The 72,089-nt window shown below is 42.9% G+C and overlaps 1 protein-coding gene across 2 annotated transcripts; it reads left to right on the forward strand.

Annotated features, from left to right (window-relative positions):
• The first annotated feature begins 19,294 nt into the window (after nucleotides 1-19,294).
• Nucleotides 19,295-50,013, forward strand: KCNG3 (potassium voltage-gated channel modifier subfamily G member 3). 2 transcript variants are annotated; one of them, XM_044291444.1, is made up of 2 exons: nucleotides 19,295-20,337; nucleotides 48,902-50,013. In XM_044291444.1, exons 1-2 carry the CDS (start codon nucleotides 19,706-19,708, stop codon nucleotides 49,545-49,547), a joined length of 1,278 nt encoding a protein of 425 aa, XP_044147379.1. In that variant the 5' UTR covers nucleotides 19,295-19,705; the 3' UTR covers nucleotides 49,548-50,013. The 2 variants fall into 2 exon arrangements, with proteins under 2 accessions (XP_044147379.1, XP_044147380.1); XM_044291445.1 differs by having other exon boundaries at nucleotides 19,295-20,307.
• The last annotated feature ends 22,076 nt before the right edge of the window (nucleotides 50,014-72,089 follow it).

Genomic DNA, 72,089 nt, shown 5'->3' on the forward strand with positions numbered 1-72,089 from the left:
TTCATTTGGTGGTATTTCATTGCTGCTGACATTTTTACTTTTTTATATTAATCGAAATTGACTGAAATTTTTCCAAAAAAACAAACTTTTTCACTTTCTGTTGTAAAATTTTTCAATTAAAACTACATTTCTATATAAATTTTTCTCTAAATTTATTGTTCTACATGTCTTTGCAAAAAAAATGCAATAAGTGTATATTTATTGGTTTGGGTAAAAGTTATAGCGTTTACAAACTATGGTGCACTTGAATTTACGCACTTTGACTTTCTGAGCACCTGTCATGTTTCCTGAGGTTCTACAATGCCCAGACAGTAGAAATACCCCACAAATGACCCCATTTCGGAAAGTAGACACCCTAAGATATTCGCTGATGGGCATAGTGAGTTCATGGAATTTTTTATTTTTTGTCTCAAGTTAGCGGAAAAATATTTTTTATTTTTTTTTCTTACAAAGTCTCATATTCCACTAACTTGTGACAAAAAATAAAATTTTACATGAACTCACTATACTCTCACAGAATACCTTGGGGTGTCTTCTTTCCAAAATGGGGTCACTTGTGGGGTATTTATACTGCCCGGGCATTTTAGGGGCCCTAAAGCGTGAGAAGTAGTTTGGAATCCAAATGCCCTGTGAAATCCTAAAAGTACTCATTGGAATTTGGGCCCCTTTGCGCATCTTGGCTGCAAAAAAGTGTCACACATGTGGTATCGCCGTACTCAGAAGAAGTAGGGCAATGTGTTTTGGGGTGTCTTTTTACATATAGCCATGCTGGGTGAGATAAATATCTCTCTAAAATGACAACTTTGTATAAAAACAATGGTAAAAGTTGTCTTTTAGAGATATTTCTCTCACCCAACATCGGTATATGTAAAAATACACCCCAAACAAGTGTGACACTTTTTTGCAGCCTAGGTGCGCAAAGGAGCCCAAATTCCAATGAGTATCTTTTAGGAGGGAATTTTTAGGCATTTGGAATCTGACGCTTTAGGGCCCCTAAAATGACAGGGCAGTATAAATACACCACATGTGACCCCATTTTGGAAAGAAGACACCCCAAGGTATTCCGTGAGGCGCATGGTAAGTTCATAGAAGTTTTTTTTTTTTTCTCACAAAGTCTCCCTTTCCGCTAACTTGTGACAAAAAGTTCAATCTTTCATGGACTCAATATGCCCCTCAGCAAAAACCTTGGGGTGTCTACTTTCCGAAATGGGGTCATTTGTGGGGTGTGTTTACTGTTCTGGCATTTTGGGCGGGGCTAAATTGCGAGCAACCCGGTAAAGCCTCAAGGTACTCATTGGACTTTTGGCCCCTTTACGCACCTAGGCTGCAAAAAAGTGTCACACATGTGGTATCGCCGTACTCAGGAGAAGTAGGGCAATGTGTTTTGGGGTGTATTTTTACATATACCCATGCTGTGTGAGAGAAATATCTCTCTAAAATTACAACTTTGTATAAAACAAAAATGGAAAAAAGTTGTCTTTTAGAGATATTTCTCTCACCCAGCATCGGTATATGTAAAAATACACCCCAAAACACATTGCCCTACTTCTTCTGAGTACGGCGATACCACACGTGTGACACTTTTTTTCAGCCAAGATGCGCAAAGGGGCCCAAATTCCAATGAGTACCTTTTAGGAGGGCATTTTTAGGCATTTGGATTCCAGACTTCTTCTCACGCTTTAGGGCCCATAAAATGCCAGGGCAGTATAAATACCCCACAAGTGACCCCATTTTGGAAAAAAGACACCACAGGGTATTCCGTGAGGGGCATGGGGAGTTCCTAGAATATCACAAGTTGGTTAGCGGAAAATGATTTTGTAAGAGAAAAAAAAATAAAAAACTTTTTCCGTTAACTTGTGCCAAACAAAATATAGTCTAGGAACTCGCCATGCCCCTCACGGAATACCTTGGGGTGTCTTCTTTCCAAAATGGGGTCACTTATGGGGTATTTATACTGCCCTGGCATTTTAGGGGCCCTAAAGCGTGAGAAGAAGTCTGGAATATAAATGTCTAAACATTTTTACGCATTTGGATTCCGTGAGGGGTATGGTGAGTTCATGTGAGATTTTATTTTTTGTCACAAGTTAGTGAAATATGAGACTTTGTAAGAAAAAAAAAGAAAAAAATTACCACTAACTTGTGCCAAAAAAAAATAAATCTTCTATGAACTCGCCATGCCCCTCAAAAGTGATCTTTATTGCGCCGCAGCGATTTTACAGTGTTTTTGCAGTGATCAGAAAAAAAAAATTCTGTCACTGCGGTGGGGCGGACTGAACGCAAGTGTGCGCACAAGATCAGGCCTGATCGGGCGAACACTGTTTTTTGTAGAGCCTATAGAACATGTCCTATTCTTGTCTGCAATTGCGGACAAGAAAAAGCATTTTCTATATAGTTCTGGCAATGTGCGGATCCGCAAAATGCGGAAAGCACGTTGCCGATGTCCGTGTTTTGCAGATCCGCGGCGTCCATGTTTTGCGGATCCGCAAAACACATACGGACGTCTGAATGGAGCCTTACAGGGGGGTGATCAATGACAGGTGGTGATCAGGGGTTAATAAGTGACAGGGGGGGTGTAGTGTAGTGTGGTGCTTGGTGCTACTTATTACAGAGCTGCCTGTGTCCTCTGGTGGTCAATCCAAGCAAAAGGGACCACCAGAGGACCAAATAGCAGGTATATCAGACGCTGTTAACAAAACAGCGTCTGATATACCTTTCAGGGGTTAAAAATCGCATCTACAGCCTGCCAGTGAATGATCGCCGCTGGCAGGCTGTAGATCCACTGGTTTACCTTCGGTTCCTGTGAACACGTGCTCCTGTGTGCGCGCGTTCACAGGAAATCTCGCCTCTTGCGAGATGACTTGCCGGCGCGTCTAGGAGGAACAACAGGGCCTCCGCCAGGATGCAATCCTGCGTGCGGCGGTCCTGGGATGGTTAAATGTGCACAATGTTACTTCCTCCTTCTCAGTGAATCTGTCAGACAGCTGCACTGATGGCTCAACGTATACAGTGGGGAAAATAAGTATTTAATACACTGGCGATTTTGCAAGTTTTCCCACCAAGTATGCCACACAAACAAGGGTCAAAAATAAATAACATAAAAAGGCACTAATATATAAAGCAATGGGTGTAAGTGAATAATCAAACTATATGGTTCACCCTCCTGACATGAGAACATTCCTTTTTCATATTACATTACAGACCCAGTTGATGGCACCTCCAGAAAACCCTGACATGTGTTTCACGTTCGCCTCCTTGATTATTCACTTACACCCATTCCTGTATATATTAGTGCCTTGTTAGGTTATTTATATTTGACCCTTGTTTGTGTGGCATACTCCTTGTGTTTTTCATTGCCAACTTACTCTTGTATTTGTTGTGTTGTATTTTATCAACTTTAATAAAGATATATTTTGGTATACCTATGTGCAGAATTTTGCATAAGTAGTGCTTGGGTTCTCCCGTATAGGTGTCATTGTATGTTAGCACCTGTGATTTATTTTTTCATAATTGTGGACCCTCATTTAGGGCCTGACTTTTTTCTCATTGGTATTTAAGTTTTCCCATCTACAAAGAATTTTTATCGTGGGTGCACGTCAACTGTGAGAGACAGAATCTAAAAAAAACAATCCAGAAAATCCCATTGTATGATTTGTTAATAATTAATTTGCATTTTATTGCATGAAATAAGTTTCTGAGCTGTTAGAAAAGTACAGATAAGGGCTACATATCAAGCCATCACAGCAGCTCTCTGACAGATTCACTGAGATGGGGGAAGTAACATTCTGCAGATGTAGTGAAAGTGAAAGCTGTAGAGGAAAAACAGTTGAAAAGTTTTTAACAAATACCAATTGCAAAAAAATATTTTTAGCCCAAAGTTTGCAGAATACAATAATATAAAATTGACCTCAAAGTTAACCATAGCCATGTAAATCCACACCACATGCTAATCTCCATGTGCAAAAAGCATTGTCCGCCATAAATTTTACCTAAAATTTGCAGCAATAGTCTTATAACATAAGATAACACATATAACTGTGGTTTGCTATTCAATGTTTGCAATGTTCTGTCATGGTTGCCCTGTACACTAGCAGATGGAATATGGCTGGCAATGGTTAGTATTTGGAATGGGACTTTCCATCCCATTATCCCATTCCTCCCCTCTTGGCATGAATGGGCTGGCCTTCTTCTTACCAGGAGAGGAAGTTGTAGCTAGGACTGTGAAGAGTGAGCAAGCATGTCCTATTTCTCCAGCTCCTAGGATTTAGGGACCATAGGACTAGCTCATCTATGAGACCACTAATCCAGAGAGAATAAAGTATCCAAAAACTACAGATATCTTCAAAACGACAGTGTTTTTAGTCAGCAGAGGGGCAATCAACCATAGAGATCCAAACCCTGCTGCTGTTGAGGGACTACAGCTCAGACACCCATCATCTAGATTGCATCCAGGCTAGACCAAATCAAAGATTGCATTACAGAGTAGAAACCCATAGCCGCAAGTGCCTGCTTACAGCTGCTAGCCAAAAGTTCAAGAAAGAGTCATCAGCAAGAGAGCACATCAGGGGTGCCATTAACTACTACTTTGCCAGCCCCCATACCTTCTCATCTGAGGAGAGAAACTGCACTTTGTCCAAACTACTGCTGGATGTACTACAAGAAAACCACTTTTCTACTGCACCAATTCCCAGGGAGCAACAGCCTGAGGGAGTACACCGTGACACAACATTTCATCAGGGCCACTATCACTCCCATCCTCTGCATCGGCTCCAGTCCTCAGAGACTCGCTGCATTTGCATGAGGCTTTGTATTTTGGATACAATTATTTTGTTATATTCCTACATTTCAGAGATTGGAGATTGTTAGTGTCTCATGCTATATGGAAGTGCATGTGTAAATTCTATCAATTGCATCTAGACTAAACACAAAATGGCATGCTGATAACACTGAACTAAATATGGACTCAATTAGGAAATAATACCCTTGTGCATGACCCATAGACTGCATAGAAGAGGACATGAAAGAAAATTCTCTGTAAATGTTACAGATGATGAGAAACATCCTGACAGATCAGGTGAAGGAAGTTATCATCAGTCAGGTCAAGTACTTGTCTGAAGACGTCTGTCTGACAGACCAAGCTATCACAGCCTATATAATCATCGACAAGATGAAGATCAGTGTGTGACAAAATACATAATATCACCAAAAACCAAGGACACACATGTAATACAATGACATATTTTATTGAATTACATCAATTATAAACAACATATAAATAAATAAATAAGTATGTAGCAACAATGCTGCGAAAAGCAGCTCCCCAGCAGGTACACAAGGATAATAGATCCCCCCTGGGAGTAACTTATATGTCCATCAATATAATACATAGAAGAGCATAAAAAAACTAACAAACAGGAATACACTGCAAATTACAAGTAAGGTACAAAAGCTACAATTACATTAACCCAATAGGCAAGATAAGTGACAACAAGGAAATAACACTTGCAAATAATCTAACCTAAGTGAAGCATAATGGCAACGAATACCTGGTGTAGTAATGTAGAATAGGGAGATCAAACCCGGACCTGCAGGGAGCGCACCCCGATGCGCGTTTTGCTCCGCTTTCTCAAGGGTAGATTCAATCCTTAAAGGGACACTTCCATCAAATTTTCTTTAATCACATGATAACAATCTATATGTGAATACTATACGTATTGTTTAATGGGTGAATAGTCTTCTGGATAGCATTTTTTAAAATCTCTCCTCGTATTCAAGTTCCCATCTAATTTCTTGGCTTGACTATTAGTATGTAGTGTTGAGCGAGCACCAAAGTGCTTGTGTGCTAGGGCCAAACACATTGGTATGCTTGTGTGTTCTACTGAGCACCCGAGCACAATGGAAGTCAATGGGAGACAACCAGGCACCCCCTGCTTAGAAGAGAAGACAGTGTCTGGTTCATAAAAAAAGGTTAGAAATTGGTGTCCGCCTGGCGATGCGGAGCCAAACGGATCCGTCCTGACTTACAATGTAAGTCAATGGGGACGGATCCGTTTTCACTGACACAATATGTTGCCGTTGAAAATGGATCCGTCCCCCATTGACTTTCAATGTAAGTCAGGACGGATCCGTTTTGACTTAGACTTTTTTTAAAAAGAATAATGCAAACGGATCCATTCTGAACGGATACAAGCGTTTGCATTATAGGTGCGGATCCGTCTGTGCAGATACCAGACGGATCCGCACCTAACGCAGGTATGAAAGTAGCCTTAGTCAGCATACATATTCATTACCCAAATTTCCCAGTGTCAGATTTTATCACTGAGTTATTACCCAGCTTTCCCAGTTTCAGATTTTATCACTGAGTTATTACCCAGCTTTCCCAGTGTCATATTTTATCACTGAGTTATTACCCAGCTTTCCCAGTGTCAGATTTTATCACTGAGTTATTACCCAGCTTTCCCAGTGTCAGATTTTATCACTGAGTTATTACCCAGCTTTCCCAGTTTCAGATTTTATCACTGAGTTATTACCCAGCTTTCCCAGTTTCAGATTTTATCACTGAGTTATTACCCAGCTTTCCCAGTGTCATATTTTATCACTGAGTTATTACCCAGCTTTCCTAGTGACAGATATCATCCTAGTGTAGATTGTGAATATTCTAATCGCAAATTTTTATTGTGAATTTTCCATGCAAAAGGCTACACTAATAAGCTTGTCATAAGACTCATAGTCTTATATTCTTGTCAGGCGGCTATAAAACCAATAGATGGTGATATTAAGCTATGAACAACGCTATCTATTGGTTTTATAGTCTTCTGACAAAACTATTAGTCTGTTGTCATAAGACTGTGAAACCAATAGATCTAGGTGTGCAGGTCCACCCAAGCCATCCAACAGATGCAAAATAACTTTGAGGTTTACTGGTTTTCAGTCAGATGAGAGCTGGTTTGGAATATCTCATAGTGCACAAGGCTGCCATTGTAAGGTATGCTGGCTGTTATCTGTCTCATGGATAGATTGACGGCTTGCACATACCTGGCTTTTGGCATATAGCCTTTGTGTGGTTATCTATTGTATGTCGTAGATAATAGGAGCCCAAAACGCATCCAGGCAACTTCTTAATGCTGTTTCCAAACTATTTTGATGGGGTTTCCATCAATTTCTAACCTTTTTTTTGTGAACCAGACACCCTCTCTTCTTCAGAACAGGGGGTGCCTGGTTTGATGCTCTGGTCTTCCATTGACTTTCATTTAAATTGTACTCGAGCACCCAAAGTATTCGGCCGAGCACTCGGATCTGCCGAGCATAGCGATGCTCGAGCCGAACAGCAGTTTAGCCAAGTATGCTCACTCATCACTATTAGTATGGTAAACAGTCTCACTTAAAGGGGTTGTCCGGGTTCAGAGCTGAACCCGGATATACCATAATTTCACCCAGGCAGGCCCCCTGATTTTATCATTAGGGCATCTCATGCTCCGATGCACTCCCTTGCCCTGCGCTAAATCGCGCAGTGCAAGGGCTCTTTTGTTTACAATAGCACACAGCAGTGGCTCTGAGGAAGGGGAGAGACGTCCCTGAAACGCGTCTGGCGAGTTCACCCCTATAAGGAATGATCCGGAACTACCGAACAAACTTTTAAAACCTTTCGGATATTGGAGCGCTCCATAGAAATCCGTTTTGAAACCAGCCGGAGGGAAAAGTAAACCGAACTACTAAATAGGCAAGTCCCGCGAGATTATCCCCACGTGACACACTAATCTCGAGCGAGGACGCCGAACAGCGAGAGCAGAAGCCGGCGCACCGTGGTGAGTAGCGGTAGGAGGAACAGACTCTCCAGCCACCGGACCCGACCAACAGGGTAAGATAAACCGGTCCCCGCTTTACTCCCCACCTGCAGCCCGATTTACACTGCGTGGTAGATCCACACTATCCAGGATATCTTTCCCGACAGCCGTCAGCTATTCGGCCATAGTGCCGTCTCTGGAACCAGCTTGCACTTTAATTAGAGGACCATTTCAAGGAGGACATTATCTGATCTCTCAGACACATCTTGAGCCTCTTGGGGAATATTTGACAATACCCCCAAGATTATAGCCTACAGCGTGTACATTGATCATTTGCGGTTTTTTATTATTGCCTATTTTACATTGTGCACCATTTATTGTACATTTTATCTATTGATTGTTTATTGAATTGTGTTGTATTAAATAAATAGCCATTTTTCAACTGATTCCATATAGTTGAGTGCCAGCCTTATACATTTCTTTTTACCATTACCCTTTGACTGCTTGGGTGAGCAGTTTTTTAGGCTAGAGCACCAGGTCCATTGGGAATAAGTAGTGAGCTATCCACTATTGTCTTACATATAGTGGTTAGTACCTACCAAAGGCAGTCCAAGGAAGGACAAGCTGTGAACCGGCAGCAGATTTATGGGCAGGTTTAAGGCTCACACACACACTCCATAGAGGCTTACTGCATAGCAGGGGCGTCGCTAGGTTAAAACATTCCGGGCCTGGGCCCCGGATGTTTTGTCCCATGCCCCGAATGTCCTGCCTGCCTGCTAGATACAACTGTATTGCCGTACACAGAACGGCAATACAATTGAATCTAATACACTGGGAAGAGCTGAAGGACCTGTGGTGACATCGCAGGTCATGTGATCAGCAAAACAGGCTGTGATTGGATGACCTGGATGATGTCACCATCATGTGATCAGTGCAGGATTGGACCAGAGTGAAGAGGAGAAGGAGACTAATGGTGATGTCTGTACATGAGAAAAGGTAAGTGAAGGGAGAGGCAGAGCAATGCTGGGAGTTGTAGTTATTTAACTGTGATGTATGTTAGGGCTGAAGGGAGGGATGTTATTGACATGGAACTGTGTGCTTGAGGTGGCTGGGGGAGGGAGTGATGTTATTTACATGGGACTGTATGTTGAAAGTGAATGGTGGGGGGGAATGATGTTTATGTACATGGGACTTAATGTTTAGGCTACGTTCACACTTGCGTTTGGGGATCCGCTTGTGAGATCCATTTAAAGGTTCTCACAAGCAGCCCCAAATGCATCAGTTTAACCCCAATGCATTCTGAATGGATGCGGATCCATTCAGAATGCATTTGTTTGGCTCCGTACGCCCCCCCCCGTTCCATTTTAGAGGCGGACCCCAAAATGCTGCGAGCAGTGTTTTTGTGTCCGCATGGCCTTGCGGAGCCATACGGATCCGTCCTGACTTACAATGTAAGTCAATGGGAACGGATCCCTTTGCATTGACACAAAATGGTGCAATTGTAAACGGATCCGTCCCCCATTGACTTTCAATGTAAGTCAGGACGGATCCGTATTGGGACTTAGAAATTCAAATCTAATACAAACGAATCTGTTCTGAACGGATGCATTCGTTTGTATTATCGTTGCGGATCTGTCCTGTACAAGTACAGGACAGATCCGCACGAATGCAAGTGTGAAAGTAGCCTTAGGGGGTGATGTTTACATGGGATTGTGCGTTGGAGGCGGCTGGGGAGGAGGTGATGTTATTTACATGGGACTGTATGGTGGAGGGAGGATTATAACTGCAGGGGGCACTGCAGATCCAGGGGACATTATAGGCGGTCTTATTACTACTGAGGGCTCTATAAGAGGGTCTTATAGATCCGCCTTATTTCTACTAAGCGCATTATGGGGGCTTTATTACTACTGAGGGGTCTGTAGAGAGCTTTATTACCACTGGGGGAACAATAGGGGGCCTTATTTCTACTGGGGACTCTGTGAGGGTATTATTAATATGGGAGGGCTCTTCTAATAGTGTTATTAAGGAGCATTATCACGGTTGGGGCAGTGTTACTAATGAGGGCATTCTAGAAGGGAATTACTATTGGTGGGACTATGAGAAGCACTATTACTATGGGGAGCAGTAATGTTTCTTCAGGATAGTATTTGGGGGTATTAGGGGGGGGGGCAGGGGCATAACTAAAGGCTCATGGGCCCCGGTGCAAGTGTTCAGCTTGGGCCCCCCCTTCCCTCAGTGCTTTGTGTGTCTTCTTATGCGGCACAAGTGTCTTTGGGCCCCTTCAGGCTCCTGGGCCCGGTAGCGACTGCTACCTCTGCACCCCCTATAGCTACACCCCTGGGGGGGGGGGGGGCAAAAGCAAGCAGCAGGATTACACTGTGGGGACTCCAGTTGGGGGATAATGATAGAATGTGAGGAAGCTAAGATGTCTGTGTGTCACACTCTGCAGAGACGAGGCGGCTGAGAGAAGTTGTCCAGACCGAGTGGAGAAGATGATGAGAGAGAAGATCTACAGAGAAGATGATGACACCTAGAGGCCCTGGATGTGACAGGTAAGTGCTGCTGTATAGCAAGTACAGCAAAGTGCAGGGGGGGGGGGGGGGCAACATATTTATTGGGGCTTGTGCCCTGGATTTTTTGAGACCGTAGCAACGCCCCTGCTGCATAGTACCAAATATTAGGCATGTGGTTATAATGTTATGACTGATTTGTGCATGTGGGCTCTTTAAATGAGAATTTTGTTAAACACAATGTAGTGATAGAATGTGGACTGGAGTTAAAATTGCCCAAATACCAAACAGGGGATGACCCTAATTTATTTGTTCCCCTAGACCCAATTTCCAATACAATTTGGCCCTGTGATAGATGGATGGATAGATATGCAGCAAGCCCCGGAGGAGCCAGTGCAGAGGATGGAACTGGTAGCGGCCCTGATGAAGTGCTGTGTCACAGTGTACTTACTAAGGCCTTTGCTCCCTCGGGATCGGTGCTGTGGAAATGTAGTTTTGAAGAATACGGCCACACAAAGTCTTTTTTTTTACTAAGTGCAAAGTAGAATTTCAAATACATTCAATAGCGGCAGAATTTGAATCTTCTCTGGTACCAGTAATGGTTATGGAAGCAGGCTGGATGGCTGCAATTTAGCATTTAGGTGGTACTGGCCTAGTAATGTTCTGGGTGATGGGTTTCTTAGCCGTAGTCCCTCATCTCACAGCAGTGTCTTTAAATGTTCGATTTATCTGTTCATTCTACTGTATGTTTTCTAAAGGATTCACTTGAGGCTTAAGATAAGGTTGATTTCTCTAGAGAATCTGGAGCAGGATCCGGAGCCCAGACTCGTGCTTTCTGTCCAGTCTGTAGCTACATATGAGCTCCCCCCACTGGCAGGAAGCAGGACCAGCCCACTCTTACTAAGAGGGGAGGAAAAGGGTGATTAGCCCTATTCGTAGAAAACTTTGCCTGCCATCCATAACCCTACTGGTAGTTGCGACCAAATCAAGTACATACAATACAATACTGGTGACGTGTCAACTGGTGACGTGATGACATAGTGGACGTCGCGCTCCCGGCTTTCCCCGCTGCTCTGCTACCTCGCTGCCGCTTCGAGTATGCTGGCGTCTGTGTGCCGAATCCTCCATCTACCCTCTCTGTGACCGGGACCGTGTGATCGGCGCTGCTGCCTTTTGCCCAAAGCCTGCCACGCTGCTGATATCGGCTGTTAGGTTCAGGCTGCCTCCGGCTCTTTCTTGATTGTGCCGTGCTTGATGCTGCCGCTCCTGCCTCCTTTCCTGCTCTCCATTTCACTGTGAACAGTTTTGCCGTCTGGAGGTTTTCTCTCCTTTACCTCCGTGGAGTGTGCCTCCGGTTCCTGCCTGATCCGCTACCCCCCCTTGCTCTGATGTCAGTGAGTAACCTTGTGTTCCCTCATATCTGATGGTTTTTTGAAGAAGCTATAAGCTTCTCTCCTCTAGTGACTAACCTCCCTATAACTGCTGACTCCAACTAACCTTGAACGGACTTTGAATAAGTTGTGTATGATTGCATATGATTATAAGCTGCATTTGATCATAAGATCACAAGAAAGCCAACTTTAAAGTCTAAAATATAAGCTGGAGAAGGGGGAAAAAAAAAAAAAAAAAAAAAAAAAAGGAAATAAGAGGAGAAAGAGTATAAAGAAGAGTGGACATAAAAAAATTAAAAAAAAAAAGGGGAAAAAAACAAGAACTAAGAAGAAGGCACTGAAAAAAAAAAAGGGAAAAAAAAAAGGAAAAGGGGGATAAGGAAAAAAAAAAGGAAAAAAAAAAAAAAGGAAAAAAAAAAAAAAAAAAAGGAACAAAAAAAAAAAAAAAAAAAGAAAAAAGGAGAGCAAAAAAAAAAAAAAAAAAAAAAAGGTATATATTTAAAAGAGAGAAAGGAGGCGGAATAAGGGGAAAAAAAATCAAATAAATATCTAAAAAAAAAATATATATAAAAAAAAAAAAAAAAATTAAAAAATAAAGAGGAATAAGATATGGGCCCAAAAGCCCCAAGGCGTTCGACCGATCTATCAGGTCAGAAACATGGGTCTAGAACGGCTGAACCAACAAAACTTGACCAGTTTCTGAAATCCCCAAGGGTCAATACGAGGGGCGGACAAAAGGAATTCTCTGAAAAAAAAAATTATGAATTAGAGGTAACTGAGCGAGAAATACAAAAAGGCGCTAGATACCCTGAGGAGGAGGATGGAATAATGGGGGAAGTTATCCCTGATGACAATTCGTCCCCGCTGGAAGAAATACTCCTAGCGGTTAAACAGAACGGAGATTTAATACAGGTGGTTACAACCCAACTTGGATCTATTCAAGTTGATGTGGGACTAATAAAAGATGAATTGACCAAAATGCGAGACAGACTCAACACCCTTGAAGGTTCTGTCACCCTTATACAGAAGGAATCCAAAAAAATAAATACGGAACTTTCTATACTTAAAGTGGAAAATAATCTCCTGAAGAAAAAGGTAGTGGACCTTGAAGATAGGTCACGAAGATATAACGTGAGAATAATAGGGATTCCAGAGGGTGAGGAAGGAAAAAATCCAACCGAATTTGTACAGAAACTAATTCTTGAGAACTTTGGTAAAGAGTCATTTTCTCCTCTTTTCATGATTGAAAGAGCTCATCGGGTCCCAGGAGGAAAACCAATTCCAGGGAGACAACCTCGGACAATCCTTGCTAAGTCACTGACTTCAGGGGACAGAGATGTCCTCCTGAGAAGGGCGAGGGAATCCTCACCGGTTGTGTATAACGGGATTAGACTGGCCTTTTTTCCTGACTTTTCGAAAGAAATACAAGAAAAGAGACGCACATTCATGATTTTTGAAGATAAAACTTTTTTTTTTGATACCTCAGAAGAAGCCGCGGACTGGATTGAGCGAAACAATCGATGACTCAATTGGGTTATGAATTGACGGGAATAATTAGTAATATAAGGGGCTCATACCCCTAAATGTAGTCTTCTTTGCTTCAAAATGGCGGTGTGGGGGTGGTTGACTGGGGGGAGGGTCGAGGGTTGGTCATAGGAAAGAAATCTACTACAATATGTGGTGGGTTGCCTGTGGGAGGGGGGTGAGGGGGGGGGGTTGGGTTGTGGTGCGTCAAAGTAGGTGTGGTTCCCTTTTTTTTCAGTTTATTATTCTCTTTTTCCATCTTGTTTTCTCCTTTTTCCCTCTCTCCTAATCTTCCATTTAACCATTGTTGATGACGATGATTAGAATTTTTTCTTGGAATGTACGTGGTTTGGGGGAAAGAGGTAAGAGACAAGCGGTTTTTGACTTGACTCAGGCCCATCTACCAGCAATAGTATGTTTGCTCGAGACCCATCTTACTGAGGAGACCACTAGAGTGGTCGACAGGGGATGGGCTGTGCATACGTATCATTCTACCCTCTCCAATTACTCGAGAGGTGTTACGGTGTTGATACATAGACTTATTGACTTCGTTTGTGAGGTATCCTCTGTCGACCAACAGGGAAGATTTATTTTTCTATATTGCAGGTTAGGGGGAGAGTTATGTATTTTGGCCTTTGTCTATATCCCTCCGCCATTTTCTCTTCTGGTTCTTAACTCTCTTCTATTATTCATGGATAAATGGCCAGAATGTCCAACATTGATTATTGGTGATTTTAATTGTGTCATCGATCCTTTACGTGATAGGGTCTCTATGAGTGCTAGGGGTGACAGTACGGTCCAGGGGTCCCCCCTCGCACGGTTCTGCCTGGAGGCTGGATTTGAGGACGCTTGGGAATATCTGGGACAGGGGAAAAGGGTTTTTTCATGTTTTAGTAAAGCAGGTAAATCATTGTCTAGAATTGACCTAGTACTGATAAATAGCAAATATATGAAATTGATAAAACGAATGAAATATGAAACAAGGTCAATATCTGATCACTCCCCGTTAGTACTTGAATTATGCTTCTCTCAGGATAGATATATATCAAAACCTCCCTTTAGACTAAACCCTTACTGGCTATCAGTCATAAAGACACATGAAATAATTCGAAATGAAATAGGCCGATTCTGGGATATCAACGACGGCTCAGCAAAAATTCAAGTGGTATGGGATACCTTTAAGGCGTACATGAGGGGATTGATGGTTAGTAATATCACGAATCTTAGAAGAGAATATGGAAAAAAACTGAAAAATCTAGAGAAACATGTGATCTTAGCGACAGAATCCTTCCATATAAATAAGACGGAGAAAAATAGGGAAAATATGCAAAAAGCCACACAAATATATGCTAATTTTTTACTGGATAAAGCTCAACAGAATCTTTTCTTTAAAGGGCAAAAATATTTTACTGATTCTGGGCGACCCGGTAGGCTACTCTCCAGAGTAATCTCCAATCAACAACCTAAAAAACATATAGAGAAGGTTCGAGTGAGGGATGGTAGAACAGTTACTGGTCAGGGTCCGGTGGAGAAGGCCTTTTTTGAATATTTTCTTGATATGTATAAGGCTGATTCTAATATTACAGACGATAAGATAGATCTCTACCTAGATAGGATTAACTTTTCAACTATTACTGAGAACCAAAAGAAAGCATTAGAACTGGAGGTCTCAATTAAGGAACTTGAGGGAGCTATTAAATTATGTTCACCTAATTCTACTCCTGGTTCAGACGGGCTTCCATATGAATTTTATAGCAAATATGGGGACTGTATTTTTCCTAGATTACTGGAGGTCTTTACTGAATCAATGGAGGATGGGAGGTTGCCAGATTCAATGATGGAGGCTACAGTGATACTAATTCCAAAAAAAGGCAAGGACCCTCTAGATTTAGAATCTTACAGACCAATTTCACTGCTTAATGCAGATGTAAAGCTTTTGGCGAGGGTCCTTGCTACAAGGCTCTCTGGGGTCATCTCCTCCATAGTCCATCCGGATCAGAGCGGTTTCATTAAAAATAAGGGTACACATTATAATCTACACCGGCTCTTTTCTAATATCCAGGCCCCTGGGGGGACCGCCCGCTCCATCCTGTCATTAGATGCCTCTAAGGCCTTTGACAGGGTGGAGTGGCGTTTCCTCTGGAAGGTTCTTGCTAGGATGGGCTTTGGAGAGAGGTTTATACGTACTCTTAGGCTATTGTATGGATCTCCAAGGGCTAAATTGAGTCTTAATGGAATTTTGAGTAGCAGTATCGAGTTAAACAGAGGCACCCGTCAGGGTTGCCCACTATCTCCCTTATTATTTGATATATATATCGAACCCCTTGCGATGGCCATTAGGCAGGACGATCAGATCAAAGGATTTGGTACGCTAGGAACACAAGATCGTATCTCACTATATGCAGACGATGTTCTGTTTTTTATAGATCATACGGAAACCACTCTCCCTAGGATTATTCAAATGGTTAAATTATTTGGTGAGGTTTCTGGTCTTCTTATAAACTGGACCAAGACTAGTCTGCTTCCAATAGACCCCCTACCACAGAAAGAGATTCCTGTTACACAGTTGGATATTGTTGATACTTTTCAATATTTGGGTTTGACGATATCGCCTCGGGTCGAAAATTTTGTAGAACTTAATTTGATCCCTATAATAGTAAAGATCAGAGCTAAAATAGGAATTTGGCTGAAACTTCCCCTATCTAGAGCTGATCGAGTTTCACTAGTCAAAATGGTGATATTACCACAATTGCTCTATGTGCTCAGGAATACACCTATTTGGATACAAGACAAACATTTTAAACTTATAGAGAGACTAATTAATGATTTAATATGGGGAAGAAAGCGAGTTCGAATTAAGTTGGAGTATTTGTATAGATCAGTGGAGTGCGGGGGTTTAAATCTCCCCTACTTTAAGGGATACTTTATTGCAGCCCAGCTATTGAGGTGCTATGAATCAGAGCATAGCGCACTACTGGGGAAGTTGGTAAATAGTCATGCCCACAATAATATTTTTTCCTTGTTGGAATCTGGCCTATTGAAGAGCTATGAGCAAGGCTACAGAGAGACTATAAAACTACTCCTTAAGGTGTGGGCTACAACTAGGACATGGTTGAAAGTTAAGGGTTCACTTACATTTACGCCTCTTTGGCATAATTTGTATTTACAAAGGCTGGATGAAATTGCAGCTGACACATTTTGGCAGAAGAATAAAATTTTATATATCTCACAGGTAGTTAAAGATAGAGAAATTAAATCCTATATGGAAATGATACAAAATTTAAAAAATCTCTCATGGTTTAGGTATTTCCAATTGCGTTCTGTGTTATCCAGCTTGGATGATAAGCGGCTGTTGGATATAGATAATGTATCCTTTCTGAATGATTGGGTAGGAGGTACACATTCCAGAATAAAAATTTCAAATATATATAAGTTATTACTTAAAGCACGGTTTAGTGACATACACTCTCCAGGACAAAAAGCGTGGGAGGTGGACTGTCCGAATGTACAAATAGAAGGGTGGGATAATATTTTTGGGAATCTATCTTCACTATCCCAGAACTTTAACCATGTCCTGATACAATTTTATATCTGCCACAGATTATATATTACTCCATTGTGGATGAACAAATGTGGGTTAAGAGACACGTCCAACTGTCCCAAATGTGACACTGTAGGAGCAGACTTTCTCCATATGATATGGACCTGTCCAGAACTTATAAACTACTGGAACGGTATCAATAACTATATTATGTGTAAACTAAAAATTCGAATTCCTTTTGAACCACAAGTATTTATTCTCAATGATCTCTCCAAATTAAAAAATCATAAGTATCAAAAGATTCTTTTGAGTAGAGTATTGATGTTGGCTAGAGTTTTGATCAGCCGCACCTGGTTTGCCCGATCTACTCCAAACAAAAACACATGGATAAATTTAATTGATAAGGTAATGAACTACGAAAAAATTTTATACAGACGGAGGGAAAATGAATATCAATGGACCAGGATATGGGGTGGTTGGAGGTCTGGTTAGCTGAGATCAAGTTGTTTTATATATAAGGGTCCTACTTTGACGCACCACAAACTGGGAGGGAGGGAGGGGAGGGTTTTCTAAATATTTTGAAAAGATGAGTGGAATATACGCACATATAATCACTTGGGTTACTAAGAATTGAGAGACTGTAATAAATTTTTTATTGTAAATGTTTTGTAGTTTTCCCAATAAAAGAAAAAAAAGAAAAAAGAAGTACATACAATACAAAATACAATACTTAAAGGGGTTGTCCCATGAAGAATATTCTACAGTTTTTAAACCCGCACCTGGATCTGAATACTTTTGTAATTGCATGTAATAAGAAATTTAGCATAGGATCTGTATAGCGCCACCTGCTGTTAGTTTTTTTTTTTCTTATTTCTTTGACCTGCACACTGAGAGGGCTGCACATGCTCAGTTTCATCCTTCAACTGCCTCTTGAGCTGTGATAGGAAGAGCATGGACACGCCCCCTGAGCTGTGATAGGGAGAGCATGGACACGCCCCCTGAGCTGCAGCAGAAAAGACACTCCCCTAAATGTAGCAGAGAAATGAATAGGGAGATCTCTGGATCCATGTGAGGTACAGGACTGGTTCTAGCTTTGTTAGAAAGGCCATGAACTATATATTGTCTGGTTTTTATTTTTTACATTCATCATGGGATAACCCCTTTAACAAAATAAAAACAAAAACTATATACAGGTAACAGCAAATAAATAGATCTACCTAATATCTATCTACTGTATCTAAAAAAAAAAAAGTAAGCAGCACTGTAATGTCCAAGTATATGTGGTGCGCCAGCAGCTGCAAACGTCACCACAGTCCAGAAAATGTAAAAAATACTGCAGCACTTCCAAAAAGTTCAATAGTTATGTCCTTTAATCACCCATGTGACATTTCATGTCTCTATCTATCTATCTATCTATCTATCTATCTATCTAATCAATCTATTTATAGTATCCCAGACCTGGGGGTCCTACGAATGTATATAGTTATGTTTTATATTGTTATACATTTTATATTATGTTTGGCCGTTACTACAACTTTAAGGAATGCATGGCAAAAGGTAGGCAAAGAACAGGGCTAACCACCCTGTTTCTCCCCTCTTGGTAGGAGTGGGCTGGTCCGGCTTCTTGCCAAAAGGGGAGTTCCTGTAAACCACAGAGTTTGGAGGCAACAACCTGTAGAGCTCCTGCTCCTAGGAAGGATTCTCCTGAGTAAACAACTAACAATTATCCTAAAGTAAATCCTTGAGAAGACAGACAACAGTGACCAGCTGAAACCAGCATTAAAAGACACTACTGTGAGGTAAGGGACTACAACTAAGACACCCATCACTTAGAATACTAGTTGGCCAGTACAATCCAAGTGCTAAATTGCAACCGTCCAACATGCCTTTATAATCATTTCTGGTACCAGAAAATTGCACTTAGAATCTGCTGCTATTGAATGTACCTGAAGTTACACTTTGCATTTAGTAAAAGAGACTGATCTACGTTTACTTCTGGCCTTATCTTTCAAAACTACATTTCCACTGCACCGACCCCCAGGGTGCAAAGGCCTGAGGGAGTACACTGTAATACAACAGTTAACAAGGGCCACTACCACTCCCATCCTCTGTATTAGCTTTTCCTGGACTTGCTGCATATCTACCTCATATCTCTTTGGAGTGGTGTCATATACTGTTTTTCTGGATAGATATTTTATATTTATCTAGTCTGATATGGAAAAAAAAGAAAGAAAGATAATAGATTCTGTAGACATGAATATTAGTGTCAGGGACGAGTCTCTGTACCTGGGCTGCTGATAGCGGTGTTATAAGTGGCAGGGACATTCCCTTTGCACTCAGCTCCTGTGCAATGTATTGTGTAGTCCTCAGTGCAGATCAGCAGGCGGATCATTGTACAGTATACATACATTACATTCACTAAGCTTTCTGTAGACACAAGACTGCTCCACCTCCATTCCCCCCTCATCCTCCTCCTCCTCCTGGTCCTCCTCCCTCTGAGTGCTTCTCACATTGAGTAAAGTTCAATAGACACTGGAGATCAGGAGGCAGCAGAGCTGGTGGCTCTCAGCACTTCTCCCTCCCTTCCTCTTTTATTTCCTATTCTTCAGTCACTGAGGAGTTACTTCTTGATACAACTGTGCGTGGAAGATCTTCTGTTGTGTATATGTGAAGAACAAGAAGACTTCGAGAATGTGGCTAATTCACAGGACCCTTTAGGTCAAGAATTTCTTATGAACTTTTTCCTTGGTGCCTTGAGATATTCTACTCCTCTTGTGAAACATGTTGTGTAGTGTATCAATGATCTGTTTGGATCCTCCAGGGGAGACAGGCTGGAAGCAATCAGGAGGTGCAAGCAGAGCTAAAACTTTAAGGTGAGGACTAGCACAACTCCAGGCTTGTCCTTCACCTGCTCCTGGGTGGTACTGAAGGAGAGCGCCCAACAGTGTCGCCTCAGCAATGAACTTTTCAAGGGATCTCTTTATCCTTAATGTCGGGGGTGCCAGGTATTCTTTTTCTCAGGATGTGATTAAGGATTTTCCACTGAGGAGGGTGAGCAGGCTGCACGGCTGTTCCTCTGAGAAGGATGTCTTAGAGGTTTGTGATGATTATGACCAGGAGAGAAATGAGTATTTCTTTGACAGGCATTCCGAGGCATTTGGGTTTATCATGATGTATGTCAAGTACGGCAAACTAAGGTTTGTACCCCAAATGTGTGAGCTTTCCTTCTACAATGAGATGATCTACTGGGGGCTGGAATGTTCTCAACTGGAATATTGTTGTCAAAGAAGGCTGGATGACCGTATGTCCGACACCTACACCTACATGTCTGATGAGGCCAAGCCTGATGAGAAAACAGACAACGAGGACATCCAGGCTCCAGGGGAAAAGAAGTGGTTGGAGCGCATGAGGATGACTTTTGAGGAACCCACCTCATCCTTGGCAGCACAAATCTTGGCTGTGGTATCTATTCTTTTTGTCATTGTCTCCATGGTGGTCTTATGTGCTAGCACCTTACCTGACTGGAAGACAGCAGAGAATAGGAGCATGGAAGAGCACAGGTATACAGCAAGTCTATGGGAACCTTCGGGGTACGAGAAGTCATTATCACTACTATCAGTGTCCGTCTGTCTTTGGGGGGGATCTTATTGTACTGTCATGTTACCCTTGGTAACCACTAACTCCGTAGTTCCCAACCTGTTGATGTCCAGCTGTTCCGAAACTATGCCTCTTAATATGTTGGTCTGCAACACCCGAGTCCTTTAATTGCATGCTAGGAGTTGTAGTTTTGCAACAGTCGGAGAGCCACTGGTTGAAGACGATTAACCTAAAAGTGAGTGCGCACTGTGTAGATTTGCTACAGAGATAATCAATTCCATTTATCTGAATGCTGGCTACATTTGCAGCAACCACATGGATTTCTGCAAGCTTCATTCACATGAATGGGACAGTGGCAGGAATTTCGGCAAAAAATCTGCTGAGTATGAATTTACCTTAAGGGTATGGTCTGACATAGCAGCTGGGTTGTGGGTAAAAAATCATGGGGACCTGTAAGTCTGTATGGTTTTCAAATTGACCATTGTTAATTGATTATTGATAACGGGCGACCGGTTTTGCCGTTTTGGGGTGTCCGTATCTGGTGTGGCAGGGCCACGGTAACCACCAGATTAGCGCTAATTGCCGGTCTGCACCTGTACTTGCTGTGGTTTAAATTGCAAGTGCAGATACAGGTGCAGCTTGGGAATTGGCGGTAATGTGCACGTGGATACAGCTGATCAGATTTGCAGGTCCGCGTGGTTTTCCGGCCACACCATGGCCCTGTCTCGGACAGCTACGTTGCACCATACCACAGCACAAAAAAAAACATTACCCAGATAGGAATCACCCGCTACACAAGAAGTTACCGAGGGATTAGAACATATATAAACACTTGTAGACTAATCCTGATAGACCTCATTATCTGAGCGCTTCCTCCAAACCTGTGAGCGTGTTTACTGGGGAGGGAGACCCAGCCGATTAACCCTTAGTCTGCATACTGCTGCAAACACAATAGACACAGGGCAACAGTTACAGAAGTGCATGATGCCTTGATACATTAACCTATTATATACCAGTACCTCTCATTACTGACTATTACCCTAAATAAAGGACACACAAGTGTGAGTATGGCGGCGACTCATCGTATGCAGCGCCTTACAATGTGAAATTGTACAGTATGTATTGAGTCCGTCCCTATTTATTGCTGCATCACATGAGATTTTACATGCAGATTCTGTACATTTAGGGTCCCTAAACACATAAATTTGCATTGGCATTTTTTGGGCTGTAAAACACCAGAATATGCTTATTTTTCCCCCCACCTTTTGGGGCATTTTTTGCAAGCAGTGGGACACATTTACGAAGACTAGTTTTGTGCGCCGGTCTTAGTTTCCCCCTTGCGCTGCCAAAAGATTTGTCTAAATTATGATGGGGCGCATGCCGCATCATAAATTAGGCGCATCTATGGCAGTCCTTGGGCCTGGCGAAAAAAAAAAAATACTCCAGTCCCTGGATGGAGCCGTTTTTCATCAACATTTATGCCTGGAAATGAATGTTAGTAAATTTGCCGGGGCTGGAGTCCCTGCCCCAGCCTGGCCCCCAGCACGCACCTGGTCCACCTCTATCTCATCCAACTGCCGAACACGGCCTGAAACTGGCCGAGCAACTTAATATTGTTGCACGGCCGGCTAAAAAATGGGACTTGCGACTATTTTAGTCCAAAAAATAGTCGCAAGTCCCGTAGTAAATGGCCTCCAGCGTATTTGCCTGTTAGTATTTTCTTCATGGTGTTCTTTCCCTATATATGAGATGGAGTAAGAAACAACACAAAAAGAGAGAATAAAGAAAAATGTCAGGAGCAAAAAAAAAAAAAAATGCTTGTGTGCGCTGGGTTTTATATTTTCCATAAACCTTTAGCTGACATGTGGCATTGCCACTATTGCAGCAAAAAATGCACCAAAATACTCCAGTGCAAAAAATGACAAAAACGCAAAGGTGCAGAAAAGCGCCAACAAGAACCTACCCTTAGCATGCATTCACAATAGGGTTTTGCACGGTTTTCCAATGACGCTTTTTGCTCCAATGGCTTCAGTAGTTGAAACATAGGAACTTGCTGCAGCATGGTTTTACCTGCTGAGATTGGTCACGTGGCACATGACGATGCACCCCCTAGGCCACCTGCACATGGGTGCGGGTTATCCAACAGAATTTCCAAGCGGATTTTCATTTAGAATTCTCTGCGTTCACGCATCAATTCCGTGTATGTTACTTGCACATTCTGATGCGGATTTGCCCCAGTCACACCTTTGCATTGCAAAAGATGAAATCAAGACTGAAAAAAACAAAAACCCACAGAAACAAATGACACGCTGTGGATTTCCACATGGTCAATTTCCGCGTGGAAAATATAGGCAAAGTGTGACTGAAAGAACCATCATACAGTATTTGATAAGACCGATGGTTCCTAAAATATAATATGAAGCAGTACAGATGGACTAGCCGACATCAGGAAGACCTACGCGTTTCGAACACTACATGCGTTCTTAGTCATGGAGAATGCAAAGTGTACATGAGATTTAGCAAGTCCCATTCACTTCGCTGTCTTTGTATTAGGGGGCATTCACATGGCCATAAGTGTTTTGTGGTCACCAAACTGTAGGTCAACAAAGCACAGATACCAGCCGCATGCCTGCCGCATCACGGCACGGAACTATTGACTTCAATGGGTCCGTGGTCCGCATGTTGCGGCGAAGTATAGGACATATGCTTCCTATACATATGCTTCTGTGTGCTTCCGCATCCACACAGACATGTCGCAAAAGATAGCACATGTCCGTGGATCACGGACACATTAAAGTAATTGGGTCTGCCTCGTGATACGGTGTGTGCCGGTATCTGTGTTTTGCGGATCCATGAACCGTGAACCGCAAAACATGGCCATGTGAATGCACTCTTATATCATAGTTTTTTTTCTGCACGAAAATCCTTGTGGAAAAAAACGCATGGAATCTGCAATGTGTGCAGGTAGTCTTAGACATGTAAATTAAATCCCAGGACTAAGGTAAAAATTTTTAATCAGACATCATACAGAACATGACAGTCTATTTCTAACAAAGCTAGAACCAGCCCTGTACCTCACATGGATCCAGAGATCTCCTCAGTCATTGCTCGGCTAGATTTATATCAAGCTGACACGCAATTACAAAAGAATTTAGGTCCAGGTACTGGTTTGAAAACTGTTGAATATTTTTCGTGGGACAACCCCTTTAAATTAAAACTGCAATATATCTAATCACATCATATATAGCATCCAATGCACCTATAATAGAACCCTATGGGGAAATAACTGCACGCAATTACTGTACAGTGCCATTGGCGATACACATGGTCATTTCGTCACTGCATTGCCCTGGCCTCGATAGCTCATTTCCAATGAAGAAAATGAAAAATCTCACTCCCGTCCGTCTGTTCCTAGAAAATAGTGTAACTAATTAAAAATGGTCATGTCTAACATCAGCACCAATTTTTCCGGCACATTTACATTACATTTTTTATTAATAACTTGTTCATCTATCTGCATCGTGCCATTCCTTTACCTTTCTTGACACTTAAAGGGTAACTGTCATGTTTTTATCAAAAAATCAATTTTAGCATATGTTACTGCGGCAGCAGCATTATGCATAAAGCAATCTTTAGTTTCTTCACTTACCACTGTTTTCCTTGAGTTTTTCCCTTCGCTATGGCTGTTTAAACATTTACAATAAGAGGATCTTCTCAAGATGGCTCCTCTGCCAGTTCTCTGAGGCCAAAACTGCTTTCCCTCACTTCACTTACACACTTGCTGTAGCCAGCAGCCCTCTGCCAGCCAATCAGATTGGATTACTGAGAGACACGCCTCCTCACTCTGAAGCTTAATGCAAGCATGCAGTGTGAAGGACCGCCCCTCCGTCTTCTGTTTACATTACGTTGGGAGACAGACAAGCCATAGTAACAGTCTTTTAAGGGAGCAGTGGAAAGGGACAGAGGACATTAATGAAAGCTGTTATTATAAGGTAATTACAGATCTTTTGACAATCATTGACAGACTAACTCATGTATACATGCCTAGCTCTAATAAACTAGAAAATAATAAAAATATGACAGTTACCCTTTAAACGTCCGCCTGTTGGGAGTTGTACTTCCACAAGGTCTGAAGAGTCATATGATCCATACACAGATATGGAGACAATGGAAGATGTAGCAGTGCTGTATTTGTATATTTGAACACAGTACATCCGTACAGCACATACAGGCGGATTCAGTAAGCTAAAGAGTTAAATTCAGCTGTCTGAGGAATCCCTGCTGTCTGCTGAGGCTACCCACCCCCTGAGGAGGCTCTAAAGCCATTCATGATGCCAGAGGGATGGAATGGGGGGATACAGGCATGTGTTGAACAACGAGATTATTGCTGGTGATGGATGGACGGCTATCTTCTTGTGGCAATATGTGTGTGGTATGGGTGCCTGCAGGTGGTGGTGTCCAAAAGGGGGCTACAGTCCTTGTCAGTCATTAACTTTAATTCTATCACAATTACCGACCACTGGAGTAATTACTGACTGTAGAGAAGACATCGGCACAGCGATTATGCTGGAAGTAATGATGCTCAGGTTATGCAGAAAAAAATTGCGATTTTGTAACTAGTTACAGGTGCTATTTACAGCAGCCTGTGCTCATTTGACGACACATTGACATGGGGTGGGGACCCTATTGCAGGGTCCGCTACTGATTTCTAGAAATTGGGTCTCAAGCATTATGATTCCTCTTCACCCAGCGATCAATGTTTGAATGGAGTGGTCACGTGCCCTGCCGCATCCGAGCATTGTAGTGACACCCAGCCATCATACATTTATTAACTGTTCTGTTATAACTATTTTTTCATGGGATAACCCCTAAGATAGAAATAAAAATTAATATTACAGTAAAAATCCTTAAAGGGAATGTGTCATCAGAAAATTATCTATTGCTTAAATCAGATTTTTTAAAATAATTTTTGGTGATGTTATTTTTAAATTTCTCATGTCAGCATCTATATTTAAAAAAACACTAATAATAAAATCCTACAATTTTCTCACAGGCCACTAAGCTTAATAAAAGACGCCACCTCTTGTTCTGTACAGATCTGTTTACTGCAGTTATCTGCTTATCTGTCATTCTAATCCTGCCTGTAATGATATCACCTCTGTGTATAGATAAGACAGGATCCACCATTCACAATAGGTGATTGTCACAGTTTATCTATTCTTTCCTTGTACAATGAGCCCTGTACAGGTCACAGAACATGCCTAGATGACTCTCCCATAGTGTCACTGAGGTCCCCTCCTGACCATTGTGTCTATGGACTATGGGGCTGCCGTAAAGTATTCTCTTAATGCTTTCATAATGCTGTTAAGAACAGCTCAGGCAAGATGGCCGATCCCATAATCATGTTCAGAAAATAGAATAAAAGGAGATGTGTTGCTATCTGATTTTAACTGGCAGATAAAAATTTTGGTGGCACATTTCCTTTAAATCTGGTATCAGTGTGACTTCATAGGCACTGGTTGGATATTAAAGGGAGACTGTCAGCAGTGCTGACGATGCAAAACTGCTGACAGCACTAGGTAGGTGCAGGGTGAGCAGGACAACCTTTGGTGGAGCTTTCATTGTCAGGAGTAGTGAGAATTTGCAGTTTTATTCTGACATCAAGTAAACAGGAGACCGGGCTTCACTGCATTGAGCTGCTTCCCAGCCCCTCCACCTGCCCTGAGTGACAGTGTAGTGGTCTCCCGGTTGTATGATACAGCCGTGACTCACATCAGAGGGGGAGGTGTGTGAATTGGATTGCCCCATAGTGTAAATTCTGTGTGGCGTGTTGCCTGCAAATTCTGGGCGCCATAAACAGTGTTATAACTATCCCTATAGACAAATGCAGAGAAGTGAAACATAACAGTGCCCGATACACAGTGCCCCAGATGGTTCTGGTGCACCACATAGTAAAAACACCATGCCATGGGGAAGATTTATCAAAACTAGTGTAAAGGAAAACCGGCTTAGTTGCCCATAGCAACCAATCAGATTCCTCCTTTCATTTTTCACAGCTCCTTTAGAAAATGAAAGGTGGATTCTGATTAGTTGCTATGGGCAACTAAGCCAGTTTTCCTTCACAACAGTTTTGATAAATATCCCCCGTATTGTGTGCCTCACAGAGTAAGGGCTCATGTGCTGGCCGGGCCCGTGCTGCAGACCGCAAAGTGCGGTCCGCAATGCACGGGCATGATTGTGGGGCAGCCACATGCGGATGGCGGACCCATTCACGATCCGCATCTGATGGGCCGCACCACCAAAAAGTAGTGCATGCACTACTTTTTTGTGGTGCGGAGGCACGGCCAGAAACTCCACAGAAGCACTCCGTAGTGCTTTTGTGGGGTTCCAATCCTTGCCTCTGTTCCGCATCTCCCTAATTGCGGACCTATTGAAGTGAACTAGTCCGCGATCCGTGGTGCGGGGTGCACGCGGCCGATGCCTGTGTATTGCGGACCCCCTGTATGCGGGCCGCAATACGGCCACGGCGGGGCAACGGTTGTGTGCATGAGCCCTAACAGTGATTATTACTCAGTATTAATGGAGCTTTTGTGCCTCTACAAGGTAAAAATGCCCCCTGAAAAGTAACAATGCATTCTGAGTGCCCCCTTAAAAAGCTTTTATTCTCTAAATTCTTCCTTAAATGGTAAAAAAGTTCCTTAAAGAGGTTGTTCCCCTTTTTAGTGATTTTCAACAGACCCCACAATGTGGACGGCGACCAGTCACCCATGTGGTACATTACTGGGTCTTGTGCTGCATGGGTGACACCTGACCGCTGGAGCGGTCACATGCTCTGCCTCAAGAAGGACGTTAACGCGAGGAGACCTGGGACCTGCAGAGTCGGCGGGGCAGCGGTGGAGCTGGAACATAGTTGCAGGGTTAAGGTAAGAATGATTACAACCGCAGGTCTGGGGTCTGTAGAAAAGCGCTAAAAACTGAACAACCCCTTTAATGTCCCTTAAAGTATCCCTTTAAAAACTAATAATGCCCTAAATTCCCCCCTTAAAAAGATACAATGCCCCTAAGTTAATATACAGTATAACAATTCCCCCACACTCAGTTGCAGCCTTTATGCCCTAGAAAAAAATAAAAAACAAATGGGGTCATTTATCAAACTGGTGTAAAGTAGAACTGGCTTAGTTGCCCATAGCAACCAATCAGATTCCACCTTTCATTTTCCAAAGAAGCTGTCAAAATGAACGGTGGAATCTGATTGGTTGCTATGGGCAACTAAGCCAGTTTTACTTTACACCAGTTTGATAAATTACCCCCAAATGTTTTTACTCACCTCACTGGGACACTTACCTTCCTGCTTGGCCCTGGTTTACCACAGGCCACAAGCTTAAAGTTGCCTGCACCATAAAAGATGGAAAATGATAGGGCAGGTAAGCTAATAATTCTCCCACAGAGTTCAACAGTATCAGCATCCTGCAGCAGTGGCGTCGCCAGGGGGGGGGCCAGAGGGGGCCACGGCCCCCCCTACATCATGCTCGGCCCCCCCATGTGCCCCCCCAACTAAAATGCCCCCCCCCCCCCAAAGTGAGCCGCCGCCGGGCACAGGGAGATGAGCGCTTCCATTGCGCTCATCTCCTTACTACTGCCTGTGCCAGCGGCGGTGCAGGGGAGGGAGAGGCGTGTCCCTTCTCCTTGCTCTGATAGGCTGCCGGCACTAGGCCGGCAGCCTATCAGAGGCCGGCGCAGGCGGCGCGATGGCGTCATCGCATCGCGCTGCCTGAGCCATACAGCGTGGGACACAGACCAGAAGAGGCCTGCATCGCATCGCTGCCACTGAGGTAAGTATAAGTGTTCTTTTTTTACAATAGTGATACTGAAGGGGTGGGGGACTTAATAATGCCACATGATGGGGGGGACTTAATAATGCCACATGATGGGGGGGACTTAATAATGCCACATGATGGGGGGGACTTAATAATGCCACATGATGGGGGGGACTTAATAATGCCACATGATGGGGGGGACTTAATAATGGCACATGATGGGGGGGGGACATAATAATGGCACATGATTACTGGCACGTAATGGGGGCTTATTACTGACACGTAATGGGGGGCGACTTAATAATTGGCACATGATTACTGGCACGTAATGGGGGGCTTATTACTGACACGTAATGGGGGGCTTATTACTGGCACATGATGGGGGGCTTATTACTGGCACATGATGGGGGGCTTATTACTGGCACGTAATGGAGGGCTTATTACTGGCACGTAATGGGGGGCTTATTACTGGCACGTAATGGGGGGCTTATTACTGGCACATTATTGGTGGGCACTATAGGGGCATCTACTGAGGCAACACAAAGAAGGGGTGTTTTATATGGGGGGCTCTGTACAGTAGCATTTTATACTGGGACACATTATGGTGGGTACTATGGGGAAGGGGGGAGAGGAGTACTATGGAGTCATCTACGGGGGCACTAAGAAGGGGTAATTTATACTTGCAAAATTATGGGGGACACTGAGGGCATCTACTGGGTTATTTTATACTGGTACATTATGGGGGGCACTAGGAGGAAGGGGGAGAGGAGCACTATGGGGGCATTTACTGGGGGCACTATATAGGGGTATTTTATACTGGCACATTATGGGGGACATTAGCTCAACTGGGGGCATAAGGGGGTATTTTTTGCATTGTCACATTATAAGGAGAATTATTTCTACTGGGGGGCATTATGGTGGGCTTTATTACTCCCACATGGTATGACCCCCTAGTAGCAGCACCGGCCTCTCCCTGCTCTGCTCTCCCTCTGCCCCTTCTCCAAATCCTTATTATGAAATCTTTCTCATTAGGATAAAACACATCAGCTCCGCCGAGCCCCCGGCCAAAGTGTGGAAGTGGCGTCCGAGACCGCCAAGGGCCAAGCCAAGTAACTGTAAGTGTTCATGTGAAATATGTTTATGTTATACACATATAGCCTACACTGTGCCACACAATATACAGTATACCTCTACACTGTGCCACACAATATACAGTATACCTCTACACTGTGCCACACAGTATACCTCTACACTGTGCCACACAGTATACCTCTACACTGTGCCACACAGTATACCTCTACACTGTGCCACACAGTATACCTCTACACTGTGCCACACAGTATACCTCTACACTGTGCCACACAGTATACCTCTACACTGTGCCACACAGTATACCTCTACACTGTGCCACACAGTATACCTCTACACTGTGCCACACAGTATACCTCTACACTGTGCCACACAGTATACCTCTACACTGTGCCACACAGTATACCGTATACCTCTACACTGTGCCCCACGATATACAGTATACCTCTACATTGTGCCCCACGATATACAGTATACCGCTACACTGTGCCACACAGTATACAGCTACACTGTGCCCCACAATATACAGTATACCTCTACACTGTGCCACACAATATACAGTAGACCTCTACACTGTGCCCCACGATATACAATAGACCTCTACACTGTGCCCCACGATATACAATATACCGCTACACTGTGCCACACAGTATACCTCTACACTGTGCCACACAGTATACCTCTACACTGTGCCACACAGTATACCTCTACACTGTGCCACACAGTATACCTCTACACTGTGCCACACAGTATACCTCTACACTGTGCCACACAGTATACCTCTACACTGTGCCACACAGTATACCTCTACACTGTGCCACACAGTATACCTCTACACTGTGCCACACAGTATACCTCTACACTGTGCCACACAGTATACCTCTACACTGTGCCACACAGTATACCGTATACCTCTACACTGTGCCCCACGATATACATTATACCTCTACACTGTGCCCCACGATATACAGTATACCGCTACACTGTGCCACACAGTATACAGCTACACTGTGCCCCACAATATACAGTATACCTCTACACTGTGCCCCACGATATACAGTATACCTCTACACTGTGCCCCACGATATACAATATACCGCTACACTGTGCCACACAGTATACAGTATACCGCTACACTGTGGAGTCTGTTCTAAAAGCACCCTTGTTCTGTGGCGGCGGACAGAAAATAATCTGGAAGTGCCCCTCCCGAGACCAGGCTCTGGATCCGCCACTGGTCTGGACCGCTCACAGGAGTGTACATTTCTTCTAAACTGTAATCCGTATCCTCTGACCTGCAGAAATGAGCGCTCGCTCGATAACAACTAACAGGCAGTACCTGTAGGCTGTAGCCTGGCCCTGTTACCGAAGCTAGCCGAGTGGTGTAAGGTTAAGGTACTAGTAGAGATGAGCGGCTGCTGAATCCTGATTTAAAGTTAAAGTTACTGCAGGATATGGATTACGGTTTAGAAATGTCAAATGTACACTCCTGTGAGAGACGGGGAGGGGGATCTGTGGATGACACTGTTATGGAGGGGGAAATGGGGATGACACTGTTATGGAGGGGGAAATGGGGATGACACTGTCATGGGGTGGATCTGTGGATGACACATATAGCATAAGATGCTATACCCGGTATGTGGCATCCACAGATCCCCCCCATAGCAGTGTCATCCACAGATCCCCCTCTCTATAAAAGTGTCATCCACAGACAGCTGGACTTTTCTTCCCTGTTGCGGTTTTAGGTATCGCAGCATTTTGAAGCGTACTTGTGTAAATGTATCGTTGTTATAGCTGCCCCCCCTACTTTTGTCCTGGCCCCCAGTGTGCCCCCCCCCCAAATTTTGAAAGCTAGAGACGCCACTGTCCTGCAGACGAAGAGTGGCGCTAACCTGGGGATCGCCATGCCTTTCCTGGTTGGTGGGCCCAATGCCGTCACTCCCTCCGCACCCCCGCTAGCCATGCTGATTTGCCGAAGGTCTTGTATTGGTGGTCCTAGACTCCCTACCACTAAACTGCAGATGTTCTTCATGCCGGGCAGTTCCTAGGGGTCTGGTATTTTCAATAATCTGCGTCCTTAGTGGTCAAAACTATGCTGGATCAGACTTTTTACAGTATAAGGGCTCATGCACACGAACCTATGTATTTTGCAGTCCACAGGGACAGATCCGCAGAAAATACGAATAACGTCTGTGTGCATTCTGTATTTTGCAGAACGGAACAGTTGGGCAATAATAGAACAGTCCTATCCTTGTCCATAATGTGGACAATAATAGGACATGGTCTATATTTTTGCGGAACAGATATACAGAAACGGAGTGCACAGGGAGTAATTTCCGTTTCTTTTTCGGATCCATTGAAATGAATTGGACACGGAAACAAAATCCGTTTGTCTGCATGAGCCCTAACACGTATAATAATGATACAATAATAAAAACAAGATGGAAAACGGCTCAGAATACATAATAACACAGAGAGGTTCAAAATCGCAAAAAAAAAAAACTGAGGCTACGAGAATTAAGGAACAGGAAAGTGGTCCTGCGCCCCTCCCCCACCCATAAACAGTGATTCTGGTAAATGTAATTACCCGGCACTTCTCACCAGACAGATTTAGGACATGAGTCTAAAGTTTGCGGTGCATGCTTCTCGCTCTCTACCGTACATCGTGTACCGCGCTTTACAGTCAAGGATAATTATTGCTTCAGCAACAAGACGAACTGCGACTCGGAAACATTGTCACATTTTTTTTTTTTTTTTTTTTTTTTATAGAGACTTAAATAATCTTCCAGTGGCTCCTGTCGGTCAGCACAGAGTTACTGTATGGCGGCGCACACAGTCAGGGTCTTGTCGTAACATTAGACGCCCTGGGCAGACCAGCCGTATTGATTTTCCTATAAGAGATCTGTGTTAACTATCAGGACACTGAGCGATATCGATCCGAGCAATATGGCCTACAACAAGGTAAATGTGTCAGAAAAATAGTACTCGGAGTATATAACAGCATGTATGGAGGAAAATAGCCGCCAGTCTTAATAAACCCCCTCTTCCTAACTTCAGCGGATCAACCGCCGCTTCTAAATGTAAGACTGCTTCCGAGCATTTAGACCTTTTTCTACTCCTGAAACAGGCGTAGAAAATGGTAAATGAGATGGGCCTCTGGATAGGTCATCAGTATGAGATCCGTTGGGGTCCAAAACCCAGAACCCCTGCCGATCAGCTGTTTAAAAAGGCACTGGTGCTCGCAGTAGCGCCTCTCTAGCTTTTCCTAGGCCATTCATCAGTCACATGGCCTAGGCACAGCGGTATTCTTCCAGACGATTCTCGTCATATTTGCCAGGTTGTGGCCTGATCTCCACTGGTCCCTGTTACAGTTAATGGGGCCGAATAGAGACTTTTAAGCTTCCGGCAATGCTGTAATGCAGTGAGATCCGGCAGTCTGTTCCTTGACGGAACAGCCTAAAGTATCCCTAGCGCTAACAGGCCCTGACAATATGGCGCAAGCGCAGAGGCTTCCTCTTCGGGAGCGGCGACTGTTCATGCTCTGCTACCCTCGTTGCTGCTCCTATTTCTACCAACGAAATTCACCAGGTTTCCGGGATGGACAGTGGACAGATGTCACTTCTGCTGTGGACAGGACCAGAACTATTACCTCTCCTTAGTGCAAGCGTAAACTCCTGACTACACCTCAGCTGCGCATGGGCAGGGAGATTACAATTAGGTATATTACAAACTTTCTTCTACAGGAGAGTTAGGGTACTTTCACACTAGTGGCAAGGAACTCCGGCAGGCTGTTCCGGCGGATGAACAGCCTGTCGGATCCGTGCTGACGCTAGTACATGCGTGCCCCCGGACTACCGCTCTGGCCCCATTGACTATAAAGGGGGCGGGCCTGAGTTCCGGCGGCAGCATGCCGTACATTGTATAGTGGCTGTGCTTGGTATTGCAGTCCAGGCTCACTCACTTGAATGAGACTGAGCTGCAAATAGGCCATGTGACCGATGAAGGTGATGTCATTGGCTGACCGCCAGGGGTGCCGGGAGCGGGAACCCTACCGATCAGATATTGATGACCTAGATATTGAACTCCGCAAATCGCAGATTCACAAAACACGGATACCAGCCGTGTGCATTCTGCATTTTGCGCAATGAAACGGCCGGCCCCTAATAGAACAGTCCTATCCCTGTCCGTACAGCAGACAATAATAGGACATGTTCTATTTTTTTTGCAGAGCGGCCATGGACCTACAGACACGGAACGGCCCCATTGAAGTGAATGGTTCCACATACGGGCCGCAAAAAACAAAGCAGACACGGAAAAAAAATATGTTTGTGTGCATAAGCCCTAAAGCAGTACCAGAAAAGTGCACAAGATTAGAGAGAGGTGCGGAAATTGGCCCGCTATGCGGATTTAGAAATTTGCAGCATGTTGTACTGTTCTTCTTGTGTGGATTTCACTCTTTTCAATGGAAGGGCGAGATCTGTGGAAAATCCGCACCAAAAAACATGATAAATAGTGTCGATTTATGTGCTTTTTTAGTGTGGATTTCATATGGATTCTATAAGGCCTCTTGCACACGACCGTATGTATTTTGCGGTCCGCAAAAAAACGGATCCGCAAAAACTACGGATGATGTCCGTGTGCATTCTGTATTTTGTGGAACAGAACAGCTGGCCCCTTATAGAACAGTACAGTACAGTATGATCCTTGTCCGTAATTTGGACAATAATAGGACATGTTCTATTTTTTTGCGGAACGGAAATACGGACATATAGAAACGGAATGCACACAGAGTAACTTCCGTTTTTTTTTGCGGACCCATTGAAATGAATGGTTCTGTATACGGTCTGCAAAATAAACAGAATGGACACGGAAAAAAAATTTGTTCGTGTGCAAGAGGCCTAACTCTGCACTTCTGTCTTCCAGACACCTCTGACTGTGCCTTCTCAGTGTTTGTAGGACTTAGGCCTTATGCACACGACCGTATGTATTTTGTGGTCCGCAAATAAATGATACGCAAAAAATACGCATGACGTCCGTGTGCATTCTGTATTTTGCGGAACGGAACAGCTGGCCCTTAATAGAACAGTACTATCCTATAATAGGACATGGTCTATATTTTTGCGGAACGGACATATGGAAACAGAATGCACAGGGAGTAATTTCCGTTTTTTTTGTGGATCCATTGAAATGAATTGGACACGGAAACAAAATACGTCATGTTCTTTTTTTTTTGCGGAACGGAAATACAGACATACGGAAACGGAATGCACACGGAGTAACTTCAGTTTTTTTGCGGACCCGATAAAATGAATGGTTCCGTATATGATCCGCCAAAAAAATGGAACGGACATGGAAAGAAAATAGGTTTGTGTGCATGAGACCTTACACTGGAGAATGCTTGCTTTGTATTCATTGCAGAGGACGATTTGATTCCTCGAAGCTTTAGCAATGCTTGTTGAGCACCTAAAGGGAGACTTCTCCACCCCACAGAGCACTTCTAAAAAGAAGATCCATCACCTCCATGCATACTACAACACAGCAGGTCCTAGAGCGGGAGGTGGTGATGTCACTAGCTGAAGTAACAGGCTGCGCTGTCATGAGTAGTGACAGGCCGGGAGCGCGGGGCCTGGAAGACTCCTAGTGAAAACAAAAAGCGTCACTTCAAAATTTATTAGCAGCACCTGACTGCTGTCGTCCTCTTGTCTACCACTTTTAAAACAGTTTGTATAACGGAGGTTCTGGCTGTGCAGGCTCTTGTAATGTGAACGATTCAGACCCACAGCACATTGCACTGCTGCTTGGCTTCACAAAGCACGGCAAATGTATGCGCAGTGATCGGTAATTGCCACCAAGTTATCAGATAATGTCGGTTTTAATTTTCAAGAACAATGCTACTCCTTTCCACAGGTTGTGTCTGGTATTGCAGCTAATCAAGTTTCAAGTGAATGAGACTGGTATGCAATACCAAATTCAACCCAAAGGTGGCGATGGTGGTAGAAAAGCAGTCATTTGTTTCTAATTTATGACAACCCCTTTAAAAGGGTTCTTTAGGATTAGAAAAACGTGGCTGCTGTTTTCCACCTCTGTCCCCATGGGTTGTGCCTGGTACTACAGCTCAGCTAAATTGAAGTGAATGGGGCTGAGCTGTGTAATACCACACACAACCTGTGGACAAGTGTGGTGCTGTTTTTGGAGGAAAGTAGCCTTTTTATTTCTAGTCCTGGACAACCCCTTTAACTGTTTTGCGTATAACAAACCTATTATAATAGTAACCTTCTGCATATAGCTCCAACATATTCTGCAGGGCTTGGGGAGTATTGAAAAAAATATCTAATTCTACTCATGGGTTTGGGGAGAGGGCACCATTAGGTACACAATATTCATTTCGCCCAATGGGCCTGCAGCGAGTAGAGGGTAGGAGTGGTAGTGGCCCTAATGAGGTGTTGTGTCACGGTGTACTCCCTCAGGCCATTGCTCCCTGGGGATCGGTGCAGTGGAAAGGTGATTTAAAAAGTCAGACCAGAAGTAAAAGTAAAATAGTCTCTCTTTACGTGCAAAATATATCTTGTGGTACATCCAGCTATAGAAGGTACAAAGTGCAGTTTCGGTCACCAGGTGATGAAATATGGTGGCAGGTTAGGTGGCAATTGAATGGCACTAGCATATAGGTGTCCATGGTATGACGCAGGCCTGGTGTTTCACTGGCCTGGAAAGGTCCAAGTGATAGCTGTCTGAACCGTAGTCCCTCACCTGGCGCAGGGTCTGTAAAGCTGTGATTTTGCTGATCGCTCTGCTGTCTAGGCGCACTAATGCTTTTTTGGAAGCAGTGTTCTTGATTCTGATACTTCTGTAGGTCTCTTAGGAGAACTGGTTACGGTCCAATGCAGTAGTAGCTTTGGCATGTGCTTCCTATCTCATCTCTGTCTAGATGCAAACTCCACCCCCTGGCAGGAAGTAGGACCAGCCCACTCCTACCAAGAGGGGAGGAACAGGGTGGTTTTTAGCCTATACAGAAGGCAATGTGAAAAAGCATGAAAAATCATCAAGAGGTCCAGCATGCTGCATTTTTGAAAAGAAGCAGGAAAGACAAAAATGTCGCCTAATGAATGTAAACATCAGTAGTAAAAAAAAACAAAAAAAAACATTTGTGTGTCTTGCATTTCATATTTCCCATAGATCTTCATCTAACATCTAAAAAATATTCTGTGTATAAGTGGTCTAAATCAGTGCTCCTCACCCTTAATACCATGGGGAACCCCGGGTTTTCCCTACCAGGGAATTCTGGTTGGAAATTATTACTCTAACCTTTCATAGGTAGGTTTACATGCGGTCCATTTACCATCATAGCAATACTATTAATATTGTATTAAATGAAAAACCCAGCACTGCTACATCTGCATAACATAGATACCATTTGGTCAACGGCAGGGCTCACACTATACACAATGGATGTTGGAGGGTGCACTATTTGTTTGGGAACCCAAACATTCAAAGTTGAAATAATATAAATAAATAAATAAGATAGGCACTGCTCCTTCTGGTATGTAAGCAAGATTATACAAATTTATTCAAACAAATGAGAAATAAAAAACAAAAAAAAGTTAAAAAGGTTAAAAAATATAATTCATCTTTAGATAATCAACCCCACAATTAAATACTAGGGATGAGCAAATCGACTTTGGATGAAACATCCGAAGTCGATTTGCATAATACTTTGTTTGCATACTGTATGGAGCGATCGCTCGGTACAGTATTAGAATGTATTGGCTCCGATGAGCCGAAGTTATTACTTCACAAAGTCTCATGAGACTTCGCATAATAACTTCATAAATCAATTTCTACTGTGAAAAACAATTTCCCAAACTCGGGTTCGGTTCCAACGTACCACTTGGAACCGAACCCCAGTTCTGGAAATGTTTTTTTACAGTAGAAATTGATTTATGAAGTTATTACACGAAGCCTTGTGAGACTCATCTGAGCCAATACAGTCTAATACAGTATTAGAACAAAGTTTTATGAGAATTCCTATTAAATACAATACATTACTTTGTTTCTCACAATATGCCGCCTAACATGTGTACCCCAAAAAATAAATAAATCACAATAGTATACACACGACCAGTATCGCTGTAGTTAATAATCAAACTCCATTATTGTCTGTTCCGCAATCTATATATAGAGATAAATAAATGTTTTGGGGAAAGCACTTAGTGTCTTGAGACTGAAGCGATATAAGAAAGTTGAGCTCCATTATCTCAGTTCATTATTGATAGACAACAGAGTGACGAGCGATGTTAAAGAGGACCTTTCACCAGAAAAAAGTATCTAAACTGACTATACAGAAGTGTAGAGCGGCGCCCAGGGATCCCCCTGCACTTACTGTTATCCCCGGGCGCCGCTCCGTTCTCCGGTTATAGCCTCCAGTATGTTCCTAGTTAGGCTCCACCCAGGGGAGCGCACTCGCGTCATCAGCGCGCCCGGCGTCACCCGTTCCCATGGTAACCGCAATGGGGCTGAGCGCCGAGCTACTCACTCGGCGCTCGGCTGTATTAGAACTCAGGAGTCATGTGACGCTAGCCACGTCACATGACTCCACCAGCACCCTATTTAAACAGACTGCTGGTACTAACCTAAGGATAGGGCATGGAGATGACTGAGGGGAAAGGGGGAGGAGAGGAGACCACCGGATCCCCCCCATTTACACCACCCCAATAAAAACTCTGACACCTTATCTCTTTTAACCAATCCTTTACTGGGTGATGATCGGCCACAGCAAATTTTTCTTTCAACAAAATGGTAACAAAACACCACCTCCTCCACAGATCATTCCTCCTATGCGGTGTACCACCCTGGATCCCCAGGGCGTACGTACGCCAGTCACTCTTCACCACGACTTGCTTTCCAAATGCCGCCTCCAGCTGTGACTTCAAGCTTCCACCGAACCTCAAAAGAGAGAAACAGTGAACAAACCGCACAATAATATTTTTTTTTTTTTTTTTTTATATATATAAATGTATAAAAATAAACCTGGTATAACAAATCCTACATCCAAAAAAGGGACGGGAGGGTGGGCAACTCGCTTACCCTGTCAAGAGGAAGTCGTCCTCCCTGAACTCCCCTATTTATAACCCCTTATTACTCCTCCCACCGTCTCTCCCACTATTCCTCACTCCACCTCCCACTTCTCTTAACCCTTTCCTAACCTCCTTAACCTCTACCCAAGCCTATACTCCCCCTTAACAAGGGAAACATAAGGAGAGGGGGGGAGGGGACCACCAGTCCCTCATCACCCTCCTTATCCAGTCGGGTGCTCTCCAGGCAATCTGCTGGCCCCAGATTGCCTGTTATTGAGGTCCTTCCTGCGATTACTTAACTGGTTTGCTGTTCTCCTTGTCGTGTTTGACTTCCGTCCGTCTCATCCCTTGGTCTTGGCGTTCCCTCCTGGTTATGACTTCGGCTTCCTCCTGACGATCCTCTGCTTGCTCCTCTGGTACCTTGCTGCTCTCCAGGTTTTGACTCGGCTAGTTTGACTGCTTTTTGTGTGTTTTGTCCGTCTTCCCTGCACTTATCCTAGTTGAGGGTTTGTCGACCAGTTGTTCCTTGTCACTAGGACTTGCGAGGCAAGTAGGCAGGGACAGGGGTGCAGGTTGAACTCAGTGGTCACTTCCCCACCCCCTGTGTATGTGACACCCTGCCTTTGTATATCGTCTTTGAATGTGGTTGCAAGCGACATTGATGGCACTCCATATTCGGCCCTCAGCGTTCTGCTGTGTGAGCACGTGTCAAACCACGTGTTTCTTTCTCCTGCTGCTCGTCAAATAGATACTCCATTTCAAAAGTGAATAGTGCGGCACTTCACAAGTCAATTAGGCTACTTTCACATTAGTGTTTTTTGCGGATTCATCATGGATCTGCAAAAACGCCTCCGTTACCATAATACAACCGCATGCATCCATCATGAACGGATGCGGTTGTATTATGTCTTCTATAGCCATGACCGTCATGAACTCCATTGAAAGTCAATGGGTGACGGATCAGTTTTCTATTGTGTCAGAGAAAACGGATCCGTCCCCATTTACTTACTTACATTGTGTGCCAGGATGGATTTGTCTCGCTCCACACCATATGGCGGACAGAAAAACACTGCAGGCAGCATTTTGGTGTCTGCCTCCAGAGTGGAATGGAGACGGAACGGAGGCAAACTGATGCATTCTGAGCGGATCCTTTTCCATTCAGAATGCATTAGGGCAAAACTGATCCGGTTTGGACCGCTTGTGAGAGCCCTGAACGGATCTCACAAACGGAAAGCCGAAAACGCTAGTGTGAAAGTAGCCTTACTTGAAAGGAAAAAATGACTTTCTGTAGATGAATGTCGATATTCCAACAACTTTTGTATTCATGTGACATAAAATGCCAAACGCGTTTCGGAGCTCCGGCTCCTTCTTCAATGGCTGTATGTCACATCAAACACTTGGCTTATCTATAAATTTTTTTCATTTATAAAATCAGGACTGGAATCTGCATAACATGCACTGAATATGCAAGGAGCATAAGCAACTCATTAGATATGTATGATCGCACTGGTCTCATGGACTGTGGTGGTAACTGCAATATAGTTATAAGTGATAGGCTTCCCTATGTGATTAAAACTATGAATGTAGGGCTTAGTTCACATGCACCTAAATTACGGCATTTTGTTCCAGCACGGGAACAGAAACCCAGAATCATTAAATCAGCAAATACGCCCATCAAATCCCATTGAATATAATGAGGTCTGTTGGGTTTCCGGCATGAATAGCGGAATTCTCTGGAAAAAATACTGCTGCATGGAACAGATTTCACAGATGTCCCAGAATCTGTGGTGGAGGCTCCTACCAGAACCTCCACCACCGATATGAACCTAGCCTTAGGGATTAGGCTGTACGCATATCTGTGTTGGAGGTTCTGTTAGGGACCTCTTTCACAGATCTTGTCAAAAATATCAGACAAAATGACGGACATCATGATGAAAACCAGACAGACCCAATAAAAGTCAGTTAGGTCTGTTGGGTGTCTTTGGTCTTCATCATGTGATGGATCGTTTTTTGGCTTGCATTTTGTTTTTATGTTCCTATAATGGTGGAAAGAAGGCTGTACATGTGACAACCTTACACTGGGTGATGCCCTGTGTGCTACCTTTTGTTGGTGCCCCCCCCCCCCCTTATGAGTTACGGTCATACAGTGAATAAATATTTAGAACATACATTGCCTAATCATCAGCCTCAAGGGCCATAGAGTGGACTAAATAACAATTCTATACTTCAAAAACAACTATGTCCAATGGCAGGCTACTAGATGAGCCAATCGATTTGTATGAATTGATTCATTCATCGCAATGAGTTCTCCACCTGTGAGGGTCTGTCCCCGATGCTGATGAAACACCCCCACCTGGTGCTTGATTGACGTCTCACCCAACCCTGACAATCTCGCACCTGCACCGCTGCTCTGGGTAGTGAAGCAAAGGCTCAGTGCCTGTGCATGCGCCTATAAACTTCTGGGCAGTGGCGCATGAACAGTCACTGTTCCGGAAGCAGAAGCAGAGCCTCTGCTCTTGGTGCTTGGAACAGGTGGAAGATTGTCGGGGTTGGGCGAGATGTCTGGCTCCTGTCCATCAAGCAGTAGTGGAGGCTTCATTAGTAACAGGGACAGCTCCTCGAAGGTGAAGAACTCATTATGATAAATGAATCTGTGAGACAACCCCTTTAAAGTGGTAATCCCATGAATAATGTAAAAAATGAAAATCAGACATCATATAGTCCATGACAACTAGGAATGAGCCTTAATTCGCAGTGTAAAAACCCATTTCCCGGACTCGGATTTGGTTCCACGGTACTACTTGGAACTGAACCCGAGTTCTGGAAATGTTTTTTTACAGTACAAATTAATCTATGAAGTTTTTATTATTATGAAGCAATATCTTCGGCTCATCAGAGCAAATACATTCGAATACTGTACGGAGCTCCTGCTACGTACAGTATTGGAACAAAGTTTTATGAGAATCGACTTCAGAAGTTTCATCCGAAGTCGATTCGCTCATCCCTAATGATAACCTCTTTCTAACAAAGCTAGAACCAGCCCTATACCTCACATGGATCCAGAGATCTCCCCATTCATTACTCCAATTGTTCTGCTAGAGCTATATCAAGCTGACAACTTAAAGGGGCGTGTTCTTTCTCAGGGGGTGTGTCTTTCTTCTGTAGCGCTCTCCCTATCACAGCTCCGAAGGAAGTTGAAGGATGAAACTGAGCATGTGCGGCCATCCTAGTTAGTAGGACAGAGAATAAAAACAAACAGCAGGTGGCGCTATACAGATACATTTTATTGAGTAACTTAGTACCTGTACTAAATGTTTGATTACATGCAATTATACAAATATTCAGATCCAAATGCTGGTTTAAAAAATGTTGAATATTTTTTTGGGGACAACCTCTTTAAGTATCAATCTAAGGAACATGATGCTGTTTGCTTAGCAAACTGTCCTAATTCACTTTTAGAATGGTACACTATGAAAATTGCGTAGGCGCAATACTTGAATAGAGTAGCCTGCTACATCTGTACTTTGCTAAGTAGGAGTGTACAAAAAAAGAATTGTCCTGCATTATGGGGATCCTAAAATAGGGGTTTTATTCAAACATAAATCCACAACCATACAAGTAGCCAAAAGACAGTCCAGACAATGCTTACGCTTTTCAGACGCACACGTGTCCTTATTCATAGCTTGCTTTTTGTATAATGTGGTTCATTCAGAAGCAAAGTCCGAGCAGAAGGATCCTTTGAAGCATGTGGATGAGGTGGCTATGAACAATATTCGCTAAGTAGTAGGGCCACACATTGCTCTAGTAAATACCGCCATACGATTGTCAAATAATATGGACATACAGTGACCAAATCAAAGCTCCAAATATAGAGTAATCTAATAGTAATAGTTCTATACAATCACTAAATAATACTGCTATACAATTCGTCTTGCGGACGACACTCGCTGTCCATGTGTTGTAATTAGAGATGAGCGAACTTCTTAAAATTTTGATTTGGCTGCTTCACCGAATTTTACAAATAAATTTGCTTTGTGATGAATTAATTCGTCATGAAGCACATTCCATTGTGGGTAATGGGCGCAATGAGGGGGAATGTCGATTGCGCTGCTCCCCGTCATTGAACCGCTCAGATGCCGTGTTCATCACTGAGATGACTATTGAGGACTGTCAGGGGTTAATCCATAAAAAAAAAAAAAAATTATACTCACCCTATCCATTTGACCGCAAAGAAACTGCTGTGGCCGTCTTGCTTAAAGATCCAGCTTGAAATCTCGCGCAGTGCGTGATAACGTCATCATACTGGCCGGTGTGGTGACATCATACGTCACTGTGCACAAGATTTTAAGCAGGATCTTTAATTAATATGGCCGAGTATGAATTTTTTTGTTTTACCGCCATTTTTGGGAAAATTGATTCTTTACCATGAAGCATGTGGAAATTCGGCTTCCCTGAAATTCAGTCAACACTAGTTGTAATGATCACAGAGTCAATTTTATGAATTTTCAGCAAAACGTATTCCTTTGGCTCCTGCCAGACAGAACACAATGCAGGAATACTATGACGAGCACATGCTATCTGCAGTATTTCAAGACATTACTGTTTCTGCCGTCCCTATAAATAGACCTGCCGTGCCTGATGCTGCTCAATCCAGCCTAGGTTTTAAATACAATTCTATAGGGACATGAGCTTATATCAGGGATCTCCGCAGAGCACTGGTAATTGGAATGGCATCAACTCTTACAGTTCCCAGTATGAGTGCACCATAAACTATGTAAGACCTGCAGCTCAGATAGTGGACAACCAGATCTGCTGGATTAGTACACAGGGACCATTACTAGGATTTGCAGCAATTTACACAATTTATAGTAGTTACATTTATTGTACATAGGAGCAGTATTATAGTAGTTAGATTCTTGTACATAAGAGACAGTATTAGAGTGGTTATATTTTTGTATAGGGGCAGTATTATAGTAGTTATATTCTTGTACACAGAGGACAGTATTATAGTAGTTGTATGCATGTAAATAGGAGGCAGTATTATAGTAGTTATAATATTGTACACAGAGGACAGTATTATAGTAGTTGTATTCTTTTACATAGGGGACAGTATTATAGTAACATAGAAACATAGAATGTGTCGGCAGATAAGAACCATTTGGCCCATCTAGTCTGCCCAATATACTGAATACTATGGATAGCCCCTGGCCCTATCTTATATGAAGGATGGCCTTCTGCCTATCCCATGCATGCTTCAACTCCTCCACTGTATTTGCAGCTGCCACTTCTGCAGGAAGGCTATTCCATGCATCCACTACTCTCTCAGTAAAGTAATACTTCCTGATATTACTTTTAAACCTTTGCCCCTCTAATTTAAAACTATGTCCTCTTGTAGCAGTTTTTCTTCTTTTAAATATTCTCTCCTCTTTTACCTTGTTGATTCCCTTTATGTATTTAACAGTTTCTATCATATCCCCTCTGTCTCGTCTTTCTTCCAAGCTATACATGTTAAGGTCCTTTAATCTTTCCTGGTAAGTTTTATCCTGCAATCCATGTACCAGTAGTTATATTCTTGTACATAGGAGCAGTATTATAGTAGTTATATTCTTGTACATAGGAGGCAGTATTATAGTAGTTATATTCTTGTACATAGGAGGCAGTATTAATAGTTAAGGCTGCGTGCAGCCTGTAATTGTGGGAGGGGCCAGGTCCCCCTTCTTAAACCCCCGCTACCAGCTCACCTCACCGCGCCCGCCTACTCGTACTTTCCCCCCCCTTTCCCACCCCTTTCTTTCTACTCTCCCTAGGGTTGGCCCTCTTTTAGGCAGACCCACGTCCCGTGGCTCCAGGCACACACCAGCCACTGTTAGGGCCCCCTCCTGTCACCTTACTGACCGTGGCCGCGGCCACAATAGTAGTTATATTCTTGTACATAGGAGCAGTATTATAGTAGTTATATTCTTGTACATAGGAGCAGTATTATAGTAGTTATATTCTTGTACATAGGAGCAGTAGTATAGTAGTTATATTCTTGTACATAGGAGCAGTAGTATAGTAGTTATATTCTTGTACATAGGAGCAGTATTATAGTAGTTATATTCTTGTACATAGGAGCAGTAGTATAGTAGTTATATTCTTGTACATAGAGGACAGTATTACAGTAGTTATATTCTTGTAAATAAAAGGCAATGTTATAGTAGTTAAAATCTTGTATATAGGAGCAGTATTACAGTAGTTAAAAACTTGTACATAGGGGACAGTACTACAGTGGTTATATTTTTGTATAGAGGTAGTATTATAGTAGTTATATACTTGTACATAAAGGACAGTACTACAGTGGTTATATTTTTGTATAGAGGTAGTATTATAGTAGTTATATACTTGTACATAAGGGACAGTACTACAGTGGTTATATTTTTGTATAGGGGCAGTATTATAGTAGTTATATTCTTGTCCATAGAGGAAAAGTTATAGTAGTTGTAGTACGAGTATAATCTCTATCATAGAGACCAGCAGTGTAGTGCATTTTAAAGATAATAAACTTCATTTATCTGACAAACAGTAGAATGGTTTTGGAAACTTACAACCTTTGAGACAGAAATATGCTGTTGTTATTGTTCTTCCTCAATGATTGTTGAAGCTCATAAAAAGTGAATCGACCAGCAGGTGGTAAAAATCAGCAGAAGTGGATGCTCAGTTGGTCCAAAATCTAAGCTGTTAATGATTAAAGATTTGCCAGATATCCAAGTAAAGAATAAAGTCCAGTAGAAAATTATTTTCCTATAATGTAAAATATAAAACTTTTTAAACTAAGATAAACATGTTGGTAAATCTGTTAAGTTTTTTTTATCACAATAAGGTTTTTCTTTAGCTGACCTAAATATAAAAACTGAATAGATGGAATAGAACTTGGATATATTAGTGGGAAATATAGCAACAACTATAGTAGCAGCCTAGTAATTAGCGACAGGCAGCTGCCGCCAAGGCCAATAAAAGTGCATGGTGCATTGAAAGTAGAGTAGTTGTATATTATGAGAATATATTCTTATCTCTATAGAAACCACACATGGAGTATTGCAGGCCTGGAAAAATCTTAGTTGTATAGATCACTCCACATTAGATGCAATTTAAAGGGAACCTGTCATGTTCACCGTGGTGTTTGAGCTGAAAGCAGCAGGTTATAGAGCAGGAGGAGCTGAGCAGATAGATATGTAGTTGTGTGGGAAAAGATTCAGTATAACTTGTAATTTATCTATTTAAATATATGCCCATTCTATGCTTTGAAGTCCAGGAGGCGGTCCTATCAGTGTTTGTCAGCTTTCCCTCTATGACTGTGTATACAGAGACAGCTGTCAATCACTGATAGCTCCGCCTCCTGGACTTCAAAGCCCAGAATGAGCAGGAATTCTAACTGTATAAACACAAGTTTTACTAAATATTTTCCCACAAGACTAAATATGAATCTGCTCATCTCCTCCTGCTCTAGAACATGCTGCCTTCAGCTCAAACAACATGTTCAACATGACAGGTTTCTTTTAAGGCACAGGAGAGGCTGTGGACTGTGCCCTATGCAGCTGCATGCATGTCACAGGTACTTAGTCCATTCCAGCCAACTACAGGGCAACAGCCTTACGCCTTTTACAGGAAGCAGAATACACAAGTTTACCGCTGCAAGTTCATTCTTGGATTGTTACTAAGATCTATGCACGTTCTTCTTCCTAATATTTTATTATTCAGAAACTTACAAAGCAAACCTCATATCTACCAGTGACATTTCACCAGGTCTACCCTTTCAGCCTTCTATACACTGGAAAACATGAGCTGCTGAAGGTACTTAATGCTTGGAATAAAATTGTTCTAAATGACCCATACGTGCAGTCAGCCAACAAAAGATATAACCTGAGGGAACATCTATTATTGTCATTACATGCTAGGTTCTGCCTGACTTCTGGCTTATGATGACCTCACAATTCTTTCGACCTAGTTTAATCGCACACTGTGGTAGTTCTAACGGTCATATGTGCCTACGGAAAAGGTCTGAAATTTCTAATAGTTGGATAGTGGAAAGAAAAGGGAAGAAAGCTCTGTTAAAATATATAAAATGTCATAGTTCAGTCTTCACTTCAACTTCACAAGAAATAAACCACCATTAGCAATAACAGACAGCTACCGCACAACAGCCCAAAGCTTCAGCCCAGTCTACGGGAAGACCAGAGAACCTTGTCTAACAATCTCCGTATTAACCAAAGCTTATGTGTTTATATAAATGACATCCCTCGACCTATGATGAAAAACCTAGCGGTGGAAGAACTGGCAGAATGTCTTTGCCCTTTTCTAAAAGACTTCAGGAAGACTTTACCTTGAAGGCCTTTAACCTTTTCAGCAGAAAGATATAAACATTCAACCTTTCCCGGTATTTAGAATTATTCTAGAAAATGTCAAATTGTGGATGACATGTCGTGTATACTATAGTAAAAGGGATACATCTATTTATTAAATCGTATTTTTAACTTGAAACTTTTTTTTTTTACATATTTAGCATTGAAACTTGTTGGTGGTAGATTTTATTTTAGCTATTTACCACATCATATGGATTATAACTGAAAGCATTGGCCTGCAATGCATTACATAGTACCCTGTTCAGGCCGGTAATGATGCAGAGAATATTTATGGCCAGCTGCATAATAGACGATTGTTTTATGGAGGGTTTTCAGAAACTGAAGTCAAAGCAATCGGTTGATTGCTAGGCCAGATCTGTAGTAAAAACTGTTTGTCTGGATGAGGAACCCCTTTAAAGAGGTTTTGGAGGACTTAGATGTTGATGACCTACCGTATTCTCAGGATAGGTCTTTAATATTACATCACGGGGGCTCGCGAGACTTCGGGAATAACTGACTTCATTTTGTCGGAGGCTGAACATTTTAATGCTGTACGGAGATGGATCTCCGTACAGCAGGGGTGGGGAACCTTTTTGCTGCAGAGGGACATCTGGATATGTGTAACATCGTTCACGAGCCATATAAAATTCCAGCGAGCTATATTCTCAGGGATAACAGAATTGCGTCAGAGGGTTAATGCACTTTTACACTCCAAGGAATAAATTTGGCCAGCTACTTGCAGGACAAATGGTACGTTTAAAATTCACCAAACTAGTTTGGCACTAACAGATAGAAATTGCGCTTCAATGATAAAAAATCTAGAGCGCTGTATTCTTGCAGCACAAAATAGTGCCTGCATTATATATATTTAGTTCTTTATTTCTTTATTTGGCATTAATGGCAGCTAAGCTCATCCCAGAGGGGTCCACCCAGCTTCCACTGTCCCCGACTCTGTCCCTTTCTCAGAAGACTGTTCTGCTCTCGGCAGTCGGCAGTTAGAGCGGGATAATGGGGGAGAGGACTTCTGTCATCACATCACATCTCGCGGCATTACCAGCATATAGCTGGCAGACTGTCAGGTAGGAGCAACACTACAGAAGCCATCACATCACATCTCGCAGCATTCGTAGAAGCGCTACTCCTACCCGGCAGTCTGCCAGCTAGGAGCAGAGCTTCTACAAACGTTGCGAGAAGTGATGTGATGACAGAAGTCATCAAATCTCGTGATATTATTAGTGTATAGCGGGCAATCGGCAAATGCTCTGGCAGTGGGGCAGGGAGCCTGGGGCCATATGAAATGATTCCTCGGGCCGTATGTGGCCCGCGGGCCGGAGGTTCCCCACCCCTGCCATAAAGCATTAATCCGAATATTTGAGGGAAGTGACTTCAGATTTAGGATCCGAAGCTCGCTTTCCTCACCCCTCGTTGGAACCCCTAGAGGTGGCACCATGAGTGATCAGACACTTATACCTTATCCTTTAATTGTTAATTCTGCGAAAACCCCTTTAATGCCCATTTAAACATCCAGTGATGTCAGGGTAACAAATATCTGAGTCGTATATTTCTACTTAGTCTTAAAGGGGTTGTGTCGCAAACCATATTCTACATTTTTCAAACCAGAACCCGGATCTGAATACTTTAGCAATTACATGTAATTAAATTTTTGTATAGCCAGTAAGCTATTCAATAAAAATGCATCTGTATAGCGCCACCTGCTGTTTGTTGTTTTTCTTATTTTTTTGGTGTCCATTTCACTGAGCTGGTCGCACATGCTCAGTTTAAATTTTCAGTTCTTCACTTCTTCTGTTAGAAGCTGTGGCAGTTACAGGGAGCAGGAAGCAACCCCCCCCCCCCCCCCCTCCCTGAGCTGCCAGGCTGAAGATAATCTAGCAGAGCAATTGGAGCAGTGAATTTGGAGATATCTGGTCCCATGTGCGGTACAGGGCTGGTTCTAGTTTTGTTAGAAAGATATTGCCATGTGTTTGATTTTCATTTTTTACATCAATCATGGCACAACCCCTTTAATTTAGTCTCTTAAATAAAAAAAAGTCTAATGTAACGCGTGTGTTCCTATATTTACACCATCTCAGCTCTGCGTACGTAAATTGTGTGGTTAAAAGCGGACCATTTTTATTACAGCAAAGGACGCCCTTTTAAATATCATTATGAAAATAAATTATTCAACATGTTTTCTTTCCGCAGGATAATTGAAGCTGTCTGCATCGGCTGGTTCACGGCAGAGTGCATCGTCAGGTTCATTGTCTCCAAGAATAAGTGTGAGTTTGTGAAAAGGCCCTTAAATATCATTGACCTGCTGGCTATCAGTCCTTATTACATCTCAGTTCTGATGACCCTTTTCACGGGGGAAAACCCTCAGTTGCAGAGAGCTGGGGTGACACTTAGGGTCTTGAGGATGATGAGAATTTTTTGGGTAATAAAACTTGCGAGACACTTTATCGGCCTCCAGACTCTTGGCCTCACTTTAAAACGCTGCTACCGGGAGATGGTCATGTTGCTGGTGTTTATCTGCGTTGCGATGGCAATTTTTGGAGCCCTTTCTCAGCTGCTTGAGCATGGCTTGGACCTTGAAATAAAAAATGAGGACTACTCAAGCATACCGGCAGCCTGCTGGTGGGTGATTATTTCCATGACCACCGTAGGCTACGGAGACATGTATCCTATAACTGTTCCTGGCAGAATACTTGGAGGAGTATGCGTGGTCAGCGGCATTGTCCTCCTTGCATTGCCGATAACATTCATATATCACAGTTTTGTACAGTGTTATCATGAACTCAAGTTTAAGTCTGCCAGGTATGGCAGAACCTTATCTAACGAGTACATAAATTAATACATGCCAGAGCTTTGTTATATAGATATTTATTTTGTTATTTAATATTATCCAGGGCTACATGAACTTGTGTTAAGATATAATGCAGTAATCCCTGTCTCTGTGCTGCCTAACGCCTAGACAACATGGCACCTGTCCTGTCTATTATATATTATTCATTTTTGTTTTTGCTTTTTCATATGGAAAAGAGTGGAAAGATGTATTAACAGGGGGGCTGACCCTTTCATTAGTATTTTCCTTGGGTTTTTGCCAGTTTTGATCCAAGAATCACCACATTCTCCTTTTGATATATTCAGGTTTGGTCCAAGAAGCACAACGTTGGTGGTTTTTCATTTAAATCTAAGTCAAGACATCTTAGGCTACTTTCATAGTAGCATTTTTGCTGGATCCATCGTGGATCAGTAAAAATGCTTCCGTTCTGATAATACAACCATCTGCATCCGTTATCAACAGATCCGGTTGTATTATCTTTAACATAGCCAAGACGGATCTGTCATGAACTCCATTGAAGGTCAATGGAGGACGGATCCGTTTTCTTTTGTGTCAGAGAAAACGGATTTGTCCCCATTGACTTGCATTGTGTGTCAGGACGTCTTGCTCCACACCACATCGCGGACAGAAAAACGCTGCTTGCAGCGTTATTCTGTCCGCGATGGGAGTGCAACCAAATGGAATGGAATACATTCTGGTGCACTCCATTTCGTTCAGTTCAGTTTTGTCCACATTGACAATAAATGGGGACAAAACGGAAGCATTTTCCCCCGCTATTGAGATCCTATGATGGATCTCAATAGTGGAACTGGAAAGTGCAAGTGTGAAAGTAGCCTTAGGGTTTTGTACCAAGCATCAGGGCTGCTATTTGGAATATAGAGACCCCATAATATGAAATGGTCAAAGCCCCTTAAACCTTCTCACTCTCCTCTCATCCTTTATTCCTTTATTTTGTACTACACTGTGTATAATTTGAGGCACTCTTAGAGATTGGAGGGGATTTTTATAACCTGTGGAGTAGACCTAAACTGAGAAGAAGTAAGAGGCATCCTATAGTTGGCAGTGACTGGCAGTTAAGAAAAGAATGTGGACTTTTTTAGACTAATTTTCCTGGTCCTCCAAAATACCACCTGTAGCACCCTGATACAGGCCCTGACAAGCACTAAAAGCCCTTATATATGCCTAGTAATCCCAAATTAAGTGTAGACTAACAATGCCTATGGCAATTTTTTGTAGACTTATTGACATTGATGAGTTGTGAAGGTCAAGTCACTTAAAGGGGTTGGCTTGCAAACAACATTTACCATAAACCTATGAACCCTGAAGGTCTGACCATTAGGACCCCAACTGTTTACAAAAATGGTGCAAATTTATCAGTAGTACGCATGTGACCACCACTCAGTTCAATGTCTAGTCTTCAGATATCTTTGGCACTCCCGTAGAAGCGCTGGTCATTGAGTGCACTATGGACCATTAATACAGGAGACTCAGGGACCCCCTTTCTCATGATTATGGAGTCCAAGCGATCAGACCATCAGGGATCATACATTTATTGTCTATGCTTTGGATAGGTCACAGATGATGTTTGTGGGCCAACTCCTTTAATGGAAGATAGCAAGCCAACTGGCTCACTGCCCAGAGCTGCCAGTGGAGAGAAAAGCAACCCTCTCTATTGATACCATACAGCAAGAGTCCAACTCCAGACCTCCTTGTTTGTGTGGGGTTCCAGGGCTTCTGGTACTCCTTGATTGCTCAGCCATTGCTGACCTGAATTGAAAAAAAAAAACAATTTCGAGTCCCACAAAATATGGATCTGGAGAAATCCTTATAATTCACTCTTAAAATAATACATTTTAAAGTCAAACTCTGACTTGAATGTAAAATGTTCTCTGTGGATCTCTCATATGGACCCAACTGAGAGTCTGAGAATCTGTTGTCTGTTCCTATAATAATGTATCTTTTTATGTAAATTCCTTCCATTTTGTTATCCCAAATTCCTGCTTGCTAAGACAGCTGCCTCAGGGTACCTCATTACAGGTTCTACCTTGTCCACAGGGTCACTGTAGGAAAGCAGTTCATTTCAGGAGCTCTTTTAAGTGGTCTGTCATCACAACATAAAACCACATTCTGACTCACTGCTCTTTCTCTGTTCAGGGGTCTTCATATGATGTTAGAAATCTACTGATTATGTGCATACTCTGCAGTGAATGTCTGGTAATAAAGGTTGCGGTTCTCTGAATGTTGACTATTGAGATGTTCTCCAATGTATGTATTAAAAGATGTATACTTTAATGTGTTGATAGTAACTAATGTTAAGCTTTTGGGCTGCTACGTGCAATTATATACCATAATAACCACCATTGGTTTAAAGGGAACCTATCACTGGGATTCCTTGGATTAGCATTGATAAAACCAAAGCCAAATTTGTGAGTGAAATGGTACTCAACACAAAAGGGCCACCACTTTACCTGTATTCTTTGCAGCAGGGAATGTCAGACTAACCTTAAAGGTGTTGTCCACTTTCTGGTTAATTATGACCAATGTGTATGTAAGATGACTATATGGCACTTATTAATATATTCTTTGTTAATATTCTGTGACATTGGCTATATTTCATAAACCATGCCCCCTTGTTGGGCAAATCTCCTGTGCTGTCCACATAGAGATCCTATCCATAAGATGGCCTCTCATGGGGGGTCATGTGACTAGACACATTACGCAGGCTTCTCCATTAAAACACATTGCACCTGCACTGATGTCCAACAATGCAAGTGCAGCTGAAGTGTATTTGAATGGAGAATACATCACATGGAGGCGATTTGCCTGGTCACATGACCCTTCATCAGGAGCCATTTTATGGACAAGACCTCTGTGTGGACAGCACAAAATACTTGGCAAACAAGGTGGTATACCTTATGAAATATAGAATATGGCAGTGAATTTTAACTAAGGCTATATGAGTAAGTGCCATATAGTCATCTTACAAACACATAGGTCAACAGTAACCAGAAAGTGGCTAACCCTTTTAAATATTTTAATTCTAGGTACCTTAAATAGACACTATGGGAACTTGAACAGAGTTGAATTAACATGTATCTGGACTATCAAATGGTCCTAAAATTTTACAACTAAAGCTGACCATGCATGCTAGAACTCTTGTTTATATATTCCTTCCGACCTCTATATACATGCATTTTAATGTTCAGCCAAGCATGAATCTCTAGACACCTCCATCGGCAGCCTACGTCTCCTGACACAAATGCTTGAAATCCAACAGCCTGATCCTCCTTTCCGGAACATCTGCCACTCAAGGAAAGTTGAGATACTACTATACATATCTGATGGTCTGCCAGTCCCACCAAATTGTCAGGTTCAGCCGACAATAATGTATATGGACACCTTTACTGTATATGGAACCTCCAGAAATGCTATATTATTTTTGATCAAAAAGATTTCACATTTTCTCTAGTCCATTATCTGATTTAATCCTATTGTTCATGACTAGAACTAAAAGGAGATGCTGGATTTGTCATGTAGGTTATTTTAGGTTATGTTAGTGAAGTTTGAAAGATTGGGTAATTGAGGCTTGCAATCCTCTTTTCTGGCTCCTCACAATTCTCATTGTGTCTTGTCAACAGATAGGAAGAAATTAGTCTCATCAACTAGCATCAAGGCTTCTGCCAAGACTTCTAATGGACTTTAATGGTGTACTGGGTAGAATAGAACACCAAACTGCGATATTGTGTATAGAGAATAAGTGATAAGAAGCAATACTATTAACAGAGTCAAGGATGTACCATAGAGGCAGCTTATACAGATTTACAGGGTCCATGGCCAGTGAGAGCTTCCATTTTTAAGTTTGTCTTTTCATCATGCGAGGTGGGAACTGACTGGGCCCCACGGCAAATTTTTAAAAGGGGGCCCCCAGAGAAATCCAGTCCTCCCGTGCAACCCTCAGTCCTGTGGCTAATCAAGATAGCTCTCTCAGACAGCCAGGCAGCACCCCCGTCCTCTTCCTACATGTATTTACTGTATGTCATGTCACTGTATATAATGTCATTGCATAATACTGTTGAGTGGGCCCCTCCTGGGTGGGTCCCTTCTGAGTTTGAACCCCGTAGCAACAGCTTCCCCTGCTTCCACTATAGCTACACCCCTGGAGGTGCTACAGTGTTGGCAGGCAAGGAGGTGGGAAATGCACATGAGGATTGGGGCGTAACCTCCACTTACAGTTGGTTAAGAGTTTGGTGGTGCCAAGGAAGACCTGAAATGTGTCACTGAAAAGAACCCTTGATGTGAAATTCCAGATAACCAGATAGAATTGTGTATATGTTCTGGTTTGTTTATGTGGTTTTTCAATGACATTTTTCCAGAAACTGAGTTACCTAAATGCCCAAGCTGTTTCCTGCTTAATGTCAAAACGTCCATGACAGTTATGACATTAACCCTAAGTAGGTCATTCATGCATTTCACCCACACCAAATCCTATTTCATATGTGGTCAGGCTCATGTGAATACTATGTTGTCACAGATCCATCAACAAACATTAATATCACTATATGATAATACAAAGTGTCAGAGTAGGGTTCTGTGGACCCACCAGAGGACTAAGTTCTGAGGGTCTACCCTCCAGCTATACAAAACATGTGCATGTCCACTTTGAATTGCATCATAATCTTTGTACTTATAATCATACGCAAAGAATGTATCATCAATAAGGTCAAGCAAGTCATTTATGATGGCAGGCGATTGGATCCAGAGTCACCTCCGAATGAGGTTGCCTTCTAAAGGCACACTCAGTCTGATTATTGTGTCAGAGACTCAGAGCCTTGGCCCTCCAGAAGTTTCATCTGGTGGTCTAGCAGAAAAGTCCAACCCTGGTAAACATACGTGTAACTGAACATTGAACGTATCTCTGATTCTAAAGATATTGTGCTCTTTACAAAGAAAGTAGTGATAACATTCGATTTACACTTTCATTTTGATTGGCGTTTAAATGACCATGAGAACTAAAGTGAGCAGATGTGCCTCATTTATCAAAACTGTCTAATGGTAAGACTGTCTCTGTTGTCCATAGTAACCAATTAGAGCTCAGCTTTTATTTCGTAAACTGCTCTGGAAAAATGAAAGCTGAATTCTGAATGGTTGCTATGTGCTGTTGCTTACAGATTTAATTCACAGTTTTGACTCAAGCACATCATTAAAAAATGTCAATGGTGGAGATTTATCAGAACTGGTGCTAAAGAAAACTGACTTAGGTGTACATAGCAGACAACCAGATTCCACCTTTAATTTTTCAGAGCTTCTTTGAAAAATCAAAGGAACAATCTGATTGGTTGCTATGGGCAACTAAGTCAATTTTCCTTAGCACCAGTTTTGATAACTCTCCTCCAAAGATTTACAGATTTGGACTTTTTTTATGTATTTCATTTGGTTATACAGTATAATACAATTCAATGACATAAATGAACACAAGTTTACAGAAATATAACGGATTGCACTATTGATGATATGCTGTACGCAGAGCTTATTTTTTCATGCCGTGATTTATTAACAGTACAAACAAGATAAAAATTCCTTTAATCTGGCATCAATAGTGCCAGATCGGTTCTAGATTATGATATTTGCTGAATTTGGCTAGTTTCACAATAGCGGTAAACTGTTCCGGCAGGCTATTCTGGATACTACCTTTCCCCTTCGGCGGCCATTGACTATAATGGGACCCGGCGGAGATCTAGTCTGTTCCCGGCATTATTGCCAGGATCTGACTGGACAAAAACTGCTACTTCCAGCAGTATTTGTCTGGCTGAATCATGGCACTAATGCCGAAACAGCCCAGATCCCTGCCTAGTACCATTATGTTCAGTGGGGCCTGGCAGTGCTCTGGCAGTTTCCGGCTATGCCAAATGCGATAAACTTAGGCAGGCTGTTACTCTACCGCAGGTGTGGCCAACTCGCGGCTCTCGAGCTGCATGCAGCTTTTTGCCGCTTCAAGTGCGGCTCTAGCAGTGGAGCTGGGAAGCAGCTGCGCAGCCTTCACTAGCACAGTGTAGAAGGAGGGAGTCCCTCCCTCCCTCCCCACTGTGACATGGCTGCCACTGCCACCAATAGGGAGATAGCAAGGAGGAGAAGGGGAGCGGCTGTGGCCACTGCGCCACCGATGAATGTAATTAACACATTAATTCAAGTATAGGAGGCAGCGGGTGTCGGCGGCGGTATCACATACCCGGCACCCGACCTCAATAACAGGGCCATGCGATCCGCCAAAATGAGGAAATTAACCCCTCAGGTGCCTCACCTGAGCAGTTAATTGCCTTGGTTCAGCAGATTGCATGCCCTGGTATTGAGGCCTGGTATGTGATACCACCGCCGGCACCCGCTGCCTCCTATACTTGAATTAATGTGTTAATTACATTCATTGGTGGCGCAGTGCGCCCCCCAGTATTATAAATTCTAACCATTGGTGGTGCAGTGCCCCCCCCCCAAGTATTAGTATCCTTGGTGGCAGTGGTCACAGGGTCCCCTCTCCCCTCCTCTTCATTGGTGGCAGTGGCAGCTTCCGATCAGAGCCCCAGCAGTGTAATCCTGGGGCTCCGATCTGTTACCATGGCAGCCAGGACACTACTGAAGCCCTGGCTGCCATGGTAAGCTCCCTGCTGCGGTGTGCACTATGCACAGGGCAGCACGGACAGTGTGAAGTCCTATTCACCCTAATAGAGCTCTATTAGGGTGAATAGGACAAGGGTTCTAGCCCCTAAGGGGGCTAATAGAAAATCAAAAGTAAAAACAAGTTAAATCGTTCCCTTTCCTAATTTTACATATAAAATTTACAAACAATAAAAAATAAACATATTACATATCGCCATGCCCGAAAAAGTGTGAACTATTGAAATATAAAAAAATATTTCCTATGCGGTAAACGCTGTAACAGAAAAAAAATCACAACGGCGCGATTCGCCATGGTGAAATTGAATCAAAATTTTGGAATTGTGACAACCCTACTAGGGTTGTCACAATTCCAAAATTTCTTTAAATTATAGTACTGAGCATGGGGGTCTGATCAGAGCATGAGGGGTCCTGATCTGAGCATGGGGGCATCTTATCTGAGCAATGTGGGTCTGATCTGAGCATGGGAGTCTAATCTGAGTATGGGGGGTCTAATCTGAGTATGGGGGGGTCATATTTGAGCATGTGGGGGGGTCTGATCTCAGCACGGGGTTTGACACTGGGTGTCTGATTTGTGTTGTCTGATATGAGCATTGGGGGTCTTATTTTAGGGGTCTGATTTGGAGTTCTGATGAGGATTGTGGATCTTATCTTAGGTCAAAGGAGCATTGGGGTCTGATGAATTTTCTTCTCTGCTTATGAAAAATCTGAAAAAAAAACTCTGATCATATTTTTCACTGCTAAAACCTAGGTGCATCTTATAGGGCAAAAAATACGGTGACTTGTGTGTGAATAGCTTGTGCCTCCTGGTAGTCATACGTTTTTTTTTTTTCTGGCTCTTTGTGTCTGTAAAGTTGGCCACTCCTGCTCTACCGGAACAGCCTGCCAGAACAGTTTAGCAATAGTGTGAAACAAGCCATTGGATGGGTAGAGAAACCATAAAGACACTAAAAATTAAAATCTTGGCTGAAAACTAGCATTGTCTGTCTAGTGTTAGGCTACTTTCACACTTGCGTTCAGAGCGGATCCGTCTGGTGTCTGCACAGACGGATCTGCTCCTATAATGCAGACGATGGGATCCGTTCAGAACTGAATTATAGTTTAGAAAAAATTCTAAGTGTGAAAGTTGCTCAGACGGATCCGTCCAGACTTTACATTGAAAGTCAATGGGGACGGATCCGTATGAAAATTGAGCCATATTGTGTCACCTTCAAACGGATCCATCCCCATTGACTTACATTGTAAGTCTGGACGGATCCGTTTGCCTCCGCACGGCCAGGCGGACACCCGAACGCTGCAAGCAGCATTCGGGTGTCCGCCTGCTGAGCGGAGCGGAGGACAAACGGTGCCAAACTGATGCATTCTGAGCGGATCCGCGTCCGCTCAGAATACATTAGCGCAGTACGGATCTGTTCGGGGCCGCTTGTGAGAGCCTTCAAACGGAACTCACAAACGGAGCCCCGAACGCTAGTGTGAAAGTAGCCTTAGAAGACAGATTATCGTAATTTCTGGACTTCTGAATGTCAGATTAAAGTAATATTACAGTGTATTAGGATACCAAATGTAATGTTCTCGAAAATAAAGATCTCTGACTATTTCTATACATAGATTTTTTTTCTAAATAAACATTTTCCTAAAAGGTTGTACTAATGTATATAGATTTATAGATCAGTGTAGCTTAAATTATTGAAGAATTACCGGTTTTGTAGATCAGTTTCATGTATAAGAAAGGTTTTAATATGTGATATGAGTAGTATTTATGGTATATATTTACTGGTAATTCCTAAATTAGTGCCTAGTAACATTAAAATAACTGTGTGGCACAATTAGCCAATAAATGAGGACAGCTCTCAATTAGCCAAAGCTAAGATCACAATCCAGCTCTCGGCATCAGGGTCCTTATTGAAGACAATAGATGAGATGGGTGATCCAATGACTTTATAATGGTTTTCGCAACAAAAATGAAGGCTTCCAACTTTGGAAGCTCCTTCTACGAGCTAGTATGAGGGGAAGAAACAACCTGAGAATGGGTTAGCCGATGGTAGGAAGGGCAGGAGTGTTTTTAAATGTACAATCATGTGAGTATTTTTTATGAATTGCCATAAAAATGCAAACCCAATGGAACTATGAGTCAATGGGATCCATCAGGAATCATTACCATCTATTTGAAAATGAACTTAACTTCTTTAAGCATGAAAGCCATGGCACTGATGTCAAGGTGCCCAATGTGTCCATGGGTTTCTCATCAGAAAATCACCATCTGTTTAACAATTCTACTCTGATATTTTTGAAATGCTGCTTTATAACTTCTGCATTGACCAGTGTTAGGTCCTTTTTTGTGTGTGGCCCAATATGCAGGGAAATAATTGGAAATGAAACACCATTGTTACTGCAATTGTGCAACCCCATGCAAATTCATTCATTATGTATTGCCTAAACAATGGATCACCTGACAAATAAGCACTTTGCTCATTTGTCCAGTGATCTGCGGCATGTTTACACGGTCCAATTATTGGGCTGAGAGTTCATACCAACGTTTATCTACAATAATTTTCCTGTTAGTTTGCCCATGTAAATGGTCCACTATAGACGAGAAAGGGAGAACCCTATAGTAAGGGACAAGATGCCTATTAGTCACAATCCATGCTTCACACTCAATGGGATAGGAGGCTACCCATTTTAAGTTTTATTGCCTGTAAAGAGGAAGAGCTTTCTAAATCCTTATATTGCCCATTAGGTCAAACTATATTATTCACTTCAACAATCCCGAACTGGGTCTAGTCTCTGCATCCTGGACTTAGGTGGACACATGAAATGGCAGGAGATGCCTACTCAGCCAATCGCTGGCCATGGTGGAGACCTGTCTCATCCAGTCTTTAGCTGTATAGACATCTCAGTGCATTTCCTGTGCATTGAACTGGACCAGGAAGTGGAGACCAGCAGAGACGTCATCAGTTATTTTTTTCGTTTTGTTTTTTACTAAAAGCTATTTTTGCCGTTGATTAACCCCTTGGAGAAAGGTAGATGGAAATAATTCAAAGTCAATTTTTTTACTGTAGTACTGATGGTCTTGCTACATTCAATCCCACCTATTGTGCACAAGATCAATTGCCAGATCATAGGCCCCATCATGGTCATCACATGATAAACTGGCAAGGAGTTGCTGAGTCCCCCAGCATGAAATATATGCTGTCTCTCATTTCTATCATTATAACTGCACACAAATTAGTCACTCACAATGGTCCTTGTTTCAGAGCTGTTCCAGGACAGTAAGAGCACTCCAATTACGTACAAACCAATGGCAAAAAAACAACACGTACAATGGAATCCCCTGAAAACTCATGACCCCAGTCCAAACCATGAACCCAGCAGATCCAATATAACTTTTATTTATCTTAGATGAATGTAAGAATGCGTGCTGTGTAATTTGCTCTATGATAAAGTGCTCTATCATAAATTCCCATCTCACTGATCATAGCGTAAGCTTTTACTTAGGTGACATGGATCATTTTTGTAATTATGTTGTTTTATCTAATTCCCACCCTTTTTGACAAAATTCCTTCCCTCCTACGCCATTGTTGTATGAAGGTAACCGCTTCTCTCCCGAATCCAGGGGCTGTGCTTGCGCAGAAGACACTTTATTTTCACCCAGCCGGCAGCTCATTGCAGTCCTGAACGCGCACGCTGCCGCGCATGCGCAAAGCTTATTTCTTCAGTGCCGCATCGAATACAGAGCCGCGCATGCTATACATGGCCACCATAGCAGCGGTGGAGATAGGACTTGGAGGATGTGCCCTGTATCTGAGGACCAGGAGAACAAAAAGCCTATGTGGGTGGCAGGTGTACTAATTCATTCATCCCCAAATCCACCAACAATTTTATATTTTATGACAATCAAGGCGGTTATCGGACGCTGATGCAGGGCACTATGCAGTGGTGAGAGGTTGGGGAGGACGCTATGGAGTTCATGTAAAAAGAATGGAGGGCCACAGCAGCGTCTCGCCAGAAAACTTCTTTATTCAGGAACACTCCTCACAACAAGGCATATAAAAAGTAGTTTGCAGCAACGTTTCGGCTAAGAGTAGCCTTTGTCAAGCATGTTAACAAGTTAAAATCACAGCCTATAAGTAGCACATGACAGGCCACCCACACCGCTAAGCAGCCAATAAGATTCAAATTCATGTATAACACACCTGTGTATGAAATCAATGGGGACCGACATGCTGAAATAGATTAGCCAGCTGTAGCAAAACGTACCCATGTGAGGCCATCATATACAGAGCTCCTCCGTCCCTCCAGCGTCCCATGATCGGCAGTGCGCATGTCTGCATACGTCATCGCATGCGCCACCATGCGGCGGCGCGCGTATGACGTGCCCAAGTAAATCCGAATGCATAGTTCACGCCGGACAACTTACATCATCAGGTGGCGGCCGACTGACGTCACAAGGCCACTCCCACCTGGCGTTACGGATAGAAATATGCATGAGGACTCAAATGGGGCTGTACATGGAGGGCGATCGCACCACTGTAGCACATGAACAGTGTGCAAAAACGCTCGCCAAGGATAACAACAATAAGGCATAGAAAGCGCACTGCCATTAATACTAGCGCAAGGAAGGAACAGGGAGATATACAAAAACATATAGGCATCACATAGGTACAGCAGGCATAATAAAAAGAACAGGAATCACTAGATATCGGTGACAAATAGTATTTTCACTATGCACAGGCTACCATTGATAAATAATATATCATACACAGGTGTGTGTAGACAAAACTACAATGATCATCATGATGCTATAAAGCGGTGTGATTAAGGCACATATTTAAAAGAACAAAACAAAAAATACTGTAACAGAGGAGAAATATGAAATCAGCCATATAAAGAATATTTCTTGATTAAATCCAGATTTTAGCTGATGCCAGCCACATTGAACTCGAGATTTAAACCAAATGGCTGTAGGGATTTCAGTGTGTAGATCCATTTGAGTTCCTTCTTCCTTAATATCGCATCCCTGTCACCCCCTCTCCGTAACGGACCCACGCTGTCAATGACTCTAAAGCGAAGCTGGTTAACAGAATGCCCCGCCTCCACGAAGTGTTTCGCAACGGGCTTATCCATGTTCATCTTGCGTATGGTACTCTTGTGTTTGTTAATACGCTCTCTAATCTCCATGGTGGTCTCTCCCACATAAATAAGGCTGCAGGGGCACTGGATGGCATAAATCACATCCCGTGACCTGCAGGTATAATAGCCCTTGATTTTATATTTTTTCCCACTGTAAGGGTGGGAGAAATATTCACCTTTGAGAACGTTACCACAATTACAGCAAGATAAACATGGATAAGTCCCGTTTTTGCGCGGTGCAAGAAGTTTTTGTGTCGGTGACTGGCCACCTACATCGGATTTAACCAGTCTATCACGGAGACTAGGGTTCCGTCTGTATGCCATCAGCGGCGGGGATTTGAACTCTTCTATATCTGGCAAACCCCGTTGGAGTATATGCCATTCCTTTCTGAGGATATTGGCAATGTTGCCGCTATCCCGGCCGAAGATGGACACAAACGGAACCCTAGTCTCAGGGACCGCCTTTGTTGATTCCGCAGTGCGGTGCACCTGTCAACCAGCCTCACCCTCTGTTTGGTTCGAGTGAGTAGGGGTTTCGGGTAACCTCGTTCCAAGAAACGTGTGCACATCGTATCAATCCTTTGTGCACACGTTTCTTCATCAGAGACAATTCTCTTCACCCTTAAGAGTTGGCTCCATGGAAGGGAGTCGAGCATTCTATGTGGGTGGTAGCTATCATGCATAAGTAAAGTGTTGCGGTCAGTAGGCTTCCGATAGAGGTCCGTAGCCAAAAGACCCTCCATCACATAGACTCGCACATCAAGGAACTGCAACTCACTAGGAGAAACAGTTATAGTGAATTGCAGACCCGGGACACCCGCATTCAAATGAAGATGAAAATTATCAAGTTCATTCAAAGTGCCTGTCCAGATCATAAAGATGTCGTCGATGTAGCGCCACCAACATAGGACTCTCCCAGAGAAAGGGGAGTGATACACGAGTTTGTCCTCCACCTCAGCCATAAAGATGTTAGCGTAGGTGGGGGCCACGTTGGACCCCATGGCCACACCCCGCTGCTGCTGATAGAAGGTGTCCCCGAACAGGAAGTAACTCCTCTTCAGGACCACCTCCAAGAGGCGGAGGACAAATCGGCACACACCCGGGGAGAGCCCCATGTCGGTCAGGGCCACATCGACGACATCTAACCCATATGTATGGTCAATCGAAGTGTACAAAGACACTACATCGAAACTGACCAACAAATATTGGGCGGGCAGTTGTAAATCCTGTAATTTAGAAAGAAAATGCCCAGTATCCTTGATATAGGATGGGGCGGAGGTCGCACGGACCTGCAATAACTTGTCCAGAAAGACAGACAATGGATTGAAGGCCGAGCCCCTACCAGAAACAATCGGTCGGCCCGGTGGGTCAATCAATCTCTTGTGAATCTTGGGGAGTATGTATAACATCGGGATGATAGGGTGGGGCACCATGAGGTATTGATACAAACCACCATCTATAATGGAACTTTGTAGTGCCTCCTCCAATATCACCCCGATGTCACGCATAATATCCCATTTGGGATCACCGGGTAGTTTCTTATAAACCTCAAGATCACTCAATTGTCTGTCTATCTCTCCAATGTACATCGCAGTGTCCATAACGACCACCGCCCCACCCTTATCTGCAGGCTTAATGGTAATGCGGGTGTCACGTTCCAATGACATGATAGCCTGTCGTTCAGGAATCGAGAGGTTATTCCTACCACCAGTGGGACTTAAAGATTCGATCTGTTTATGCACAATTTGAATGTACGATTCAACCACGTGGTTGGTATGAGGTGGTGAAAAGACACTGGGTTTCCTGAGTTGAAATTCTTTACATGTTAATAACGCTGTATTGTTATTACTAATCACAGGTGTTTTATTAGCTTCAACATTTTTAGATGCAAAAAAACATTTTAGGCGTAAGTTTCTAAAGAAACGTTGTAGATCTAACTCTAGAGAAAACCAGTCTCTATCGACAGTAGGAGAGAAACTGAGTCCCCGACTCAATACCCGTGTCTGTACGGGAGTGAGTGGTACTGAGGAGATATTAATGACTAATTGTGTTATCTCCGTGGATTGCGTCTGGTTGATCTCGCAGACATCACTTGATTCTGAGGTGGCTTCCCTTTTACGTGGCCGATGGTGCTTTCTTCCACCCCGGCGACATCCCCGTCGCCTAGTTGACCTAAAAAAGGGGCTGACGTGGAGGGTTCATCAGTAGAGTCGGAGACGGTGGAGAAACCAAAATGATTATGGTCAAACCTCTTATTACGCCTCCTCCTAGGCTTCCCTTGTGGCTGTTGATTGCGCCAGTTGTACACTTTTCCGGACTGGTAATCCTCCAGATCACGGTGCCATTTTTCCCTTTTAACGCGCTCAGTTTCACTTCTGTGGCGTAGGGCTTGCTGTGCTATTTTATCAGTGTGTACCGTGTATTCCTCAACACTGGTCAAAGCCTGGATTTGCGCATTCAGCTCGACAATCACACCTTTAATTTTCTCCACCTCCTTACACAAAAAGTCAATATTGAGCAATATCAATTCAAAGGAGTACTTGTTACTCACCGCCTCAAATTTCATACAGAAATCTGTATCGTTGGGAAAGAGGTTAGGTCGTAGGTGAGAGCGTAAACCTCTCGGGATCCGGCGGTTCCTATAGTACTCTCTCAGAGTGCTCAGATGTAACTCCATCGTGGTCAGTCTTTTAGACTCCTGTTCACATTTGCGTTTGAGCAGATCAATGGAGGGAGTGCTTAAGAAGGAAACATCACTGGATTCGGATCCAATCAATTTCAATATTTCCTCCTCTGTATACATATATGTCGAGGTGTTGGGGGTGTCCATGTTCTTACCCGAGCCTGGGGGTACATCCATAATCACATAGAAGTGTAGACAGCAGGAATACTCCCCTGGTGCACGCTCCCCGGATCAAATTGTGGAGAAAATAGATTGGTTCAGGAGCAGCAACACAAACGGCTTATGAAGAGCAGGAATGGTGAATACGCAGCAGCTGGGCAGGGGAACGCAGATCCAAAGCAGTCCAATGGCATGTAAAAAGAATGGAGGGCCACAGCAGCGTCTCGCCAGAAAACTTCTTTATTCAGGAACACTCCTCACAACAAGGCATATAAAAAGTAGTTTGCAGCAACGTTTCGGCTAAGAGTAGCCTTTGTCAAGCATGTTAACAAGTTAAAATCACAGCCTATAAGTAGCACATGACAGGCCACCCACACCGCTAAGCAGCCAATAAGATTCAAATTCATGTATAACACACCTGTGTATGAAATCAATGGGGACCGACATGCTGAAATAGATTAGCCAGCTGTAGCAAAACGTACCCATGTGAGGCCATCATATACAGAGCTCCTCCGTCCCTCCAGCGTCCCATGATCGGCAGTGCGCATGTCTGCATACGTCATCGCATGCGCCACCATGCGGCGGCGCGCGTATGACGTGCCCAAGTAAATCCGAATGCATAGTTCACGCCGGACAACTTACATCATCAGGTGGCGGCCGACTGACGTCACAAGGCCACTCCCACCTGGCGTTACGGATAGAAATATGCATGAGGACTCAAATGGGGCTGTACATGGAGGGCGATCGCACCACTGTAGCACATGAACAGTGTGCAAAAACGCTCGCCAAGGATAACAACAATAAGGCATAGAAAGCGCACTGCCATTAATACTAGCGCAAGGAAGGAACAGGGAGATATACAAAAACATATAGGCATCACATAGGTACAGCAGGCATAATAAAAAGAACAGGAATCACTAGATATCGGTGACAAATAGTATTTTCACTATGCACAGGCTACCATTGATAAATAATATATCATACACAGGTGTGTGTAGACAAAACTACAATGATCATCATGATGCTATAAAGCGGTGTGATTAAGGCACATATTTAAAAGAACAAAACAAAAAATACTGTAACAGAGGAGAAATATGAAATCAGCCATATAAAGAATATTTCTTGATTAAATCCAGATTTAGCTGATGCCAGCCACATTGAACTCGAGATTTAAACCAAATGGCTGTAGGGATTTCAGTGTGTAGATCCATTTGAGTTCCAGCTATGGAGTTCATGGACACTGGGGGAGGACACTATGGAGTGGGAATACTATCCACATGAACAAGAACGCAAGGACTGAGTTCTCAGTGTGATGTTATAAGGAGGCGTGGCCGGCCTTCATTAAAACTGCCTAAGCTCGCCCAGCCTTAGAAGCAGGAAACCAGGAAGTGAACAGCAGAGCTGGCTGCAGGTGAGGATGAAGTAGAAAGATGGGAATACCCTTTTAATTACAAGTTTGTGTAATTGATGTGCCATAGGACGAACTATAGACATGTTAGCACTAACATTGTTGATAACGCTCAGGTTGAACAAGTCACATTGTACATGTATAATTCACATTAGTCTTTTTTTCTATGGAAATTATTGAAAAATAATCTTTTAAAAGCAAAAATATTACATGATAGATGAACGTCACCCAATAGAGTTTAGAAAATTTGCACAACATTTTTTGAAATCTTCCCAATAGAAATATTCCACTCAATAAATCAATTACCACTGATGACTAAAACTGGCTACACAGTTCAGCTGAGAATTATTTCTCATGACCCCATGCTCAGCCCAGCGTGTTTACGTGGCACACCTTTCTAACACACTTACATTTATAGAAGCACAGGACAGAGGAAGGTACCGTGATACTGCTTAGTAGAGTGGCACAGAAAGATTGTTTCAAAAGGTTTATTGACACAAAAACAACACATTTCAGGGTCGAACAGACCTCTTGGTCAGGTTCAAAAACATCCAACCCATAAAAGTTAATACTTAGCACCCATTTTGTAGTCCTACCCACTGCTCTTCTTCTCATTCCTCTTTTGCATTTAGAGTAGCATGCCGTTCATACAGATGGAGCTTGCTACAGCCATACATGTGTTCTAGACAGGTAGAGTGGAGAAATCTGCTGAGAGACACCTTATCTAGTTGAAAGTTGAGATACCCCACCCCCAAACAATAGACCGGTTCAGCCATATGGGCTTTATAAGTATCCCACACTGCACATATTTGTCCTTTTACCACCAGCAGACAGATTTGGCCTTAATCCTTTATAGAGGCGGACTGGCCATAGAGCCTACAGGGAAATTTTCAGGTGAGCCGATGCCCAGTGGGCTATCCAAACCGTCATCACAGCTGTTGGTCAGGTACATAATGATCTGATGCTCTCATCATTAATTAATGCTAGGAGCAGCAGGTGCCCTCCTTGATTCAACTGTATCACCATCCTCTGTATGGTGATAGGACAGTATTTTATGCTGCATTGGTTTAGTTTTGCTGGGCCGGTATTTTGTGCTACACTACTTGCTTTCTTGCGGCTTGCGTTGCCCCACCTTCTGTCAATGAGGATTCACCTACAACTTGGGGACACTTTTAGTTTTTTTTTCAGGGCCCCTTTAAGTTCCCAGTCTGCCCCTGAACCTTTTAGGAATAAAACATATAGTTCCAATGGTCATTATCCATTGCTCTCATCACAGCTCTGAATACGTGTTTGAAAAAATGAAGACGTTGAAATTGCTTTATCAAAAAAGTAGATAACGGCTCCCATATTTTTCTGCACCTAATGGCAGGGCCGCCACTATTATGGTGCCCATTGGGGTTTGTATCCATTGATATATATTTTTTCTATATATATATTTTGCATGTAACACTCTGATCCATCTGAAAATCAATAAATGCAACAAAAAAAAAAAGACAAATGGTGCCATTTCCTGTATGGGTATAGTGGCGTAGGAGAGGATGAGATAATGAGAACACAGGCTAAGGCTAAGCCTAGGTTTTAGATCATCCAGACAACAAAGATTGATCCAATTCCCCTACCAATATTTAATTTGAATAAAAAAAACTGTGCAGAACCAGCATACAGTCATCAGAATTCCTAGTAGATTTTTTTTCACTTTAATATATTTTTTAAACGTTATTCTATTTCATTACTTTGTTTGCATTTCCATTCAGGTTGTCTTGGCAATAACTACTTTATCGTTAAAAGTCATATCCATCTGTGAAAAGTGCAAATAAATGAAAATCAAAATATTCAAAAAACTCTTCCCGCTGTCAGTATGTTCTTCACACAGAACAGATATCATCTGAGGGATTCAGCTTTGATTTTTATGTGATACCAAATGAGAGATGAAATAATTTGATTCTTTGGAATTGAACGTGTTGATGTTGACTAATTTTAATAAAATAATTTATTTCTACGGTATTTGGGTTCATTATTAATGTTTCCTGGTTGTCATCATTTTTCTCAACCCCAAAAAAAGCGAAAAAGACACTAAAATAGAAATGCCTCCTAAGAAAACATAACTGGGTCATTGTGCATAGGTGTTTCCAAGCTGCGTCAAGGGGTTTCAACCTTGTAAGAAATATACATTACCATAGAAATTTCATTCTTATGACATTACAAGGTTTCTAAGAGTAACAGCAGCTTAGACCCACCTCAACATCATCTTATATAGTTTACAAGTTTGACATGTACATCCTCAAAAATTTAAAGCACAAATTCTACCAGTGATTGAGAAAACTCAGATCTCAGACCTTTAAAGGGAGCCTGTAAGCACCAAATTCACTTTCGCTTAGGGCCTCCTGCAGTTTAGCTGCCAGAACCAATCTTGCAATTTTGAGAAAATCATCTTTTAATTTATATGCAAATAACTCTCAAGTGTCCTGAGTGTTACGCTGCCGATCCGTGTCCGCTGCTGCTCCACTAATCTGGGTGGGTGTGGGAGTTACTCCACTCACCCTGTGTGTATTGGGGCTTTTATTCAGTGATCAGTGAAACGTCTATGTAATACTGCAGAGGTTTACCTTCCCTCTTCAGTTCCGTTCAGCTGCTGACTAAGGTGCTGATCAACCCTCCTGTTTATTCTGGTTCTTTGTGCCCCCCCCTTGCCTGAGCAAAAAGTTTACAGTTGTCTAATATACCAGCAAAGGTGCACTTTTTCTGTCCATCTATTGTGTACCAAACTTTGATTCCCTGGCGCCTACCCTAACCCCAGATTAGCCTCTCAGATACGCTCAAACTTATTCTGCCCTGACCTCAGACTTGTCTCTTGGATACGCATGAACTCAGCATGTCCAGACCTTGGCCTGTTTTCTATGAGTATTGACTGATCTCTTGGTGGTAGCGACCTGGTTGGTTTCCTGCAGCAAAGTCTAGATCCCTGTACAAGGGTTAAAGAGTGAATACTAGGGAGCCTCCTCAGGACAATGCCCTTAGATTTAGCCCAAAGCCGAACCTGTTAGTTGACACAGTTTTTCAACACCCACTGCCTGTTACAATGACTGTGGGCCTGATCCACTTGTTGCACCATAGCTTTAGCCCTTCCCACGCCCATCACTTCTCTCTCTTGCTTGATTGACAGGGCCATGTGCAATGATGCTGGGGAAGCCTGGCTCAGATGATCAAGCAAGAGATGGAGGGCCTGGGCCCACCCTCGGTGCACTTGAGAACTTATCTGCATATGGATTAAAGGACAATTTTCTTGCAAGATTGGACCTGTAAGCTAAAATCTGGCTATATTATGAAAAAGCAGACCTACCAAGCATTGGTGTCCTCCAGCCACTACTCCCTCAGCTCCATTCTCGGTGTAGGTGCGGGTCCAAGAGGTGAGAGCCGTACCTATCAAACAATGGGGGCATATCCTAGTGATATTCCCCCATTGTCTGTGATGGGAATACCCCTTTAAAAAAGCCTCTTGTTTGTGGTCATATTATTTAAGGACCTAAAGCGTGAAACATGAAAGCGGTCTTCAAAATGATCTCTTATATTGTAGGCGTAGATAACTATATTAGATAGATTGTTCTAAAAGGGCATTTTTCAGTATAATCCCCGCCAAGAGGATACGAGCCCCCGTACTGACCTTTAGATAACAGCACTGGTGTGTATTGTGTAATATCATACATGTTACGTTCCGGTGCAATTTAAGGCATTATAATCTCATTTAGGCAATTTAAGCAGTCAACACAACAAATCACAGATGATGCAGTAATAGTGTATACACAAGGCACAGCCTGGCATCAATTTAATAACACATCCCAGTATTGCGCTGTGCAATTACCAGCACAGAACTGTCCGTTATTTTTGCCTGGAGGGCAAAATGCAAAAAGTGTTGTATTTATCACATTTCCCAGGAATCAATTCTGCGTATTCCTCATTTCAGGAGGTAAATTGAGATGAACAACGCCATTTGTCATGTGCCTGTAATAGGGTTGGAGATCAGCTTTTACAGTATCACATCCTTTACAGTATCTTTTGGTATGGAGTTTTGTTTAAACCCGTTTCCAATAGTTGAACTGTAATGTGACTGTTGCTAGAATATACCAGCATTGCTATTATGTTATATTTATGCATGCTATTATATCTCCCAGCACCTAAAGGGGTTCTCCTGCATTATGAAAAATACAAGCATTCCTTGGACCTGTTGAAGAAAGATCATTTTTGTCAATACTGACCCGTCCTCTGCACCACTGATGCCACTGTCCTAGCTGCACTCGTACAGACTGCAGGCTCTTCCGCTCTGATCCCGACCAAGCTGAACAAGAAAAGAAGTATACACATCTGGTCGGGACCCCAGCGGAACGGCTCGCATCCTGTAGGAATTAAGTGGACAGGTAAGTATTAACAAAGTGATCTTTCTTCAGCAGGTCCAAGTAATGCTTGTATTTTTTTTATAATGCAGGAGAACCCCTTTAAGTGTGCCATATAATTTGCACCCATGATGATATGTGTTTTACCATGTATTGTGCTTTTATATCGCTGTGAAATACCAGTAAATACTAGTAATAGTAAAATGTACAGTATGTGCACTATTGTGAGATGCCCTATAAAGTATTGAGACCTAGATGGAATGTATAGTGATGATGTCGTAGGCAGACCATTCCAGCGTACTGACAGTCTGGGGGAGTCATATACCTTGGGTAAGATGTGATGGGCATTGCAAAGATTGCAAAGATGGCACAAAAAAACTGTAGAAAACACCCTGTGTAGATAGATAGATAGATAGATAGATAGATAGATAGATAGATAGCATTGCTCTGCAGACCTCATGGTTAGACAGGAGATATGCCAATGACCAATCCAGCATTTATTCCTATGAGAACTAGCTTGATAAGAGGCAGCGATTTCTATTGTAAATCAGAGTATAACACCTCAGGGATTAGCTAGGGCAACTGAGACCGACTACCGCAAAGGAGTTGAGGTCAAAACTGAAGGGTATAGAGAAACTGCCTAGTCTGTGTGCAGAGAGCCCCAGAGGAGCTGATGTAGATGATAGGAGTGGTGGGGACCTTAATGAGATGTTGTGTGGTGTCACGGTGTTCTCCCTCAGGCCGTCGCTCCCTGGGGTTTGTTGAAGTGAATAAGTGATGTGAAGGAACCAGGCAGAGATGATAGAACAAACAACATTTTTCTTTACTAAGTGCAAAAACAAATAGCACATCCTGCAGTAGTTTCTACAAAGTGCAGATTCTCCTCCCAGACAATGGGGTATGGTGGATGTCAATGTGGCAGAAGATGACACTCAAAAGGTTGCTAGCTGACAATGTCTCTCTCCTGATTCCCTTCCCTACAGCTGTACTGTGGCACCTGTGGCTATAGGTGTCCACTGTATGATGCAGACTTCTAGGTATGCCTGTCCTGAACTTCAGTGGTGGTGTCTTAATGTGTTTCCCTTTACCTTGCAGCAAAGTCTGGAAATCTTGATTCCTTCATCACGCTGCTAAAATAAATGACACTGTAGTTTACAGATTTTACTTAGCTTGGGACCTTGCAGGATGTCTAAGGTAGTGGTCCTCCTAGATCAGCTGACTTAGTGGTCCTCATGGCCGGAAGGAGCAGAGGCTGCATCACAGGCTCCCTCACTCCTCCCTCTATTCTTTCTCAATTACTAACTAGCTCTGCCCCTTCCTTGGCAAGAAGTCGAACCAGCCAACTCCTACCAAGAGGTGAGAAATGGGATGGTAAGTCCCATTCCTGATGCCAAACACTGCCAACCATACCCTATCTGCTGGTGAACAAACTGTATAGCATGACATTACATTATATTGCTTTCTACCATAAACCATTTACGATAGTAGTACCCCCAAGTCTATGGTACCACATGTGCATCATGGAAACAGCCAAGACCTGTAAATGAGGCAGACCTATAACAAAGACCAGTCACTCTGGACCCTGTAGGCAATAATGTATTAGGGGCTGTGTTCAATATTGTGTTGTGTGGAAGACATACCGAGATGGATAAGAGTGTGTACAGGGGAGGTAAACTGAGACATACCGCAACCTAGGAGCGCCTGTTAAAGACTGTGCAGACTGTGTGGTACTGCACCACATGTAAAGAGAGCCATGGCAATACCGGCGGATACAGCCATCTTCATTGCTGCCCCTCTGAGGAGACCGGAGCCAGAGAGTTATTGCAACACAACCCAGAGGGTGAGTGACCTGTCACTTCTTAAAGGGATGGTTTTAGAGTTGTCTGTTGCCATTTAAAGAGACAGTCTACCCAATTATCCTATTGCTTCTAAGTCTGTGCTATAATTAAGAGACTGTAAGTAGTTTCCTGTCAAAGACTGTTGTAATTGTAAGCTTGTTGGCCCTTGTGAGTCAGTCTTAGAGTGGGGAGCCTGCTTACCACTCAGGGCCAAAAAGACTCTTTCTGTAAGATCTGACCCTGCTCATGAGTCTATACTTATGAGAAGTTGGCCTTGGG

This window comes from Bufo gargarizans, chromosome 4 (assembly GCF_014858855.1).
Source record: "Bufo gargarizans isolate SCDJY-AF-19 chromosome 4, ASM1485885v1, whole genome shotgun sequence".
Lineage (NCBI taxonomy): Eukaryota > Metazoa > Chordata > Amphibia > Anura > Bufonidae > Bufo > Bufo gargarizans.

Bases quoted from the DNA above. Each gene is read 5' to 3' on its own strand.
- KCNG3 (XM_044291444.1), top strand. From the start codon at position 19,706: ATGAACTTTTCAAGGGATCTCTTTATCCTTAATGTCGGGGGTGCCAGG. The intron at 20,338-48,901 runs GTACGAGAAGTC...TTCTTTCCGCAG, and splicing joins AGTCTATGGGAACCTTCGGG to GATAATTGAAGCTGTCTGCA.